Below are 72,089 nucleotides of genomic sequence, written 5' to 3' on the forward strand. Positions count from 1 at the left end.
CCCTGGGTTCCATTCTCAAGAACTGCAAATAAATAAAAAAAAAAAAATCCCTAGAAAATTGATGCTGCTTACAACTGAGTATATTTTAAGCATTTTTTATTGTTTTCTATGGTGTTTTCCTTTATAATCTTAAAGCAGTTTCTCTGTCATCCTTTCCTAAGAGGATGTAAGAAAGGACAACAGGATAAAGAGCAATGATTCCTAGGATCATAGGAAGAATTACCAATTTGTTTTATTCCAATATATATTATTATATTCAGTAATTAGAAAGAATTAAAAGAAGAAAGAGCATGGAGAGTGAAGAAAATCACGTATGGATGGGAACGGCTGGGGTGAGAAGGAGGGCTTCCTTCACACAGCAAACACGGGAACGAGGAAGAAGAGGAGCAAGTGTGGAAACGCGCGCTGGCCTCTGCCTAGCCACTGCCTGCCACAGGGAAGCTTGTATTCTAAGCACAGTGTGGCCTGAGGAAAGGCCTAGACAACTTGGTGTTCATTGTGGACAGTGGCAAACAGGTGACTCAGTGATAGTCTGCATGGAAAAAATGTCCTATGAACAGAGTTCCTTGTAACAAGTTGTATCCTGTCTCCCTCTATTTCTTTTATTTTGTAAGATTGCCACACATCATTTGGAGGATATATTGTGATTAATTCTGTATTGGTAGGATGAAGGCTCAGAGTCAGAAATCAAATGGAGTTACAAGGAACAAAGGAAATTATATTTTCTACTTTATTTCCCAATATTATGCTTTTCCATACATATAGTTTAAAAATAAGATTGAAGTACCAAATGATTTAAATTAATTTATGTAATCAAGTAGAAGCAATTGCTTTAGAGAAATGGATGTCAAGGTGCATGCTGTTGAGTGGTTGGGGAGGATATTGTCAAGAAATCATGACAACCTGAAACCCGAGTTCAAAACCTGGAACCCCCATAAAAAGCTAGATGCTGTAGTGTGCACCTGTAATTCCAGTACACCTCAAAAAATGGGAAGTGGAGACAGAAAGTCGCTTGGAAGCTCCAGGCCAGTCAGTCTTACATATACAGCAGTATCAGCAATAGCAGCAGCAGCAAACAAGAGCGCACTTATCTTTTAAAAAAAAGTAGAAATGAGAGATCAACTCAAGAAAGTAGTGTTCTGACTTCCACAAGTACACCCACTCCCACACACACCTCCACACATGTCACACATACACTCACATACATGTCCCACATTTACATGTCATACACAATCACATACATGCCACACACACGAGGGATTGTATGCAAAATCAATCACATATATGGAGAAATGGTAATCATAAGGATGTCTTATAGGAACTCTTGAAATTTAGACAAACACCTGCGGTGTCTCCATAGGACTGGACTAGGCCCTCTGCATAAGCAAGGGTCTTAAGTTCAGGTCATTGATACATTTGGAACTGAGTGCTGCACAAGGTGAGATATAGGGATCTTCTTTCACTCTTTGGTGTGTGATATCCAGTTTTCCAAGGGAGAGTTATGAAAATCGCTTTATCTTCTCCAATGTACAATTTGGCATCTTTATAAAAAAAATCGAATAACTGTAGTTGCATGAACTTCTACCTGGGTCCTTTATTCCATAAACTTATGTGTCAATTTCTGTGCCAGTACTGTGGTACCGCGCTGGCTCTATGACTACGGCTCTGCAGTATAATGTGAAATCAGCTTTGGTGATAGCTTTCGTGATGTTCCTTTTGTTCAGTATTGCTAACTACAGAGAGGGACTCATGGCCGTCAAATATGTGAGATATAAGTTACAGACATTGAGCCTTCCCTCAACAAGTCACTTACACCACACCCTCCAAGGTCGACAAACACCAGAGAAGAAAAATCAGGAAGTGCATTAAAGCTGGAAAGAAGGGCAAAGAGCTACAAAGCACCATTCCCCAGATGATGCAGCTAGTCTAATCATTATGTTGCGTAAACTGTAGTTACCCACATTGATTCTACATTAGATCAGCCCTATTAAAAATCAATGAAGGAACAGATCAGGGTTCACAGACTCCTGCTCTGTACCTCTGGACTATTATCTATCAATAGATTCTGGAGGAGGAAAAATCATTGTCTTTAGTTGTATACTCTCTGCTGAGCCTACCACATTCCAAAGAATAGCTTCAAGCCCACAGTCATACAGATGGCCCAGGTTAATCTTGATGGGTAACAAATTAAAACAAGTAGATATGAAAGTATGAGAGATTTGTAGAGGGTGGACAGGGCTGGTATAGAAGTGAGACTGTGAGGTGAGAGTAGTGGGTATGCAAAGTGTACATATGTAAAATTATAAAAAAAATAATAAAAATTAAAACCCAAAGCTATGCCATCCTGAGAAATAGTCTCCTCCACCACTGACATAAAAAAACCAAACCACACCAAGTCTACTTTGTGTTTGAACACTGCATTCAAGAGAGGCATGATGCAGGAAACCCCTGTGAGGGAGCTACACAAGTGGAAGGGGGTGGCAGGGCCTTTCTTTCAGTGGCCTTGCCCTACCTGGGAGGCCCCACTTCTAGAAAAGCTCTCTGGTGCCGAAGAATGTATTAACAGATCATCCCAGATGTTCCAATGAGTGTTTTTACCTGATTCCTAGTTTTCTAAAATAAGTCACAAAATAGCTCCCATTTTTCACCTCTCAGGCTTGCGCTGCTTTCCAGAAAGGACATAAAAGGTTGCATCATTCAGTCTGTCTGTGTGTCTGCACTATGTAAAGATGGACAAGAGGGAAAAGCAGGGGAAGGTTGGAGAAGGAAGCTCCTTAAGAAGGGTTACAAACACTTTGTGCACATCCAAGTTCTAGCAAATATTCAGAAACATCCAGGGATCCTAGACGCCTCCTTCCAAACTTTGGAGCCTATTATTCAATGACATTATAGTGTGTATGCATGCCTGTGTGCATGTGTGTTTGTGTACACGTGTGTTTACATATGTGTATTTATGAGTGTTAAGTGCTACATACATATATATGCCTTAACAGTTATAAAAAAAATCAATACAATATTTTCTAACACATCAATGCTTCTTGCTTTAATTTTCAGGATTTACTCAATATTATACATACGCATTGAGTTTTTTGTAGAGGATTGGATATTTCACAATGGTTTAAACTGCATCTATCTATGGGTAGGCAGTTCTTACATCTTCATCTCTCACTCTGTCTTCTTTATGCCTACAAAACAGACATCAGGGTTTATCTTATCCCCAACAGTCTCTTCTCTAATGTAACCCTCATCTCCTTCCTGTCTTCCCTCCTCACCTCACACCGCACCCTCAGTAGATCGTGTGCTTTATACAAAAACCTGCTCTAGAGTTCATCTGTTTGGTCTTGACTACAGATGGTCTCAGCATAGCACCCAGACTGTGGACCAGGAGCCCACTTTCCTTCCCCCTACTCTCCACATATCTCTGTGTGTGTTTTAATACTTGTGTATTACACTGTACTTGTTTTTATAGTGATAGATGTGTTTTAAATCACGCAGTTTTCAAGATTTCCATCTATTTGTGCCCAGTGTTCTAAAGTCTAAATGGTAAAACTGCTCTACAATGATCCAAGAAGGTGGCATTAAATACCCAAACTGTTTCTGTTACAAGAAGTTTTTTGAGCAGAATTTTTTTTCTAAACTTACATATGTGAGAAAAGATCTTTTGGTGAGCAGCAGAAAGTAAAACATAAACTCCTCAACTGACATTGACATTTTCTTTCTTTTTACTAGGGTAGGATATGATACACATAGGTAAGGTTACTGTTGCCAATGGATCTTAATGAGCATATTAATATTTATAAGGAAATCATTAGAGTATTAAAACTAATTTGAAAGATAATGCTGTGAGAAAATTTGCCACTGAATCCTTTTCCAGGCACCAATTTGATCCCTGTAAAAAAAAAGCATATCCAATAAATTCCTTCTTCTAAGGAACAATGAGTATAGAGCTTCCCCAATCATTTCGATGATGTGCTTATGAGTGGATTGGGGAAAAACACTCTTGCTTTTATAGATTACCATTGTTTCCTGAACAGCCAGGACATAAAGAATAGAATTTGAGCAGTATGTGCTGCACTCTAGCTATAACATGCTTGTTTGAAATACTCATCTTGGAAAATGGTTCAAATAAAGAAGAAAAGTGAGGCTTTGGAGATAAAAGGCAACTCATTTCAGACATACATGACAGAAGTGTTAAAATAGCTTCAAGCGTTATTTAATTATTGGTCCACTGAAATTATGTATTACAATAATAGCTGTTGCATGCAGTATCATTATTTTAAATTATTGGTGATATAAACACATTTTTATGACTACATAAAAAAGTAAATTTCTTTACCAGCGGCTATTAAAAGTAGTACTATCCTATATATATTTTGACCCATATTGGAAGTAATTGTGTATCTGACTATTAAACTTTTTCTTGCCATAGTTTTGATCAGATGACTATGAACAAAAGATCAAAGGGTGCTGCTTCCAATATATATTATTCATCACTAAAATCAAGGTGATGGTTTTCTAACTTGTTTGTAGTGCAAATTGAATGCTTTCACACATCTGCAGTATCTGGTCTGACTGTGTTTGGAAAATAGACTGCTAGCAAACATCACCCTTATTTTTATTGGGCCCATTGCTTGCAGTTTCTGTGTGCATGTCTATGTCTTTCCTTCCTCTGCTGGGAAGCATTGCTTCTTTAGTTTTTAGCTGTATCAATCACAGACACTTTAAGGCAGGGATCACATATTTTGTTCCCTGGCTCCTAGGACCACACTGAGAATATAAAAAGTATTCGATTTAATTCAAGGTTTCAGACATTGAGAAAATACCAGATTAAGCCATTGTGTGTTTCAAACAAATTCTAAGCTCCAGTAGGCAGCCCCGGGCCGTAGTTCACCTCTTCTGCTTTGCTGACAAGCAGTGATGTTTAAAGAGGGACAGCATGGGTGCAGACATTCCAGCACCCTGTCCATGCAAGTCAGCTGTGCTGGATGCCCCCAACCCCTGTGCTGATCTACTGACCCGCTGTTTTATAGTCTACTTCCCAGGCTGCAGTAGCACTTTGGAAATATATTTATACTCATATTTTCCGAATTAAATGGAGACTTGCTGAAACTCTGAAATTATAATAATAACAATGTGGCAGGAAATATTTTTTCTTGACCATTTCATTCCCTTCAGGGCCTAGGAAAATACCCAGCAGTCACAAAAGATAGACAGAAATTCACAGGCTATTAATTTGGCATAAGTGGGCATTACAATAATAGTGGTAAGAATCTCTGTTAATTATTGATTATTTCCCAGGCCTTAGAGACGTATTATGCATGTTATCTAGTTCATTTTCATAATAACACTACAAATGGATTACTATTGGTATACATTAGATGTTGGAATTCAGTTCAGAAAGGTTAAATCACTTGCCTAGAGTCATATGACTAATTAATATGAAAACTTGGGACTTAGCACAGAGTTGAACTTTAAAGTTCATTTTTTTACCTTCTATGCTATACATATATTTGGAAGTAATTGCCTTTAAATATACATATAAGCAACAAAAATAATTTAAAAAGTAGAAGCCATATATTTGAAAGAGATCAAGTAGGGCTTATATGGGAGGGTTTGCAGAGAGTAAAGGGAAGGAAGAAATGTAAATATTATGCATGAATGGTGTGTATGTGTGTGTGTGTGTGTGTGTGTAAATGTGTACTATAGTGTATGTGTAGAGGTCTGAGGACTATGGAAGTCAATTCAGTCCTTCCACTATGGTTTCTAGGAGTCATTCTCAGATCATCAGACTTGTCAGCAAGGACTTCTACCTACTATGAGATCTCACAGGTCCCTAAATAGGAACTTTAGGATTTTATTTCTTTTAATACTTTTACCCTTTATTATGTCTTCAGTTTTATCCATTTAGATGTATTTCTTCCTAATCACATGGGTGGCTGCTGATATAAACTTCCTTAATTTGAAAGTTAGAACAATTAAGTAAAACCTGTTTTCTCTGACCTCTATGACACATGTGTTCATATATGTAATTTTTGAAAACACTACAAGTCCAACAATGTTATACAAAAAGGAACAAGCCTCTTTACTTGCAAAGGTAATTATTCTGCTTCTTTTGTCTGTAGCCGGCTTTACTGATTTTTTGGTTTATTCTTTGTAAGTAAAAGCCATTGTTTTTCTTTAATGGATATATGCCTCTTTCATATAAATGACTGAGATCCAGTTTTGATATGTGAATAGTACTACACCACTCAACTATCACAATTGATATAAGTTCTTTCATAACCCTATCTGAAAATTTTCAGCCTATATAATGCACTCTTTCTTCCATTTCAGACTTTCTATAAGATGTTCGAGTTCAGCATTCCAAATTAAATTCATGCTTGCTATTTCCATTTCCTAAGTCAAAGAACATCAAATTTGTTTCTGACTTAAAACCTTTGAATAATTTCATTCATTCTTTCATCCAAGATGTAATTTTTTTCTTTACATTTTTTGTACAATATATTTTGATCATTTCTTTCCCTACCTCCAACTCCTTATAAATCTTTCTTATCTCCCTACCTACCAAACTTTATGCTCTCTCTCTTAAAAAAAATGCAAAGACACAAAAATAAAAAATTTAGACAAATGAAAAAAAAAACAGCAAAACAAAACACAACAAAACAACAAGACAAACAAAGAAACAAAACCATGGAGTTCATTTTGAGTTGGTCAATAACCCCTGGCCACGAACCTTCCCTGGACTGGGGTTGAAATGTGTAGAGACTTTCTGTTAGAAATCAGACTTTCTGTTTCCCAGTAAGTATCAATTGTAAGTAGCTTTGTGGTCAGTGGTAGAGCCCCAGGTATACTCCCTGCCTCAGTAGTACTGGAACCCTGTCTGGTCTGAACTTGTGTAGGTCTTGTGCATGCTGCAACAGTCTCTCGGGGTCATATGTGAATCAGTCCTATTGTGTCAGAAAGACAATGTTTCCTTGGAGTCATCCATCGCCCCTGGATCTTACAATCTTTCTACAATCTATTTTTTATAGAACATTGAGTTTTGAGGATAGGGTTAAATGAAAATATTCCATTTATGAGTGAGTGTTTCAAAGTTTCTAACTCACTGTATATTGTCCAGTTGTATGTTTCTTTGTTAATTCCCTTCTGCTGCAAGAAGAAGCTTCTATGATGTGGGTGGGGTGAGTTACTGATCAATGGGTATAGAAATATGTCACCAAGAATCATTTTATTACTCCATTTCTTTAGCAGAATAATGTTAGGTTTTCCCCTAAGCCCATGACTTATCTAGTTTCAGATTTTTGGCCACTTCCATGGGGTCCAGTATTGGTTCCATCTCATGGGGGTTCTTAAATCCAACTTTAAAAATGTGCTTTGTTACTGCCATAACTTATATGCCAGTATTACTAGAATATATCTTGTAAGAAGGTTGCTGCTGTAGGTTTCAGTATTTATAGTGGGGCAATATTGAAGATTTTTTTTCCCTCTGGTTAGGTGCACTATGAATGCTAGTCATTAGGAGTGAAGTTTATAGTCAGGCACAAGCTCAATGTCATGTTTGATGACATTAAGTGTTATTTTCAGCAATAGCACTTTATAATGAGGTTGTGGAAAAGCAACTCATAGCTTTGACAAAAGTCTGTGATGGATGCAGAGTTACACGGGACACTTTTGGCCAGTGACTCAACAAGATGTAACACGTTCACCAATTTTAAGTTACATTATAGAGCTATGGTAATAAAAAAAAGCATAGTATTTGAATAAAAATGGACACGAAAATCAATCAAACTGAAAACCCAAATATAATTCCATAGCTATGGACACCTGCTTTTTTATTTTTATTTTTTATTTTTATTTTTTACAAAGAAGCCAAAAATAAACATGTGAAAAAACAATCTTCAATAAATAGTGCTTGTCAAACTCGATGACTGCATGTAGAAAAATTAAAATAGATCCATATCTATCACTATGCAAAAAAACTCAAATCCAAATGGATGAAAGACTTCAACATAAAGACAGATGACCTGAATAAAAGAGAATGTGGGAATAGGCTTGGATTCATTTGCACAGAAAAGGATTTTTCTGAATAAAGCACCAATACACACTAAGACCAACAACTAATAAATGGGAACTCATGAAACTAAAAAGCTTTTATATGGCAAAAGACACCACAATATATATAACTGCAGGCTATAAAATGGGGAAAATTATCAATTATACATTTGATAGAGTTAGTGTAATGAACATAGTAAAAAATGCCTTTTAGACATGTAAAAAGGCAATAGTTTAGTCACGATCCCCACTCCACCCAAGGCTGTATCTGACAACCAGAACTCAGTGACATCACTCACTCAAGATAACGCAACACAGTCCTAGAACTCCATGATGCTCACTGGATGATATATAAGCAAAGACAAAGAACAATGCTCTGCTTTGCACGTTTGGAAAGATGTCACTTTGATCTGCCCTGGGGCTGGAGAGTTTCCAACAGGATCCTGAACCTCAAACCAGAGACTTCTGTTAGATACTGGACCTGACCTGCAGCTAAGATATGTCACACAGGTGAGCAGCCTTAAGGAGACAGGCTTAGGACCATAGTTAGGGATTTAGAGTGTGACCCTTCTGTGATGATCCTCAACATAACAAAATATAACTTTTATTATACTAACTACATGTATCTACCTTCATGCTCATGAGTTAGTACATAGATTATGTAAAGAATAAAGACAAAACCAACTGAACACAAACAAATAATACAAACAAAACAAAATAACATAATTAAAAACTGTGGTACATAACTAAACAGAGTTCTCAAAAGATGAAACACAAATTATTGAAAAACACCTAAATTTGAACGTCCTTAGCCATTAGGGAAATGTAAATTAAAACTGCTTTGAGATTTCGTCTTATCCAGTTCAGTATTATGAGGATCAGGATCAGAAATGACAGTAAACTCTGTGAGGACGTGGAAAGGGAAAGCCTTGCTTGTTTCTGGTGGTGGTTCAGACTTGTACAGCCACTACGAGAGTCATTGTGGTGGCGCCACATTATGGGAATAGTTCTACCTCAAGACCCAGCTGTGCTACTCTTGTACACATACCCAAATGATGCCACATCCTTCCACAACGACACTTGCTTGTCCATGTTCATTGTTGTTCTACTCACAATAGCCAGAAATTAGAAACCCTAATGTCCAACTGGTAAACAGATAATAAAAATGTGCTAAATTTATGTTTCAATATTTTATGTGTTACTAAGCCTAGATACTTATAATCTGTCTCCATCTCTTCCTTTTAATTTTCATGATCACTTACTTTGCTAAGAATTTTATCGTAATTCAGAGGACTAATATATCTGCTTTTATGTGGTTATTCCTGGGTCCTTTTCTCACAGATCTTAGATTTGGTCCCATCTTGACAATTTCATTTATCTCTAACTTTATTTTCTCATTTTCTTTCCATATTTCTCTTTTTATTCTTTCCCCCAGAAAATGGCTTGCACTGCTATTGAAGAATTTCTTGTCTCATACACACACACACACACACACACACACACACACACACACACACACACACACATATACATATACTTCTTTGATTTTTATTTTTTAGGCACCTGTTTTAATCCTCAGTAGTTATTTAATTTATGTCAACTTTTACTTCCTTAGTATAAATCTTCTTTTGATGTGCCAGATTGAATTAATCATGATACTGTAACAATTTTTATACGTAGTCTTTATGATAAGATGATAGCAAACTCTTGTTTTCTGACAAACAGAAGAACACTCCTCACATTATCTTTTGTGATACTCATGGCTAAAGATTACCAGGTGCTCAAGAGGCATTAACAATTCATTTCCTTATTTTATGTTAGTGAAAACTCTCAGAAGCAAGTGGATTCAAGGTCTCCCTTTATAGATAAGAAAGAGTGAGACTCAACTCCTTACCAAGGGCAGAATGCCTCTTAAATGGTGCTGAGGGACAGGAGACCAGGGTGACCTCTAGAACTATACTCAGTGCATCTCCGATTTAGATTTGAGCCTATTTAAGCCTATTTAATAGTCTTCTGATCTACCCATGCCTATTCATGTTACTTCTATTGACACAGTCAATTAAGAGAAAATGATTCTAGAAGATGCCAAATTTACAAACTGGCTCATTGATCAAAGTGTAGTAAAATACAGTTTCCCATAATGAGACTTGAGAGTCTTAGGAATGATGGTTAGGTCCTCCACATACTTTATTCGTTAATTCACAGAGCAGTTGAAATGTCACCACCGACAGTTTTGACTAAAAGGGCATCCATATCACAGAGTCCAAACTCCTAATTTTATAGTAGAGGAAATTGAGGCTCACAGAGGTTAAATGACTTGCCTAAATGACTTGCAGTGAAAAATAGCAAGAAAAATTGGTATTTCAGATTATGTAGGTTGTGTTTGTGTGAGAGAGCAGGGGGTTGGTTTCACAGAAACGCAATTATGCCTTATAGCAGTGGTATATTTTGAGAGCATGTGGTAAAAAGTACATAAAACCTCTGAAGTTCATCCAATGAAATAAAAGCCATGGAGATGACAGAGAATCATAATGGTATATACAAAAGAGTGAAGGAAGTTTGGGAGCTAATTTATTCTTCATGGAAATTTCCCTTGTTAAAAAAAGATTTTGGAATAGAAGTATAATTTGTTTTTAAAACTGACCATTTGGTGTTGGAGAGCCAATGGGTGTGTTCTTCCCTGGGTAAAACAATCTCTCCTACTGGCAGCATTTCTTTCTTGCTTGTAGTACTTTGTGTAGCATTGAGGCCTCATTGTCTTTCCTCATGCACTTTGGCATGTCTATATTTGGCATGTTGTATCCCTGGAAACATACATGCAATTACCATTATACAGTCTGAACAGGTTATATTTATGAATATATATGTATATACAAACATTTATCTAACAACAATTAATGAAAAAGGAGGCCATGGATTTGAAAGAGATTAAGAAATGGTTTGTATGTAGGAGGGTTTCCAGAGAGGTATGGAAAGGGTGAAATGGTGTAATTATATTATGACCTCAAAAGGAATAATAATAAAAATTTATTAAAATGTATACATTTTGTGTTGAGATGGTATTATGCACATCATTTTTTTTGTTTATTAAGAAATTTTTATTCATTTTACATACCAACCACTGATTTCTCTCTCTTCCCTCCTCCTGCCCCTCCCCAGTCTGCCCCTCCTAACCCAACCCCTATTTCCTCTTCTATAAAGGTAAAGCCTCCCATGGGAAATAAGCAGAGCCTGGTACATTCAGCTGAGGCAGGTCCAAGCCCCTCCCCTGTACAAGGCTTGTGCAAGGTGTCCCACCATAGGTAGTAGGCTCCATAAAGATATCTCATGCATCAGGATGGATTCTGATTCTACTACCAGGAAGCCTTCTAAGCAGATCAAGCTACACAATTCACTTATGCAGAGGGCCTACTCCAGTCCTATGGAGGCTCCACAGCTGTTGGTCTAAAGTTCACGAGGTCCAACCAGCTTGGTTTGGTTGTCTCTGTAGGTTTCCTCATCATGACCTTGATTCCACTTACCCATAGACTCCTCTTCCTTCTCTTCAACTGGACTACTGGAGCTCAGCCTGGCATTTGGCTGTGGATCTTTGCATCTGCTTCTATCAGTTACTGGATGAAGGCTTTATGATGACAGTTAGGGTATTCACCATTCTGATTACTGGGGAGTAAGCCAGTTCAGGCACCCTCTCCACTATTGGTAGTAGTGTAATCTAGGGTCATCCTTATGGATTCCTGGGAATTTCCCTAGCACCAGGTTTCTCCTTAACCCCATAATGTCTCTCTCTGTCAAGGTATCTCTTTCGTTGCTCTCCTACTCTATCCGTTCCAGCTTGACTATTCCATTCCCTTAGGTTTTCATCCCTTAGATCCTACCCTCTATTGCCTCTCCTCACCCCCAGTTTACTCATGGAGATCTTACCTATTTCTCCTTCCTAGGGTGATCCATGCATCCCTCTTAGGGTTCTCTTTGTTAGCTAATTTCTCTGTGAGTTGCAGTCTGGTTATCTTTGCTTCACATCTAGTATCCACTTATGAGTGAGTACATATCATGTTTGTCTTTCCGAGTCTGGGTTATCTCACTCAGGATGATATTTTTTAGTTCCATCAATTTGCCTCCAAATTTCATAATGTCTTTTTTTTCTTTTACTGCTGAGTAGTATTCCGTTTTGTATATGTACATTTTATTTATCCATTCTTTGGTTGAGATGCATCTAGGTTGTTTTCAGTTTCTGGCTATTAAGAATAATGCTGCTATGAACATAGTAGAGCAAGTGTCCTTATGGTATTATTGACTATTCCTTGAGTATTGGCCAAGAGTGGTATCACTGGGTCTTAAGGTAGATTGATTCCCAATTTTCTGAGAAAATGCCATACTGATTTCCAAAGTGGCTGAACAAGTTTACACTCCCACCAACAGTGGAGAAGTGTTCCTCCTGCTCCACATCCTCTCCAATATAAGCTGTTATTAGTGTTTTGATCTTAGCCATTATGACATGTGTAAGATGGTATCTCAGAATCATTTTGGTTTGCATTTCTGTGATGACTAAGGATGTTGAGGAATTCCTTTAATGTCTTTCAGCCATTTGAGATTCTTCTTTTGAGAATTCTCTGTTTAGCTCTGTAGCACATTTTTAAATAAGATTGTTTGGTATTTTAATGTTTAGTTTCTTGTGTTATTTATGTATTTTGGAGATTTGCCCTTTGTCAGATGTGGGGTTGGTGAAGATCTTTTCCCATTCTGTAGGCTGTCATTTTGTCTTATTTACCATGGTTTTTGCCTTATGGAAGCTTCTCGGTTTCAGCAGGTCCCATTTATTAATTGTTGTCTGCATTGTCTGTGCTACTGGTGTTATATTTAGAAAGTGGTCTCCTTTGCCAATGCATTAAAAGTTTCTTCCTACTTTCTCTTCTGTCAGGTTCTGTATAATGGGATTTATGTTGAGTTCTTTGATCCATTTGTGCTTGAGTTTTGTGCATGGTAATAGATATGGATCTATTTTCAGTCTTCTACATGTTGACATCTAGTTACACCAGCACCATTTGTTGAAATGCATTATTTTTTCAATTGTACAGTTTTGGCTGCTTTGTCAAAAATCAGGTGTTCATAGGTGTTCAGACTGATGTCAGGGTCTTCAATTCAATTCCATTGATTCACCTGTCTGTTTTTATGCCAATACCAAGCTTGGGATCAGGGATGGTGATGCCTCCAGAAGTTGCTTTATTGTACAGGATTGTTTTAGCTATCCTGGGTTTATTTTTTTTTCCATATGAAATTGAGTATTGTTCTTTCCAGGTCTGTGAAGAATTGTGTTGGGATTTTGATGAGGATTGCATTGAATCTGTAGATTGCTTTTGGTAAGATTGCCATTTTACTATGTTAATCCTATCTATCCATGAGCATGGGAGATCTTTCCATTTTTTGATATTTTCTTCAATTTCTTTCTTCAGAGACTTAAAGTTCTTGTCATATTGGTCTTTCACTTGCTTATTTATAGTTACCCCAAGTTATTTTATATTATTTGTGGCTATTGTAAAGGTTAATTATTCTCTGATTTCTTTCTTGGCCAATTTATCATTTGTAAATAGGAAAGCTACTAATTTTTTTTTTTTAGTTAATCTTGTATCCTGACACAACACTGAAGGTGTTTATCAGTTGTAGGAGTTCCCTGGTAGAAGTATTGGGGTCACTTGTGTAGACTACCATATCATCTGCAAATAGCAAAAGTTTGACTTCTTCCTTTCCAATTCGTATCCTTTTGATTTCCGTTGGTTGTCTTATTGCTCTAGCTATAATTAAGTACTATATTGAATAGATAGGAGGAGAGTGGACAGCCTTGTCTTGTTCCTGATGTTAGTGAAATCACTTTGAGTTTCTCTCCATTTAATTTGATGTTGGCTGTCTGCTTATTGTAAATTGCCTTTATTTTGTTTATGTATGCTCCTTATGCTCCTGATCCCTCCAAGACCTTTAACATGAAGGGGTTTTGGATTTTGTCAAGGGCTTTTTCAGCATCTAATAAGATGATTATGTTTTTTTTTCTTTCAGTTTGTTTATATGGTGTATTACATTGACAGATTTTCATATGATGAAACGTCATTGCATGTCTGGGATGAAGCCTACTTGATCATGATGGATGTCTTTTGATTTTTTCTTACATTTGGTTTGCCAGTATTTTATTGAGTATTTTTGCATCAATGTTCATGAGGGTGATTGGTTTGTAATTCTCTTTCTTAGTTGCATCTTTGTGTGGTTTGAGTATCAGATTAACAGTGGCCTCATAAAAAGAATTTGACAGTGTTCCTTCTGCTTCTATTATGTGGAACTATATGAAGAGTATTTTTTGTTTGTTTGTTTAGGAGACTTTTAATGTTTCTATTTTCTTAGTGGTCATAGGTCTATTTAAATTGTTTATCTGGTCTTGATTTAATTTTGGTGTGTGGTACCTATCCAGAAAATAGTCCGTTTCTTTTAGATTTTCCAATTTTGTGGAGTACAGGTTTTTGTACTATGATCTGATGATTCTCTGTATTTCCTCGTCTATTGTTATGTCTCCTTTTCATTTCTGATTTTGTTAATTTGAATGTTCTCTCTCTGCCTTTTGGTTAGCTTGGATAAGGGCTTGTCTATCTTGTTGATTTTCTCAAAGAATCAACTCTTTGTTTCATTGAGTCTTTGTATTGTTCCCTTTGTTTTTATTTATTGATTATAACCCTCAATTTGATTATTTCCTGGTGTCTATTCCTCCTGGGTGAGTTTGCTTCTTCTTCTTTTTTTTCTAGAGCTTTCAGGCATGCTGTTAAGTTGCTAGTGTTAGATTTCTTCATCTTCTTTAAGTGGGCATTTGGTACTATGAATTTTCCTCTTAGCACTGCTTTCACAGTGTCCCACAAGTTTGGGTATGTTATACATTCATTTTCATTGAATTCTAGGACATCTTTAATTTCTTTCTTTATTTCTTTCTTGACCCATTGGTGATTCAGTTGAGTATTATTCAGTTTCCATCAGATTGTTGGCTTTCTGTAATTTTTGTTGTTGTTGAATTCTAACTTTAAACCATAGTGGTACAATAAAATACTCAAGGTTATTCCAGTTTTTTTGGTATCTGTTCAGATTTGCTTTGTGACTGATTATATGGTCAATTTTAGAGAAGGTTCCATGGGGTGCTAAGAAGAAAGTATATTCTTCTGTGTTAGGGTGGAATGTTCTATGGATATCTATTAAGTCCATTTGAGTTGTAACATCTGTTAGCTCTTTTATTTCTCTGTTAAATTTCTGTCTGGCAGACTGGTCCATTGGTGAGAATGGGGTGCTGAAGTTTCCCACTATTAGTGTGTGGTGTTTGATGTGTGATTTAAGCTTTAGTAATGTTTCTTTCACAAATGTAGTTAGGTGCCCTTGTACTAGGGGCATAGATGTTCAGAATTGAGAATTCATCTTGGTGGACTTTTCTTGTGATGAATATGTAATGTCCTTCCTGCTCTCTTTGGATTGATTTTAGTTTGAATTTATTTTAGTAGGATAGCTACATCATATTGCTTCTTAAGTCCATTTGACTGGAATGACTTTTCCCAGCCTTTTACTCTGAGGTAGTATCTCTCTTTGAGGTTGAGGTGTTTTTTTGTTTTTTGTTTTTGTTTTTGTTTTTTAATGCAGTAGGAGGATGGATCTTATTTTCATATCCATTCTGTTAACTTGTGTCTTTTTATAGGTGAATTGGGTTCATTGATATTAAGGGATATTAATGACCAGTGATTGTTAATTCCCATCATTTTTGGTGGTAGTGTGTGTGTATTCTTTCGGATTTGCTGCTATGGGGGTTATCCATTGCCCATGTTTTCATGAGTGCATCTAGCATCTTTAGGTTGGAGTTTTCCTTCTAGTGTTTTCTGTAGGGCTGGATTTGTGGATAGGTATTGTTTAAATTTGGTTTTGTTTTGGAATATTTTGTGCACTCCGTCTATGGTGATCGAAAGTTTTGCTGGGTGTTGTAGTCTGGGCTGGCATCTGTGGTCTCTTAGTGTGTGCATTACATTTGTTCAGGGCTTTCTGGCTTTTAGAGTCTCCTATAGTAGAGTTTTCCTGCCTGGCCCACAGTCAGGACAAATTTGTCACCCGCCAGTCCCACAGCCACTCAGACCCAACCAAGTAAACATAGAGACTTATATTGCTTACAAACTGTATGGCTGTGACAGGCTTCTTGCTAACTGTTCTTATATCTTAAATTAATCTATTTATATAAATCTATACCTTGCCACGTGGCTCCTGGCTTACCGGCATCTTTACATGCTGCTTGTCATGGCGGCGGCTGGCAGTATCTCCTCCCTCCGCCTTCCACTTCCCAGAATTCTCCTCTCTCCTTGTCCCGCCTATAATTCCTGCCTGGCCACTGGCCAATCAGTCTTTTATTTATACAGAACGATATCCACAGCAGTCTCCATTGAGAAGTCAAGTGTTATTGTGATGGATCTGCCTTTATAAGTCACTTAGTCTTTTCCCTTTGCTCCTCTTAATATTCTTTCTTTATTCTGTATGTTTAGTGGTTTGATTATTATGTGGTGAGGGGATATTTTGGGGGGGTCTAGTCTATTTGGTGTTCTGTTAGCTTTTTGTATCTTCATAGATATTTCCTTTTTTAAGTTGGGAAAGTTTTCTTCTATGATTTTGTTGAATATATGTTCTGTGTCTTTGAATTGCTATTCTTTTTCTTCTATCCCTATTATTCATAGGTTTGTCCTTTTTATAGGTTTCCTGGACATTTTGTGTTATGACGTTTTTGGCTTTAGTGTTTTCTTTGACTGATGAATCTATTTCCTCTATTGTATCCTCCACATCAGAGATTTTCTCTTCTGTCTCTTGTATTCTGTTGGTTATGCTTGCATCTGTATTTCCTGTTTGTTTACTCAGATTTTCTATTTCCAGCATCCCCTCAGTTTGTGTCTTCTTCTCTTCTTTATCATTTATATTTCAGCTTTCAGGTCTTGAACTGTTTCCTTTATGTGTTTAATTGCATTTTCTTGGGTTTGTTGGCTTTCTTTAAGGGATTTCTTGATTTCTTCCAATTTTTGGTTGTTTTTCCTCAATTTCTTTAAGGTAATTTTTCATTGCCTCTTTAAAGGTCTCTATCAATTTCATAAAGTTATTTTTAAGGTTGCTTTCTTCTGTTTCTTCTACACTGTGATGTTCAGGTTTTGTTATTATAGAACCACTAGGTTCTGGTGATACCACATTACTATTTATGTTGTTGTATGTATTTTTGTACTGGTTTCTACCCATCTCTTCCTCTAATTGGTGCAAGAGGTGTCTGTGTCTGAGTGAGCTTTTCTCAGTTTGCTGTGCCTGTGTCTCTGGGGCCATGCTTGGTCCATAGCTCTTGATCTAATTGGAACTGGCAGATTCTGTGTCTCAGAGAGTCACTGAGGTTGCAAAAGGATGGCTGGTTTTGGGGTGAGTGGGTCTGGTAGATTGCAGGGTCTGATGGGGGGTGTTGGTGGGGAGGCCAGCCCACAGGGGTGTTTCTTGCTGGACTGTAATTGGGGCAGCAATGGGTGGGGTGGGGGGCACAGCTTTTGCCTCAGGGTCTAGGTCCTAAAGGCAGGATTCTCTGGGTGGGAGAAGAGTCACTTACCTCTTCTACATCATTGCATGAGTGATTTAGAAAAATAAAATGAGAGCTGATGAGATGGATCAGTGGGAAGTTACTTGTAGCCAAATTTGTAGACTTGCATTTGATCCTTTGTACCCACATGATAGAAGGAAATAACCGAATTCCACAAATTATTGTGTGACTTTCACACACATGTTATGGCACATGCTCTTATATGCATACCTGCACAATAAATAAATGAAGACATAGATAATCATAATTTTAAAATAGGAAATAAGATCAGAACTTAACAATGTTCATGAGAGAACAGTGGTTCAAATGAAGTCTTTAGACTTGGAGTTCATACAGATATTCTGGAGTTTTGGGGAGTAGGGAAAAAGACTAAAGAGAATGTAAGCTAAAACCCATCTATTACTGTGTTTTTAAATTTGAATATATAGTGAACACTAATCACATAAAAGTATAATTTTTTGGATGTGTATGAAAGGAAATCTATTTCTCTCTAGTTGTTCTTGGTGCTGCCTAAGACCTCAACCCAGGCAGATATAAATTCTATAAATAAAAACTGATTAAGTTATTCTTCATGAAATTGCTCCAGAATCTAGCTAAAGTTGTTTTGAAACCAAATTTTGAAGAATGCTGTGGTTTAAAAGAAGCCACCTCATTTGGTGAGTGAATCTTTGATGTCCTCAGCCTAATATCTCCATATGTGCAATCCCTATATGAGGGGAAGGTATATCCTATGGAAAACTCATGATAATGGCTTTATCTATGCAAATAACCCTAGAAGTTCCTCACATCACCATCTATCCCAGAAGAAATTCTCTCTTCTACTGTTCTGTTTTCATGCTTAGTCTAGGGAGGACAGTTCCAGCTGTCATTCTTGATAGTAAACCTAACTACACCTGTCATTCTTGATAGTAAACCTAACTACAGAGCTCTTACCTTCATCCATAAAAATTTCTCTTAGCTTTTGCTTTTATGACCATTTAAAATGAAGACTTGTGGGTATAATTTTGGGTTCTTAGCTGAGAACCACTTAAACACGAGATTAAAAAGAAAAAGAAAATATTTCATAACATACATACAACATTTAAGTGTCAAGTACACAGAAACATGAGTAAATCTCACAGGAGTGACTTTGAGTTCAAACTCAAAAATCACAACTTGCTGAAACAAAGAAGGGTGTGAGGAAGCTCGTGAAATGACAGTGACCAGAAGAAGCCTATGGAACCAGAGTAAGGTGTCTTATGCAGGTTTAAACTGGTGCCCTCCCCTTTCAACAGAGGATATGATGACTTGAAATCAGCCTCTTTGCCTAGTAAATGGAGGAAGCATATTAAAACAGATGTTGATTGCATAAATCTAAATTATCTTCTAAAGGGACAGTATCTCTTCTGGCTTTCAGGGCTTCCACATGTCCAAACCCTTAAAGTAAGCCTTATGCTGTAGAGATTTTTTGGGGTGACATATATCTACACATACCAAATACCTCTCAATTTTCTTCCAGTCTTCATGGTTTCCTTTTAAATTGAAAATACTGTCTATAACTTCATATGCATTTTCATTTGCAAAAGTTTATTTTTATATAAAGAACAAGGAAATTAATTGTTTAGCCATGTGATCCTCTTAGCACTCAGAACACTAATGAGAGGAAGGGTAAAACCACAGAAAAGCAATCTCTTCAGAGCACACCCCAGAGGGTACAGTGCTTGCTGAATGCTCAGAATCCTGGAAAGGATGTGGATGGCCCAAAGGAGACTGCATGCTCCCTGACCTCCGCTCCCACAACGCCATGAGCAGGAAATGCTCTGCATTGCCTTCACAAGATCAGTAATGACTCCTCTGCTGCCTCCCTGCTGCAGGTAATGGCTCACCCATGCAATTACCTTCTTTTGTCTTCTCAGAGTTCAAGATAAATTATTTCAACCTCTTTGCAGGGGGCATTTGAAGCCAAAGTTATTTTTAGGAGAAATAATTTTTTCTTGTAAGATGCAGAAGTTGTTACTCCTCAGGCAGCTGAGAGAAAAATGAAAGGCACTTCAAGTCTTTTTAAAGCCAAATTCTGATGTTTAGTTGGAGATCAAAGAGAAACTCAGAAAGGAGGGGAAGTGGAGGATACACCAGGATATACAGCACTATCTCCTTTGAAGGTGATGCTATTACATTTCTGATCTTTGAACTCAGCAACTTACTTCATGAGGATGAATCGAATTTCTTGCAGTTGTCAAGCTAATAACTAGGTAACTTCAGCAATATGTACCAATCTCACAAACTAGAGAACAGGCTACATTCTTGAATATTATTAAAAAAGGCCCAATTAGGGTCATACTTGTAAACACACTGAATTCCATTTAAAAAACTTTCTTCCATTTACAGATTCAAAATTAGGCCTGTCAGGGGTGGGCATCTTAGTGGTTCCTCTTGTGCAGTGTTAACGGTGTAGCATATTATTAAACATCAATTAGGTGTCCATCTGTTGTATGTCTACCAACTGCTATGAGAGACTGGAGAAATGACTGTTCCTTTGTGCTGCATCTCACATTTAACAGAGGCTAATAAAGTAAAAGGCTAATGGGATAAAGGTTTATTTTGAAAGACTGTCCATTGCATGCTCGCAACAAAGGGATTTTTTTTTTTAGACATTTGTCATCAAGATGATTTCCCTATTGAATAACTTCATTTTCATTGTTGTGCAGACAAGGCTTTTTAATATTTATTTAAACACCTAGAGAAATCCAAATCAAACTATATGTAATTCCATAATCAATTATGTACAAGTGCTATTTCGCATTTCATAGACTCCCTGCTTACTAAAGGTTGCCTGAAATAACACAGAGTGCTGTTCTCACTGAAGGAAAACTAGCCTCTCTCCTGTCTGGTATGAAGAGGTGAAGAGAACACCTTAGACACTGAAGACTAGCATAGAAGCAGTTTACTTGTGGCCATATCCTTATTTCCCATCATTCAGTCAGATTCACCATAAAATCTTTTAGCACTTAGTTATCAGTCCTAATTACATCATGATCGTTTTCGAACTTGATCCTACATGAAGCAAGAGAGTCTAGAAATCCATCAAATTCTAGTGTCTTCACTATAGACACAAAATTTCAAAGTGATGAGCATGAGATCCAGGATTTCACTCTATTGTTATACCATATGGGAGCATAAATGGCCATTAGAACAAGGAAATATTGTAATGTTTTCTCCCTCCCTCTCAAACATTGCCTTGAGCAATATGCATTTCTTCCTAATATGTGCTTACTGATTTTCTTCTCTATTTTATATATAACACTGTTAATACAATTTATATCAATTTTCTTTTACTATTATCAATATGTGAAATATCAAAATTTTATACTGTTATTTACAGAATATTGTGAGATGTGAGGAAATGTGATATTTTCATTGCAGTTTAAGCATTTCAGACTTTTATTTATTTATTTATTTATATTTTTAAAAGTTTTTGGTGTTTTGAGAGAGGCTCTCCCTGTGTAACAGCTCTGGCTATTCTGGAATTCCCTTTGAAGACCAGGCTGGCCTCAAACTCACAGGCTTGCCTCTGCCTCCCCAGTGCAGGGATTAGAGGCTAATTTCAGACATCTTTGAGTGAAGCTAATAGTTTTGGGGCACTGACATTGTTGATCCAGTTTTTTTTCAATATGTTAAATATTTGTGATAGGACTTATTTAGATGCTGATGAAATTTGATGTCTCACAGAAATTCCACAATATTGCCCATGAAACAAATTTATTAAAACCATAGTGATAATTTAATGGGCAACTTTGACTTCCTCATTAGTGGATAGTATTATAACTGTCAAAGTAAAGACAAATTTATTATTTTCTGAGGAAACCTGACAGGTTTGAGTTCTCTCTGTTCATTTGTATTGTGTATTCTGTAGATTACATTGGTTTTGGTAATGCTCACAAATCACACTCAAAGGATCAGTTCTACTATTAGATGCATTCGAAGTCATGCATTACTAATTCTGAATGTGAGAGAACAGACAGTCCAATAATGCTTTGGTCAGTGATGGTATTACTGAAATTATTGACCTGCTCTATTTTGTCAGAGGCCCCAAATCGCTTTATCTTATATATTTTGTTTGAGTTTTTAACATTATCAGATTAATGTGGTCTAATCTCTCAAAATCATTTTAAAACACTCAATAAGGGGCAAGAGACATAGCTCAGTAGTTAAGAACACATGCTGTTCTTCCAGAGGACCTAAGTTTGGTTCCCAGATCTCAAGGTGGGTGGCTTATAACTTCCTGAAACTCCAAGTCCAAGGAATCAGAGATGCACTCTGGCACACAGGTATGCATACCCCTAAACATAACTCACACCCTCCATATACAAACACATACACACACAAAAAAAATGAAAACTAGTATCTAATAACAAATGTGATAGATCTCAAAATTTTCATTATAAATTTTTTATTTTTTATGCATTAAATTTCTAGAGAAAATGACACTTCCACTAACAGATCAAGACAAAAACTATTCATTCACTGCTTTATTTTCAGTGCCAAATTGTTTACTGAGAGAAAAATATCAAGAATATTGTCTTGGGCACTATCCTTGGGAGAGACCTTAATTCCTGTACTAAAACAGTCTACACTGTTATTTAGCGCAGTCATGGTTAACACATTAAGGTTCTTATTGAAGAGGAATGGAACATGAACTGATATGTAGTATGTGAAGATATACAAATCACATTTCTTAAAAACACCAAATGGAAATGTTGCAAATACAACATATTACAAACAAAAATAAAGATCTTTAATGAATATATTGGTAAACCAATCATGGCTATGAAAAATTAAGCATATGAAAATAGAAGTTTCATGACTGAAAAACACCAAAGGAATAAAAATTGAAAAAAATAAAAAAAGTCAACCATACAAATTTGGAGATAGTTTGCAAGGTAAATATGTTTAATTAGAGTTTTATATGGCAAATAAAATAAAAAACTTATTTCATACAATAATGGTTGAAAACTTTTCAAATTTAATTTTAGATACACAAAGGCAACAACAACAACAACAACAACAACAAACAAATGAAATTAATCCCACCACCATATCCAGCAAACCATCTAAGTACCAAAAATACTTTTAATCAAATTACATTCAAACTATGCAAAACCAAAGTGTCGGAAAATGATCTAAGAATGGAGTTGTATAAAGGAGATTCTGAGTGCTTGTGAGAAGACTTCAAGGAAACAAGAGTTTTTTGACCTCAGTTGCTTCAGACCACAGAACTGTTCTTAGAGTTGGGCCCCCTAGGTGTATCATTCACTTCAGATACATCTGGCCATTCTTGTTTATATGCATCTATGGAAGACACAGTTCTATCATGTGCTGTCTGTCCTTGTGATTGGGCACAGTTTGAACTCATGAGGACTCACTGTACTCAGGGGACTTTTTTTATCCCTTAGGCTATAAATTTTCTGATGCTTTGAATGAAGTTGGTTATTGAATGAGACTTTAGTAGGTCTCATTTTTAGACTCCACTCTTCCAAATAGAACCACCAATTAGAGCAGTAGTCAAGAGTGAATTTTTTGAACGAAACTGGCCACTTCGTATTGGTAGATCATTAAAAGGGCTCATCCCTAGAAGAGGTTACTTCTGCTCTCCCAGCTGTCATTAGTTGTCTATAATGTTTTTGTCTAAGATTGGGGCCTCACTAATTTGCCTCTTCCATATCTATTGATATTGCCATTGTTCTGGTTTTGTTTAAGCAATTTTTTTTTAAAGAAGAGACTATTTCATAGCAGACTTCCTGGTATTCTGGCTCTTAAAATCTTTCTACTCCCTCTTTTGCAATGCTCCCTGAGTCATAGATGCAGGAGCTGTTGAGGGCATTGGAGAGGATGGAGGAAGAGTATCTGGGAGGGGCGTGAAGGAGGAAAGGGAAGGGGAGAAGTGATGTAATTCTATTTTAATTAAAATTATTTTAAGAAAATAAAAGGCAGTCTTAGCAGAGAGCCCTTTCTCTTTGTTGAAACAGAACCGACTACAGCATTGGGGGATACATGTGTGAATATGCAAGTACATATACATATTTGCATACAGTACACAAATTGTGTGTGTGTGTGTGTGTGTGTGTGTGTGTGTGTGTGTGTGTGTTATAAAGTGTTTTATTGTTAAAGAACATTTTGAAGAAAAAAATGAAAGAAGCTGGGCTGTGGTAATGGACCTCATCTATTGAGAATCTTGCTGATGAATTCCAGGGGATTTCTCTTCAGAAAGCCAAGTGTCTGAGCTGAATAACCAACCACCATAAACCAGGGTCAACATATTTCTCACATTTCTGGCAGAGGGTAAGTTTAATAATATACACATTTGATTGTTTTTAAATTTTTGTTCCTTATTTACTATTTCTACTCACTGCATTCTTTCATGTGACAAAAGAGAAAGCAAGATTATAGGAAACCCTTTCTAATGACACCAACTTAACTAATGAGATTATGACTCTTTGACTGTTCACCCTCAGAGGACTCGAATTATTTAATCACTGTGTAAGATATTGGATTGTGAGTGATGAAAAACTATCCAGATAGTTAGTCCCAAACAGACAAAAGAAAGTGAAATGAAATATTTAACAGCTGAAAAGCACTTAAAAATCACCTCAAATTGTACTCAAAATTGTACACACACACACACACACACACACACACACACACACACACACACACACATACCTGGAGAGCTTCTCTCCAGCTCCCACCAAGCCCTGGCAGTCCCGCAGCTTACTTATTAAATAAACACACAGACTCTTATATTATTTAAACTGTTTGCCCTAATGGCTCAGGCTTCTAGCTAACTAGTTCTGACATCTTAAATTAACCCATTTCTATAAATCTATACCTTGCCACATGGCTCATGGCTTACCAGTATCTTACATGTTGGTACTCATGATGGCAGCTGGCAGCGTCTCCTGACTCAGTCTTCCTGTTCCCAGAATTCTCTTCTCTGCTTGTCCCACCTATACTTCCTGCCTGGCTACTGGCCAATCAGTATTTTATTTATACAGAGCAATATCCACAGCACTCCCCTTTTCTTTTTTTTTTTTCAAAAAGGAAGGTTTTAACTTTCACATAGTAAAATTACATATAACAAAACAATTATCAAGCAAGAATAGAACTACAGTTATAATATCTAGTCTATTTGTACTTGGCAAAATTAAAGAAAATACTCTATCTATACTATATTTATGAGTCTAAGATTTTATATCTTACTTATCTTTCATCATAACTAAGGAAAATAACTATCTGGTCTTCAACTACATCAAAGACCCAAGAAGGATATACTATTACCTGAGAAACAGGAGAAGGATGCAAGCAACTTTCAGGAGTCTTGCAAGAGTAGACAGAGACAATTGGCAGCCTGGACAGTCACCTAATGTTCCTTTGTAAAGTTGAGGCATCTGTCTTCAGCCCACAGGCCTAGAGTCTCTCAGTCACTTCTCTCTGTGTCCTGTGGAAAGTCTGGCAATTTCCTCTGTGAAGCAGGAACCTGAAGGACCATTTTGCCAAGCAAAGTTCAATGGTCACCTTCCTATGGGTCCTGCATGTCTAGTCGATCAAGCAGTCCAGGCAAGAACAGTTTCTTGCCCAAATAACTATTTTTGCCAAGAAGAAGATAAACTCAATATAGATTGTTTTTAAATTTTTCTTAAAGTATGAATTTTATATAAAAATTTACAAGATTTATATATATATATTAAACTTTGTTAAAATAATAATGGTCATACAGAATACTAATTCTAGAGAAAAAAGGCTTCAATGTATAGCTGCCTATACATGTCTTTGTGTTTGAGTCTTTATCGGTTTTCTGCAGGAAATCATGGCCAGGGCTAACATCAACTGAAGTGTCCAGGAAGAAGATGGGGCCCCACAACAACAACAATTCCACATGGACAATAATAATACCACTAAGCCGACAAACATCATCTACAGATCAGCTTTGGTCTACAAACTGCTCAGAGCACTTTTGAGATGGCTAGCTGAGATAATCCAGTTTCAAAGACTACATGAATAAGGACTTGAGATAAACTCTGAACTTTGGCATTATGCATAGACTGGACAATAAAGGATATAGCTACCTTTCCTAGAATTTGACAATTAACCCAAAATTTTTCTTTTCAGAATAAAGATACCTTTGCCCATATCAAGCAGGAAGCAATTTTATGAATACAATGTCCAGTTTCCCAAAGAGGTGGTGTGGCATGGGTGGTTTTTTGGTCTTCTAGTGGGTTTTGGGTCTGAGATAATTTTCATTATTTAGGAGGGTTGGTTACAAGTTGTTGTTAAGGGTTAGGAGAAGGGCTAAGCAAAGGAGATTAGATTTAAAGATCTTGTTTAAAAAAAAGATACATAGAAATGATAGAATGGAGGGTAGATTATTGAATCTACTCTTAAAAGATAATTACTAGTTTTAAATATTTTATATTGGATTGGATTTTTATATATTGTAAACAAATTATATATATTGATATTGATATTGGTAGAATATGCTATACATATATTTCTAATCTTGTTCAAGATATTGTACTTATACTGTTCATTTAACAATGTAATGCAATTTGCTGATCCTTGAATGTTATTATTACCAACTATTAGGATATAAAGAAATGAAAGTTAGTAGTTAGATATTACAATCGAACTTGTAGTCATATTAGTTGTGTTTTCAAGATTGAGCAGATATATTTTAGATAGATAGGTCATCTTCAAAGCCTTCAGAGATCTACAGAATATGGAATTTAAGATGTTTTAATAACATATATTTTTATTTTATTTTTTTTATGACTGTGAGACATGTCTGCTCCTGGAAGCACCAATCTACTTCAGAAAAGATATGGGCATTGAAGAAACTGCATATAGAGTTTCATTGTGGCAAAAGTTAGCCACTGAACAACAAAATATCCTTGAATCGACTAATGACAAACAGGACAGACAGGACATGAAACGAAAGACTACCAATTCTTGCCAAAACAAGTGTGGTTGTGGCTTTAACAAAAGACATCTTCTGAGGCAAGGACAATATGGCACCATCCCTGAAATGGCCGTTGCAATCTGGAAAAGGTACAGTGCCCTTTTCTTCGAAGACAGCTGAACAGGCAGTGGACCGATGGCTTCTGATGTGCAGTGGAACAGCAACTGAAACAGTTATTCTTGTTTTTTTGTTTGTTTGTTTGTTTTTTGTTTTTTGAGACAGGGTTTCTCTGTGTAGCTTTGCGCCTTTTCTGGATCTCACATTGTAGACCAGGCTGGCCTTGAACTCACAGAGATCCACCTGCCTCTGCCTCCCAGTGCTGGGATTAAAGGCATGTGCCACCACCGCCTGGCTGAAATACTTATTCTTGAAAGAGTGACTAAGCTGATGGAGTCTAACCTCTCAATGGTAAACTGGTATTTAATAAAAGAGTTGAAGCCACCCAGAAACTGAGAAGAAAGGGATGTGGAGAAGAATGGGATGCTGAAATGAAGCCACACACACAAGCAAAGAAAAATGGACAGCTTAATTCAAAAAAATAAAAAAAAATTAAAAAAATCAACAATTTCCAGAATTTAAAATCCTGAATTATGACATGACACTAGTAGAACTCAGGTGTTTCTGGTACATGGACTGCTCTCACCCAAGGTGAGGTTGAACTGTTGACCTTGTGTACATCCTACTTCACAAATGAGTCTGTCAGATATGCTAAGCCTATAAGCTGAAGATGATGCCCCAACACTGTGGAGAAACCTCAGGTGACTGTCCAGGCAGCTGGCTGTTTCTGTCAACTCACATTTTTTGGAAGCTGCTTGCATGCACTTCCTGTTTTTATTTTTGTTTAGTAATATTATTTTCTTCTTGGGTCTCTGAGGGAGTTGAAGATTAGTTAGTTATAGTTGAAGATTAGATAGTTATAGTTTTCCTTGTTAAGAATTTCAGAAAAGAAACTCACTAAAGATGTGTAACTGTATAAATTTGAAAGACATTATAAGATAGTTCTGTTAGTAATATATGCTGTGGGATGTTCTGTATGGCAAATGTGTTGCTGATTAGTCAATAAATAAAACACTGATTGGCCATTGGCTAGGCAGGAAGTGTAGGCGGGACAAGAAGGAGAATAAAGCTGGGAAGTGGAAGGCTGAGTCAGAGAGACACTACCAGCCGCCATGATGACAAACAGCATGTGAAGATGCCGGTAAGCCACGAGCCATGTGGCAAGGTATAGATTGATATGATAGAAATGAATTAATTTAAGCTGTAAGAACAGTTAGCAAGAAGCCTGCCATGGCCATACAGTTTGTAACCAATATAAGTCTCTGTGTTTACTTGGTCGGGTTTGAGTGGCTGTGGGATTGGCAGGTGAGAGAGATTTGTCCTGACTGTGGGCCAGGCAGGAAAACTCTAGCTACAAATGGCGTCCAACGTGGTGGCAAGAGTTTCAACCTAAAAAATGAGAAAAAAGATTCTAAAACGGAGCTAAAAATAGTTCCTAATTGTCTCTTTCAAATGAGCGGCAGCTGCTGGTTTGGGCTACTTGTGGGTTCCTAGTGTACGCGCTCGACCTGCAGTATGGCAGGAATGAGGTCTCTGCAAGTGGCACATTAAGCTGTGTGGTGGATTTAGCCTTTGCAGGTACAAAACAAAAAAAGAGGTTTCTGGACTACACGCTGCTTGGCTAAAAGCATAGACCCACAATAGCTCCCAGAGCTGGTGGTAAGCATACCATCGCCATGTTGGGAAGCTGAGGTGGACGGAGCCAGCAGCCACAGCTGCTGCAGTTTAAAGCAATAAATTCACAATAAGACAGATTCAGATGTAATAGTTTACAATGTGTGTAAAAATGTACGTAGGCTTGAAAGAGAGAGAAAAAGGAATATATACAGTTATATAAAGAAATAGTTTTTAAAAATAAAGTCTTTAAAGAGACAGTAAAGGTAGCATAAAAAATAAGCCACGTAAAAATGGATATTACACAGAGAATCTGGATTGTGTTGTCTTTGGGATTTTTAACTGCAGAAAAATATTTGATTGTAAAAGCTGTTGAGTTACGCCAAAATGTATATTTTAAAGGTAGCTTGACTTCAAAATTTGGATATAAGGATATGTTGCTTTGGAAAGGAGACTCTGCTTTTGTTCCCACAGAAAGCCAAAGGCTATGGATTTGTTCCAGATTAAGATACATCAGGTTTGACCAGCCAAGACCACCTGAAAGGTCTCCGATGACACCATGGCCCAGATGATCCAACATCCAGAACCATTTCAAGGCGACTGGCTCAGATGATACACCCTCATGGACCACTCCGTAATCCTAAAATATTCTTTATATCCCCATAAGATACAGCGCCCCCCTCCAGCAGGAAGTAGTAAGAGAAGCTACGCCCAAATTCCCAAATTATATGTAATTTTACTTTGTTAAGGTTAAAACCTTCCTTTTTGAAAAAAATAAAGGGGGAAGTGCTGTGGGATGTTCTGTATGGCAAATGTGTTGCTGATTAGTCAATAAATAAAACACTGATTGGCCATTGGCTAGGCAGGAAGTGTAGGCAGGACAAGGAGGAGAATAAAGCTGGGAAGTGGAAGGCTGAGTCAGAGAGACACTACCAGCTGCCATGATGACAAACAGCATGTGAAGATGCCGGTAAGCCACGAGCCATGTGGCAAGGTATAGATTGATATGATAGAAATGAATTAATTTAAGCTGTAAGAACAGTTAGCAAGAAGCCTGTCATAGCCATACAGTTTGTAACCAATATAAGTCTCTGTGTTTACTTGGTCGGGTTTGAGTGGCTGTGGGACTGGCAGGTGAGAGAGATTTGTCCTGACTGTGGGCCAGGCAGGAAAACTCTAGCTACAAATATAAGTTAGGATAGAAAGTAAATCAAGTACATTTTGGACTTACCAAAATAGGATAGATAATGGAATTATTTTCTCTGAATTTGTCAAATGCAAATGGACTAGACATTGTTTTGGTATTTATTGCTTGTATATATTTTATATAGTTATTGTACTTTTTATATATAGTTTTTCTTATATTAGTTATAACTTTTTTCCTTTTTTCTTTTTATTAAAATAGAAAGGGGAAATATGGTGATATTTTGTTTGTGCTGAAATATGATTTTATTTGTATGTTAATAAATAAAGTTACCTGGGGGTCAGAGCTAATAGCAAGCCATAGCAGAAGTCTGGCAGTGGTAGTACATGCCCTTAATCCTGATCACATGACAGGCAGATCTCTGTGTGTTGAAAGACACAGCCAGCATGGAGATGCACGCCTTAAATCTCAATACCAACCATAGAAGACCTGGAGGTCTGTATAGACAGACAGTGTCGAGGAGGTCATGTGGTTGGGTTTACAACTAATGAGAAGGCAGAACAGAAAGTCAATAAAAAGACAGATACACAGGAAGTAGGTATCTTTCTCAGGGGAAAGACGGCACTGGCAGCGAAGGGTAAGAAGTCAGTTTTAAGTCTCAGCTCTTAGCTACTGCTGTGACCTCTTGGGCTTTTAACTCTACATTTGGCTCTATGTTTCTTATTTAATAAGACCATTACATCTACACACACATGCATGTTGTTTTCAATACAGAGAAAAATGACTCTTACAGAAACAGTATTTGAGGATGTCATTCACCAGCACTTAACAAATGCTCCGCAGGATGGTGCAAAAGGACACAGGACAGTAACTCAGAGTCATAAAATGAAGTGCCAAAAGGGGCCAGGATGCAAATCATAGTATAGTGATAACTATTTCTTCACTTAATCATTATAATAAGTAACTGTTTAAAGAATGGGGAGCAACAACACTGGGAAATATGCAGATGCATTAGGTAACACTGATAAGAGCGAGAAGTCAGGAATACAAAGGGAAAAACTATGGATACTCCATTAGCGGTTTGAAAGTCTGGGTAAATTATATGAAAACATGGACTGGAACCCAGGAGTGATGACTAAAACCATTTCAAAGTATAATTGATATGTTTAAAGAGAAGATAATATGTAGTGCCATAAAATAATTGAAACTGGAGAAAGCAATTACAGTATAAGGTGGGGAAGAAAAATGAAAATGCAATAACTGAGAAACATTACAAATAGTTGATCAAACTGTACTAAATCACTTGAAATGTAAATGGATAAATATAATAACTGAAAATGCAAAGATTATTAGTGACAGTAATAAAGATTAAATGAAAGATTAAATGAAATAAAAAGAAGACAAATCAAAACTAAAAATATACAACAACAACAAAAAGAACCAAAATATGTGTTACTTATAACACATCTTTTAAATATCTAAGAATATTGTGTGGACAAAATTGTCTTCAGTTTGTACAAAGTTAATGGTTGACTATCTACATTCAGAAAAAGTAGCTTTGAGAGCAAGGAAAATTGAAAAGAAGATTCTATTATTTAATAACAAAGTCAATTTAATTATCAACAAACCAATCCTACTTGTATATGTACCTAAGAAGTGTTAATACATGAATGAAAATAGTAAATCTAAAAGAAATCAGAGCTCCACTAACAAAGGTTAGATGTCAACTCAGCTTTCACTGATCAATAGATTAAGTGCCTATAAAACCAGAAATACAGGCAAATTAAAAACCATTGTCACCATCCAATTACCATTTAAAATATTCTATACAACCTAGTATAATGTAGAAGAGGCAGTGCATGATCAAAAGAAATATACATCAAGATACGCTATATTGTGGCAACAAAAAGTCAACCAAGTTGACAGTCCAAACCATGTAATGAATGCACAAACCACAACACAGTAAACTAGAAACCAAGACAGTGGAGAATCCCTAATATCAATAAATTAAAAAAAATATTTTCAATTGACAGATTCAAGGAAAATAAGGGGAATGAAAACATTTTTTTGAGATGTTCAGAGGTTGTACTTAATTTAGATGAATGTGTAACATTAAATATGAATAATGAAAAATTAAATTTCTAAACAATAAACGGTGTTCTTACTTTGAGAAACCAGAGAAATTTAGGTAAAATAAAAAACAAGAAAAATAAAAATTAGAGCAGAGGTGATTAAAAGTAAGAATAAGAAAACCGCAAACCTGAGGGAACCGGATGCAGAGATCCACGGCCAGGCCCCAGGTGGAGCTCCAGGAGTTCAGTTGGCGAGAAAGAGGAGGGTTTGTATGAGCGAGAATTGTTGAGACCAAGGTTGGATAAAGCACAGGGACAAATAGCCAAATGAATGGAAACACATGAACTATGAACCAATGGCTGAGGCGCCCCCAACTGGATCAGGCCCTCTGTATAAGTGAGACAGTTGATTAGCTTGATCTGTTCGGGAGGCATCCAGGCAGTGGGACCAGGTCCTGTGCTCAGTGCATGAGCTGGCTGTTTGGAACCTGGGGCTTATACAGGGACACTTGGCTAGCCTGGGAGGAGGGGATTGGACCTGCCTGGACTGAATCTACCAGGTTGAACTCAATCCTCAGGGGATTCTTTACCCTGGAGGAAATGGGAATGGGGGGTGGACTGGGGGAAAGGCAGGGGGGTTGGGGGGAAAACAAGGGGATGCGTGGCTGATATGTAAAATTAAATTAAATTATAAAATAAAAAAAAGAAAACAGCAAACCAATGAAAACAAGTAGGTTTATTTTTATTATTTCTTTTTATTTGTAAGATTATAGCATAATTACATCATTTCCCCCTTTTCTTTCCTCCTTCTAAACTCCATTGACTTCCCTCTTGCTGTCATTTAAATGTCACTTGTAGTTACATGCATATATGTATATATGCATATATTCCAAAACATAGCATATTTTAGTTTTAATATTACTTGTATGTATGTTTTCAGGGCTGACCATTTGGTATTGGATAATCAGTTGGTGTCTTGTTCCTCTGGGAGGACTTTTTTCCCCTCACTGTTAAATATTTCATAGTTTCCTATAATTACCTGCATAGGACTGAGACCTGACAAGCTTCCCCTCTCCATGTGGACATGTCTATTGCTGTCGTTCTTGTTCAGATCATGTTTAGGCAGTTAGAATGGTGATGGTTTATGACTGTGTATTCTGACATCCCTAGGAGATACAATCTCACAGCAAACGCTCTAATCCTCTGGTTCTTAGATTCTTTCTACCTGCTTTTTCACAATATTCCTCAAGCCTTAGGTGTGGAGAGTTTTTCATAGATGTCCATTGGTACTGGGCTCCCAAACTCTTTATTTTTATAAAGTGGTGCCAGAAGACATCATGCAACCATGACCAACATGACACAATAACCTTAGGGGTGCAGTAGTGGCAATAATACCTTGGCAGCAACCAACAGCTCTCTCTGGATTTAAGACATACCTGACAAGGAAGACCTCGTTTCCAGCACTGGAATCCTAGCCAAATGCCCAGGGCTAGTGAAGTCATGGATCGCAAAAAAGAACCTACGAGCATCACTTTACTAAATCAGCATAATCCCTCAAAACATTCTTAATGTTTGTCCTTTGTCCATATAGCTACAGATAAGTGTAGTCTTTTCAACAGACACACCATTGCAGAAAAACCACGTAAGTTCTTTAAGCATATTAATAATACTGAGGAATCTTTAGTCAGGCTAATGGAGAAATGAAAGGAAAATATCCCAATTGTTAATATCAGAAAGTATGATGGAACCATCTAACACATTTAAAAACAGTAACAAAATGTGACACATTTACAAAATACTCCTGCCCTTAAGGCTCAGGTAAAACTAGAGAAATGAGAACAGAAAGATTGTAAGAGTCATAGGATCAGGGAGTTTTCTGTGACATTGTGTCTCCTAATACCATCAGAAGCTACATACTTTAAGTCTCACAACATTACTGCCTAAAAGTGAGCTAAACAAGGACAACACCAACGGACATGCAAAAGAGGATGAGGAAAAGCCTACAAGGCCTCAACTGTACACAAAGAGCTATAATAGGCAACTGAGAAAAAATAGGAACATGAGAGGTAGACTTCTACAGGGAAGAGGACACTAACTGGTTGGGTACTGCCAAAAGGTCAGTCCTGAAAACATATATACAAGTAATATTATACATACTAAACAGATTATATTTTGGAATATATATATGTATAATCATATACACATATGCATGCAATAACAATTAGAGAAAAAGGAGCAATAAACTTGAGGGAGAGCAAGGAGACCCATGCAGGAGTGTTTGGAGGGAAGAAAGGGAAGAGAGAATTGTTTTAAATGTAGTCTCAAAAATTAAAAAAAAAAAAAAACATTTAAAAAAGAATATTACTAACAACTTTAGTTCACAAGTTTGTTAACTTAGAAAAAATAGAATGATTTATTGAAAGGTATTAATGAAAAAAAACCACACTAGGAGAGATTGATCAACTAAACAGGGTATGCCTACACCTACTGAATGGAATAAGTTAAGAATAAAGCTTATTCCCATTGCAAAATTGACTTTAAATTAATCATAGCACTCATTTAAGATAAACAAATACAGAGTAAAAATTTAAGAGATATAACACAAGTATGGGTCTATATAAGTTGGGTTTGGTGACAGATTTTGATATATAAGAACAAAATAATCCAAGTCATTATATATAGTAGAGTATATGAATTTGAATGCAAGTAACTTTGGAAACTTACTGTAATGAATCTGTTTCTGTTCCATCAGCTTCCAAATAATAACACAGAGACTTATTAATTATGAAACCTTTGCCTTTAGTTTAGGCTTATTCCTATATCTTAAAACTTAAATCAACTCATTTATATTAGTCTATGTTCTATCACATGGCATTATCTCTCTTCCATCTTGCACCCTTTGTTTCTTCTCCATGTCACCTGGCTTCTTCTACTCCTATTCCTTTTTCTCTCCCCAGAAATCCTGCCTATACCTCCTTCTTAGCTGTTGGCTGTTCATCATTTTATTTTATCAATAACAGCAAATACATCTTCATACAGTGTACACATAAATCACAACATTTCCCCTTTTTGTCTAAATAAAAAGAAAGGTTTTTACCTCTAACATAGTAAAACTATATGCAATAAGAATAAGTACCAGGTAAGGATTACACTTAAAATGGCCAGTTCATTTGTATCCACCAAACTTGGAGAAAATACTGTATTATCTATGCTATCTTAGTGAGTTTAAAATATTCTACCTAATTCACTTTTTATCCAAACTTTGATTACCAACTATAAAATATCTTTTTAAATCTGAAAACATTTTCTTAGATAAACAATTTAAGCTTTTATGTCTCTCAACCTTATACACTCTTGTGAGTTTATTTTCTGAATATGGCAACAATTCGGTCAGGATATCCTTCCATGCAGAGCTCCTGGCAGCTCCAGGCCTGACTTTCCCAAGCAGTCAGAAAAACCTCCCCTCCAGGGTTGAGTTAGCTCTTTGCAGCTCCAGCCACCAGAGCTGTCCTAAGCAGCTCAACCTGTTGCCTGACTCCCATGTAGTCAGGACACCTTTCCCCAGAGTTGCAAAACTCACATTTTGGTGCCGAAACCTGGGACCAAACCCACAGAGTTGCAACAAATTTACGTATAAAAACTGTAATTATTACTATCTCATATTAAACTCAGAAACCTAAGAAAGATATAATATTACCCAAGGAAACAGGGAGTACAGAGCAAACAACTTCTAAAAATGTAGAAATGACAGAGAAAACTGGCTGCCTGGACAGTCACCCAAGTTTCCTCTGCAATGTTGGAACATCCATCTTCAGCCTATAGGCCAGGAATACATGATAGACTTTTCTTGAAGCAAGAATTTTGAAGGAATGTCCTACTGTGTCTTGGCAAAGTTCAGCAGTCATCTTTTGTGTCCTCTTGTCCAATTTGAATAGCATACTGTCAGCAGTTGAGGCAAGGGCAGTTTCTTGCCCAGATTGGTAACTTCGCTACAACAAAAGAAAACTCCATATGGAGGTTCTTCTATGCCCATAATCCTTTTTGAAGTAAATTGGCTCTGCCAGGAGCAAAAGTATCTCAGTGCCATGAAAAGCCTAAGGTTTTAAAAGCATCTTAAATGCCATATTCTGAAGGTCTTTGAAGTGTTTGCCTTGAAACAGAACATAATTATAAGTTTGGTTATTAAGGATAACTAACTGCTAACCTTTATTTCTTAATTATGCATTACATTTTTAAATGAGCTACATAGGTACAATACATTAAATAAAAGTAGAAGCATATATACAGTATACCAAAAATAACCCTAAACCTTAAATATACAAAAATATCTTAAACAAGAGTAGAAACACATATAGAGTATGTGTTGTATTTTAAAAATGGTCAGAGAGGGAACTTGGTGGGTTGGAGTTGAGGGAGAGACACGCCGTACAGACAGCATTCATGTAGAGAATTTTATTAGTTTTGGGGGGAAGGGAGATAGGAGAAGGAAAGGAGTCACAGAGCAGACTTGTGGGGAGAGAGAGAGAGAGAGACAGAGAGAGAGAGAGAGAGAGAGAGAGAGACAGAAAGAGAGACAGAGACAGAGAGAGACAGACAGAGACAGACAGAGAGACAGACAGAGAGACAGAGACAGAGAGACAGAGACAGAGGGATCTGAGGAGAGAAGGAGAGAGAGAGAGGGATCTGAGGAGAGGAGAGAGAGAGAAGGAGAAGGCAGGCCAGTTCCCACCTTTTATGAGGGGACTTCACTCATACTAAGCTACACAAATGGGCTATGGGCTAAATAGGATGTCTTTGTCAGGACCCTGGGTCAGCCAAGGTACTGCCTTTTTATTGGCCAGGTTCCCAAGGGGCAGGTCTGAATGCTAAAATTCCTCCCTTTTGATTATTATAAAAAGGTGAGTTATGAAAGCAAGTGGGATGGGAAATGAGGGCACTAAATTCTCAACACTGCTTCTGCTGACTTTGGATGAAGTACTGGGAAGCATGGGAAGTTGGGAGTTGGGGCCACACACAGTGGGAGGTGTGAGTAAAGAGGCATTCAGTTAGCTGCCACCCTGGAGACCTCAGGCATCTGTTCCTTGAGGGAGCTGAGAAGGCTGGTTGCTAGGAGAAAAAAAATAGATTCTTATCATAGGCCCCATAAGCAGGGCTAGCTATGGGAAGAGTGATAACTGCCAGAAAGAATGGAACAGAGGAGTGACCTGGTCATTCAGAAGAGGCAAGGGTGACATGAGAGCAGATATGCCCTTTATTGGGACATCTTGGAAAACCAGGTTCCTGTTGCTGGGTAGGGCCTGTTTGAACCTGGAGAGGTAGTACCAGCAGTGAAGTCCCAGGAGTTTGGGGAGATGATATGTCAAATTGAGGGATGGTGTGTTCTAGGAGTACCTGAGCCATCACATTGGATGGTTCTCTGGAGATTGAAATGTCTCTATCCATCCTGTAAAAGTGTGAACAAGCTAGGAGATAACAGAGTTTTTATGAGTAGTCATGTGAATGAAGTTAACCTGTCAGTGTTCACCCAGTTGGCATCCTTGAAGCTGGTACAGGGGCTGATGTATCTGGAAGGCATCTGTGGGTTTGGCCTTGGCATGAGTCTAACATGAGGGGTGGACCTGTGCAGGAACCTGTAGGTGTCTGTGAAGCATCTGGATCAGATATATATCTTGGTGTCATAGCAAAGGGCTAGAAATTTAAGGACTCTTGAAAACTGTAGTCAGTGCTCTATAAGTTTATCAAAACTGCATTTATCAATGCTAAAACGTTGAATCTTTGAAGTTACATCTGAAACCATTTTATCCTGTATCATGAAGTCTGGGAAACTGTCAACTGACCAACTTAACTTAAAAATTCTAAGAATTTAACAGTATAAGGCAGCCAGTAAGAAACCATATGAATGAAAGATGTTTCTTGCCAAGGTGGTAGAGGCATTGGTGCCAGACATTGCTCATATTGGGCCAGCCATACTACAGGTGGCTGGGTATTGTCAGTCCTGGTGTAAGCAGCACCATCTTATGCAACAGAGCTCAGAGAAGGTGCTGTAGGAAAAACAGAGTAGCAGTGCAGCTGGGCAGAAAAGAGGGACCCCTCCAGCTGCGGCATGGACATGGTGGTGGTGGCAGCAGGAGGGAGCGGGGAGTGAAAAGAGACAGAACACACAGAAGCGTGAGACATTTTGAGCAAAAGCATGAGATGCCAGCATGCACAGATGCAGGGAGAAGGACATAAAAGAAGTATCCAGCATGTTAGAGCCCAAGCCATGGGTCTTCCAGGATGCTGGGAGAGGATAGGAAGCAGGACATGGATTGCTGGCAGAAGCTGCAAAGGTCCCATGAAACACTGGGTTATGGGGTACCAGTAAGTGGCCATGTGGATTGATATCTGAGGGGTATTGGGGCAAAAGTGGATAAATTTAGGTACATTTTCCATGAGTGAGGTAGGAAAATAAGATCCAAGAGCTGAACTCTAGTGTCTCAGAAACTCATTGAGGACTGATTGAGAAGGCACAAGCTGCCCAGTGAGTCATCACACAAAAGGCAGGGGCCAAAGGACTTGTGGGTCTGAGAGATGAAACAAAGCCTCACTCATTGGGAATGATCAGAGGTGGAGGTGGGGGGGGGGGTTGGAGAAGGGGGCAGCTTACCAATCTTGCTAGCATAGGATGAAGGAGCCCAGCAATCCTTTAGTTGGAAAAGTGAAACTGTTGAAGGTTCCAGGGTCCCAGTGTGTCTCAGACTGACAGCAGGTAGGAGAAACTCGCCAGAAGAGCTTGCCAAGTTTTAAGGCATGACACCAAATGTTGTATTTTATAAATGACAGGCACAATGAATGAGGGAGAGACATGCCATGCAGATAGTACTCATGTGGAGAGTTTTATCAGTGCTGGGGGGAAGGGAGAGGGAAGAGGGAAAGGGGGTACAGAGTGGCCTCCTGGAAGAGAGAGTAAGAGAGAGAGAGAGAGAGAGAGAGAGAGAGAGAGAGAGAGAGAGAGAGAGAGAGAGAGAGAGAGAGAGATGGGGGCTGAGAAGAAAAGAGAGAGAGAAAAGGGAGAAGCTTGGTCAAGCCCCACTTTTTATGAGGGGACTTAATGCATGTTGCACTGTAGATGAATTTCTAAATAGTCGTATTAAATAAAAAAACACCGAGCCAAATATAGGGGTGAAAGCCTTAGATCAGGAAAATAGGGAAAGCCACCAGGCAACCTCACCTCACCAACTCTGCAGCTTCCAAATGCAAGTTACTTCCGGTCTACCCAGGCTTTATATGCCTTGCTATTTTTCCCTCTCATTGGTTCTTAGCCCAACTACCTCCCTTCCTCTTCCTACACAGCTCTGCCACTTCCCATCTGTCTGTACAGACCTCCAGGCCTCTATGGTTGATACTGGGATTAAAGGCATGTGTCATCAGGCTTGGCTCTGTTCCCTAGTGTGGCCTTGAACACAGAGATCCTGCCTGCTAAGGGATTAAGGGCATGTGCTGCCTGACTTGTTGTTTACTTAAAATGGCTGACCTTTCCCCCCTGATCTCCAGGCAAGCTTTATTTATTAACATACAAATAAAACATCACCACACTGCACCATGGAAATGGGCTACGGGTTACATAGGATGATATTGTCAGGACATTGGGCAGGATAAGGTATTGCCTGCTTATTGGTCAGGTCCGCAAGGGGTGGGTCTGGATGCTAACAGTATGTTCTAACAAAAATAACCTTAAATTTATATCAGTATATAAAAATCCATACTAATGTAACATATTTGAGATTAATAGTTGCTTTTTAGTTTAAAGTAGATTCAATAATCTACCCTTTTATCCTATCCTTTCCATATCCCCCATCTATTTTTCCAGAAAGAGATCCTTGAATCAAACCTCCCTTGCTTGGTTTCCTCCCTTACTATGGCCAACAACAATTTGCAAACAATTCCCCAAACAATGACAAACATTCATAACCCACTGAATGACTAAAAACTGCCCATCCCACCTCTTGGGAATGGGGGTATCATAATCTTAAAATTACTTCCTGTATTCTGGTGGTAACTGCATCTTTAAGAGATCCTGAGAAAACTGGGATAATAGCCAACTCCTGGAAGAGCTAGCTGTTATCCAGTCTCAGTGTGATGGGAAAGTGCAAGGTTTATCTGAAGTTCTGGCTTGATCGTCTGTCAGTCTTGACCATCTCAGCTACCAACTTGAAGTTTTTCTGGATGCAGAGCCATTCTGAGAGGGTGGATCACCCTGGTTACTTGTCTTTTTTGGTGTCTGTTCCTTCTTTTTTTCTGAAAATACATAAACTTTTAAAGGTAAGAAATGTATCTGAATTAACACAAGTATGGAATGTGCACTGCACAAGTCAATTAAATATTTTTTTTTTTTTTGGTTTTTCGAGACAGGGTTTCTCTGTGTAGCTTTGTGCCTCTTTTGGAACTCACTTGGTAGCCCAGGCTGGCCTCAAACTCACAGAGATCCGCCTGGCTCTGCCTCCCGAGTGCTGAGATTAAAGGCGTGCGCCACCACCGCCCGGCCTAAATATTTTTTTGTTCTATTTTTGAGTAGGTAAAAGGCATCTGTTAACTTTATAAGTCCATTTGGACTGCAAAACCAAATTGTAATATAAATCTCTATCCTGAAAATAAAAGTTTTCCTGTGTCCATCTGGTTCCCACATCCTCATGGTCCTGCAGCTGCTCAGACCCAAATGAACACACAGAGGCTTATATTAATTACAGACTGTATGGCCTATTAGCTCAGGCTTCTCGCTAGCTAGTTCTTACATCTTAAATTAATCCTTTGTATAAATCTATACTTTGCCACGTGGCTCATGGCCTGCCAGTATCTTTACGTCTTGCTTCTCATGGCAGAGGTTGGCAGTGGCTCCTCTGTTCTACCTTTCTCCTTCCTCCTCTCTAGTTGGAATTTCCTGCCTAACCTTATTCTACCTCACCATTGGCCAAAAAGCTTTATTTATCAACCAATCAGAACAACATATTTCCACAGCATACAAAAAGACATTCCCTGTCACCATCCATGCCATATGAAAGGATGGCATGTAATTATAAGTCATGAGGACTCTGTATCCAACAACACTTATCATGTCTCATCTAGTCTCAGAGCTGTTCCCACGTGAAAGAATCAGCTTATATATCACCTGTTTTGTAGTCTTTCTTGGCTTTTTTCTCATGTCTTTAGCCAAGATCCCCAGGAGGTCTTCACTGTTCAAATCTGATCTTTATTAATTTTGAAGAGAATCATAACATTTTGTGATTTTGTGATCCCCTAATGCAACATATTTTCTGACTTCCATTTTGAAGTCAGGACATTCTTAAAATATACAGGTTGGGTTAACTTAGCAGTTTCTCTTATCCAATATCTCTCAGAAGCTATTGTTTATTGTACATTAGCACACCTTCCCTAAAGTGTTTATTAGCCATAGGAGTTCCATGGTAGAATTTCTGTGGTGTCTTATGTATGTTATCATGTCATGTGCAAATAGTCATACTTTGATTTCTTTTCCAATTTGTATTCCTTTGATCTCCTTTTGCTGTTTTATTGCTCTAGCTAGAACTTTGAGCACTATATTGAAAAGATATGGAGAGAGTAGACAGCCTTGTTTTGTTTCTGATTTTAGTGGAATCACTTTAAGTTTCCCTCCATTAAATTTGATGTTGGCTGTTGGCTTGCTGTACATTGCTTTAATTGTATTTAGGTAAGTTATTGTAACCTTGATCTCTTCAAGACTTTATCATAAAAGAGTGTTGAATTTTGTCTAAGGCTTTTTCAGTATCTAGTAAGATGATCACGTGGTTTTTTTCTTCAGTCTGTTTATATGGTAGATTGCCTTGATAGATTTTCATATTTTATGATTTTCAACATTGTGTTTTTATGGTTTGTGTGTGTGTGTATGTGTGTGTGTGTGTGTGTGTGTGTGTGTGTGTGTGTGCATGTGTTTGTGTGTTTCTTGTGATTTTTTATTCTGGGTTGTTTGTCTTACTTTCTCTTTACTTTTTTAAAGGAAGGAAAAAAGAAGGCATGGAGTTAGATGGCTGGGAGGGTTGGAACGGGAAAACTGATCAGTACACATTGTATGAAAATTTTATTTTTAATTAAAAAGAGAAAATTTTCAACTATCTTCCCAGTGACTCTGCCATTTTGCCTTGAAACCAACAGTAAATGTGGCTTACTATTGGTTTGGATGCCTGACTTTCTAATTGATAGATACTTCATGATTTTCTTATATTTTTGGTTGTGAACCCAACCTTTAATGACTGAACCATCTCTACAGACCCATGATTTTCTTAATTTGGGGTTCCTAAGTGATAAGAATCAAACCTTCATATGCTTGTTGATATCTCTATATCTTCCCTGGTTATGTATCTCTTCAGATCTTAGGTCTATTTTTCAAGTGGGTTCTATTTGAATATCGTTGAATTTAAATTTAAAGACGTCCTCTACATTTAGGTAAGGGTTCCTTTGCACATGTGTATTTTGAAGATATCTTCATCTAGGCATGCAATCTCTTTTCATTTTAAATATACTATAAACAGTAAGATGTTGTGGGATGTTTGAACACTATTTGAAGATGTATTTTCTGTGATTGGTGTAATAAAAAGCTGAATGACCAATAGCTAGGTAGGAGGAATAGGCCACTATTGTACCAGTATTTCATGCAGGCAGGTCACCGTTGTAGATCACAGATTTTACAGCTTGGTTGGTGTTTACTGTCCTCCTCTGGTAGCAGGCAAAGTATTTTACAGTACAATGAATACTAGTCAATATGGGTGAAGGCTCTTGTTTGTCACAGCTTTAATTATCTATGTGTTCTAGCGTCTTCAAATAGATACATAAGTGTTGTCTTTAGCAATAGGGCCTTACCATAAGTTTGTGGAGAACAATAGCCTTGGTAATAACCTGAGCTGTCTGGGGATTTCTATGACCCCCCTTTGTCAATAACTCAATTATTTTAACCCATTCCTAGCACTGGTAATTCTACTTGCAGGTGAAAGATGTCTTGTTGAACTTTGTCTTCTGATATTTGATGACTTAATTTATTTTTTTTAATGAATGTACCTGTTTTAAGAAGTTTCTACTGTAGTAGGTTTCCATATGTTCCCTCAAATGACCCTTGGTATTAATTGTCCCTCACTGTATTATCTCCTTTTCTCATCCCTCTTTATTCCCCTATCATTTTATGTGCTATGTAAAATGATTGCTATAAAAATATAAACTAATTACCTTATCACATATTTTCTGTCTGCCTCTTGATGACTGAAAGCCACTGAGGAGACTAATAAAGAGATTGATGGCAGTTTTATTGAGCATTTCCAATTTTAATTGTATTTTTAAAATTATTGTCATTATAACTGATTTTTAAAAGCCCAAAATTATGTCTTGAACTGCTGTTCCATGAAATTTGAGATTCACAGTAAACTATTATTTCAGCAGGGCAAAGGGGTATGTGGTGCAGGGGCCTCCTTCTCCAACACAAAAAGACTGAACTCCCTATAGAACAGAGGGAATCGGTACTTTACAACACAGTTCACCTGTATGTAAAAATAAGGAACCTCATTTCATCCATGACAAACTGACTGCAGATATGAACAGAGCAAGACCAGGGCCTGGATGCCTGGATTCTGGGTATAAAGAGCTGAGGGCCTCTGAAATGCAACAGCCAGATGGAGAACTAACTCACTTTCCTAAGCACTGAGACAATAGTCCTGTGTCTGTTACCACAGGCTCTGGGAAGATGGGAATTATCACATCCCTCTGCACAAAAGGAATAGTCCTTGTGAAAAACAAACAGAATACTCTCTACACACACCTACACATGCTTGTCAGTCTGCAAAAATCTCAGAAATTAAAGGCACACACATAAATGTTACTGAATGAACACCAGCTCTCAAAATTATAGTAAGTCTCTCAGTTAATTTGTATTAAGATACATAAAATGTTGGAGATTTGTCAAAGTTTTATCTCTCTCAGAAATTACCTTTCTCAGGAATACTGTATAATAGAAACATGGGTGTAATGACAAATATACAGGCATGAAGAAAGAAATTACAGTGTGATATTTACAACATATTGTCACCATCCTGATGTTAATTGTGTTTGAGAGCAATGAGAGAGGTCTGAGAACATGTAGACCTGTATGGTGACTTTCAGATTTAACTTTAACTGTGCAGCTATTTCTCTCTTAATAAGTTTTAGTGTTAGGACTTTATGGGATGATAATTTTTCTCATTTTAAAAATTATTTCTATGATAATTTTTCCCCTGGTCCGCCCCCATCCCCTCCTCCAAAAAGGCAAGGCTTCCCATGGGGATAATTTTATAAATTGTATTTTGATTATATTCATTCTTGTCCCAATTTCTTCCAGATGATTCTCCCATGTCAATACTTTGACTTATTAGCCAAATATGGTGACATATACTATTATTATAGGCACCTATTAGGCTTATTAATACTTATTTTTTACATTGTAATTCTATAGATTGAATTGTTACATAACATTTATGAAGGCATTACCAAATTTTTAATATTATAATTTATATACATATTAGTTTTGTAATTTAGTAGCTAAATAGTTAACATTTATTACTGTTGTGTAACTTTTCCTTTGGAGATATGAACAAATGTCTACTTATTTCATATAGAACACAGATGACAGACAAAAGTAAAGATACCAAAATCCAATTTAGTGATTTTGTTAGTCAATGCTTTATTTTTTTTTTTTTACTTCATTTTTCTGTTACTTGCAGAAGTATGGGTCAGAGGTTTTTAATGGGTGACTCAAAAGCAACTACATCAATGAAAAGCCCACCCCAGCTTAGGTAATGATTCCGGAACACTGGAACTCTAGAGCTCCATGTATGACTCTCAGGAAGTGCTGTAGGTTGGAGAGTTTTCTCCCTGTAGAAGTCCTTATTACTTATAGATGAGAAGGGGCCTGGAGAATCTCATGAGTTTGAAGAACTTCCTGAGACATGTGAGTTGTTTATTTCCTGAGTCTTAATGAGTCCCCCTCCATGATGAAAATTTCAATTAAGAGAACATTGTTACATAACATTCAAAATTATTTTATATTTGTAAGAATATTGTAATTAAACATAGGCAAAAATATAAGATGGTAAAATATTAGGAAATTTGCTTACACTTGGAAAGAGTGATGCTTATTTTATCTGAATTTTCGTTATATAATTCATTAATCTACACAAGCAGGGGGTTTCTTTTGTCTCTGTGGAATGCAGGAAAGTAGTAGGAATGAACTCTGGAAACAATTGCTTACTTAAAGCAGTTATTATAAAAGTCACACTATTTTCATGTGTGTATAACGCATCCAATCTACTTGTTAAACACCCATTGTGTATCAGGGTTTCTTAAAGATCAGAAGATAGAGAAGTACGCAAAAACCGATAAACATATGCTTACACTAAGCTTACACTTTCCATGGGGAAAGAGAACTATATTAGTAAATTTAGTAATTTGTTATGAGATGGTGCTGTGATAGAAAACTAAGCAGGATAACAAATTAGAAAAGAAGGCTGTGCAGAGGCTTTCTAAGTAGGGCATTTGGAAAGGTGTTGGGTGAGTGGTATCCACTTGGAAAGAGACAAGATGAAGGAAGAGAAGCAGCTATACGTGGGGCAGAATATTTCAGATAGCCAGAAACAGAACAAAGATCCTTTGATAAAGTCAGCTTGTTGTGTCTGAGAAGCAGTGAGAAGCCAGTGAGACTGCAGAAGACTGAGCAAGGGTGGAGCTGTATAAAATGAAATGAAAGCAGCTCCCAGGAAGAGGATCACACAGTACATCTTTTAAATCATAGCAGGGGGTTCTAAAAATATTTTTCACCAAGTAGTTTTAAGCACACAGAGAAAAATGAACTGAAGGGACAGAGATGTTCCATATACCTATTGACCCATTGTTCAGACAATGTGTCCTTTCCCTTATCAATATCCCACACAAGTTATACATTTTTATATATAAGGTAGCTATATATATATATATATATATATATATATATATATATATATATATATAAATATCAGGAATTCTGAGTACTAGTTCTTCTACCTCTTCCTCCTCTTTCTGTGTCTTGGAATATAACCCATATTCATCACATGTTTTACAACAGAACTACAAATATAAACTCCATCTTTTCTTTTCTTGTTGAGACAGAGAGTCCCTGGGAAAGAAAATGCAATCAGATAAATGATATGGTATCTTACTGTCTTGATCTAGTGTGAGTGGAGGACAGATAAAAGAAAACTCATTAAAACATTAAAAAGTTGTTGAAATTTAGGCAGTAGCTACTAGCTACTAGCTATTTGTATTTCACTCTCATGTTGAAGAAAATTGGAAGTTGTGATTTATTCTGAAAGTAGAGGAGGCCATTTAAGGAAATAATGCTTTGAAATGGATTTGAACAAAAAATTTAAGGGAAATAGTAATATTGGCAGGGCACATACTAATATTTTGTATCTATATTTATGTGATTTTTGAACGCACATAAATATTTCAGTCAGTATGAAATTTAATCTTTAATTCAGCTGTGATAAATTGATGGAAGATGCCAGTTCACAGGTTATGACTGATGAAGTCTATACGGACTAGAGATGGCTGCTATTTACACCTTTGCAGTCCTATGCTTGAGAATAGTGCCCAGAATGTGATGGGATTTATATTAATAGTTTAAGTACATTAACAAAAATCAGTTCTAATAGAACCCTGTTCTCAGTGTCTGGGCTGAATAATACATAAGTCTTTAAATTAAAAGGACTTGATTTGAAGTTTGAAGGCATTCTGTGAAAAGTAATTTGCTAATGAGCAGCCTCTAAAACCTCCGGCTAATTACCATGGATTTATTAGGGCACAAAGTGTAGGTTCCTCAATGCTTTTAAACAAATGGCTCTAATAAATGGGATACCAGAATATGTCATTTGTGTGAACTATGCATGAATTAGTTTTAGTTTAAAATTTTGGTTTGTGAATTTTTCTTTCTTTAAAGGCTCAGACTAGCATCATTAACATAGCATTAGCATTTCATCAGCATAATCTTCAGTATGATCTTACTCTGACCCTTGGCTTCAAAATTCTACTCTAGATTTTTGCTGCCTTTTGTATTAGAAATAACCTTTGCAGCGCTCTGTCAGCTCTCTGTTTTCCTGCTTTTCATTTGCCTTTCCTGATTGTTTTTCACTTCTCTTGATATATATATCCACAGTCCTAGTAATCTTTTTGGAATTTTCTTATGTTCCTAGAATTTTTATTCAGTTCTTGCAATTCTTTTATACAGTTCTTTTATACAATTTTGCCTATCTTAATTCCTCAAATCCCATAATTTTTCCTTCAGTGCATTTGTTATTCCTCTCATATTTGTGTTTCATCTACATGTAGGTTATTAATTCTAAGAATATAAAGGGGAGGGTCTATCATGATCTTTCACTCAGGTGATAGAAGTATGGTTATAGAGAGAATGAGCTGCTCTGAAATGAAGGGAATAGTATAATTAACAGGAGGGGTGCGGTGCCAATAAGTTGAGTGGTTGATTGGTTCTGAAGCCAGTGGTAGGAGAGGCAGTCACAGAGGTGGCATGGGTAAATTGAGACTATATAAAAAGCAGTTACTACCAGATGACAAGAGACCATAGCTAGTGATAAATTGGAACCATTAGCAGAGATTTTACCTGTGTGGAGTTGTTAAAATTGCTAATGCTCTTTATTGAAAAAAAAGAGAAAAGAAGCAAGAGTGAGGAGTAGCAGGGGAAAACTGTGCAGTCTAATTGAAAATTTAAAAATCATAATCCCTTTTTGTTACTCATATTTGAATCAGGGTTTAGATCTTGAATCTATTTATTATAAAAGGTTATGTTGGGCTCCTGGGAGGAAGAACCATTACCAATGATAGATGCTTTAGTTCCATCTCAAGGGTTCTAAGGTGCTTATTTGCTAATTTTATCCTGAAGAAAGGGACCACTATAAATATTTTGATGATTATTGGTTAGAAATCTGTTAAGGTTTAGGACCCACAGCTCCAAAGCAGCATCATGACACTCTATCTGTTAGTGTAAACAGGAAAGAACACTTCCCTAGTTCAGTGACAGTGGCCTATTCATAACCTACCAGGCACACAAAGCATAATTGGAGTTGACAGGTTTGACATCGGGTGTAGACACTATATTACTTCCATGTACTGGCTCTTATGTTGTAGTTTGAACCTGAAATGTTTCCAAAGGCTAATCTTTGAATAATTTTTCCTTGGCTTGTGGAACCTTTAGAACCAGGAGGATGAAAAAGTAACTACAGTGTGGGGTAGAGGGAGACAGTAGGACACAGATGCTGTGGGGGGGAGGGGTAGGGAAAACTGGGGGGTATTTTATCTAGGAAGAGAGGACAAGAAAGAGGGAAAAGAAGGGATGAGGACAGTAACACCGAGGTTGTTTGAAAGATCATAAAGAAACTTATTGTTTTATGTTTACCTAAATTATATGTGATATATATTTGCAAGCTGAGCTACCATTGCTGGAAAGGGCTTTTAAACCTTAGGTATATAGCCACTGATTTAGTCAGCAAGTTCTTTTGCATTCCACTAAAAAATGGAAGTGAAAATTAGAAACAGCTGACATTGAGATGGGACTTCCAATACTTAAAGTTTTATTATTATCCAGAACTGTATTCATATTCTACCTCTACCAAAGAGCCCTGTGTTGCTTACGTATCTGACAAAATTCCTTACTGATTAATTACACTGCAGTGTCGCGCTGATGTGACAGGGCAAGCAAGAACAGCCTGGCAAACTGAAATCCTGACTGCAGCAGAGGATGAGCGACAGCAGAGTCTCAGGGACCATGTAATGAAGTGTGGTGGCATTCAGTCGTCAGGAACAAGCAGAGAGTCTCTTCAATATGCAAGAAAGAGATGGATCTTGTATCTTTGACCACAATGAAGGAGGGATGCGGCCAGGTGGCAAATGTTTGCTGTAAAAACAGCATAGTCAATGCACTTCTCCAGCCCATTTACTCAGATGTATGGACAGAAGTTTGGCTCTTCAAGTAGAATGCACAGCAGGGAAGACCTCAGCAGGTCTCAGTCATTGCTATAAATGCCTATTTACTACATTGCAGGTTTCTTTTATGTCAACTTGACACAAGCTAGAGTTATCTGGGAGAAGAACCTTAATTGGGACAATGCCTACATTAGATTGTCTGCAAGCAAATCTATAGAACATTTATTAAGAAATGACTTATGTGGGTGATCCCAGACCACAGCGTGTACTGCCATCCTTGGAAAGGTGGTCCTGAGCTGGACAAGAAAGCAGGTTGAGGAAGCCATAAGGAGCAAGCTAGTAAGCACTACTGTTCATGGCTTCTGCTTCAGTTCCTGTTCCCAAATCCATCCCTTGAATTTTTGCCATGTCTTCTCCCAATGATGGAATGGGACTTCAATCTTATAAGGTGAAAGAAACTCTGCTCCTCAAGTTGGTTTTGGCCATAGTGTTTTATTACAGTCATCAGAACCAAAACTAAGACAACTGCTACTTTCATACATGGAGAATTTATACCCATATAACGATCTTAAGGTTTTATTTTTGTAGATAGTTAATAGTATCATTCCTTTTTTGTTCAATATTTTTTATTTAAAAATTTAATTCATTTTACATATCAACCACAGATCCCTCTCTCATCCCTCTTTCTGCCCCTGCTAGCCTCCCCCTGGCCCACCCCCATTCCCCTCCTCTAAAAGGATAAAGCCTCCCATAGGGAGTCAACAAAGCCTAGTACATTCAGTTGAGGCAACACAAACCCCCCTTCTTATCCCCTACCTCCCTGCATCAAGGCTGAGCAAGGTGTCTGGACCATAGGTAATGGGCTCCAGAAAGCCAGCTCATGCACCAGGGATAGATCCTGATCCCATTGCCAGGTGCCCCATCAAACAGACCAAGCTACACAACTGTCTTCTGTATGCAGAAGGTCTAGTCTGGTCTCATGCAGGTTCTATAGCTGTCGGTCTAAAGTTAACGAGTTCCTTTGAACTTGGTTCAGTTGTCTCTGCAGATTTCCCCATCATGATCTTGACCCCCTTTGCTCATATAATCCCTCTTCCCTCTCTTTGACTGGACTCCTGGATCTTAGCCTAGTGCTTGGCTGTGGATCTCTGCAGCTACTTCTACCCACTACTGGATGAAGGGTCTATGATGCTAGAGAGATGGCTCAGCCATTAAAGGCTAGGCTCATAACCAAAAATAGTATAATTCTTTATAATTTTTCAGATACCATTATTTTAAATCTCCTGTCTTCTTCTTCTATATTTATTTTTCTCTCCTCTCTCTAATTAGGGTCCTCATTTTCTCTTTTCCCATTTCCCTGATTACTTGTACCCTGATGTTCCTCTCTGTATTGATTCCCCACCCCCTATCCTGGAAATGGTCCTGTTTTACTTTTGAGAGTTCTACATTGACTATGGGTATACCAACACCAGATCTAGTAGTACTCGCATCTGAAGACTTAGAACTAGGAGCCTCAAATGAGAGTTTACATGCCTCATTTTTTTTCTTTCTCAGTGTGGGATGCCTCAGATGAAGTTTTTGTAGTTCCATCCACTTACCTGCAAAGCTCATGCTTTCATTCTGTGCACAGGAACAGTATTTCATAGTGTATATGTACCACACTTTTATTATCCATTCATCAGTTAAAGGACAATCAGCTTGTCTCCATTCCCTAGATACTCTGAATAGAGCATCAATGAATATGGCAGAGCAAGAATCTGTGAAGCAGGGTGTCAAGACCCTTCAGCACATGCCAAGGAGGGTCTAGCTGGGCCATGTGGTAGCTTTATTTTTAGCTTATTGAGAATTCTCCATACTGATTTCCATAGTGGCTGCATCAGTTTCCAGTGCCACCAACAGTAAATAAACTTGTCCTTCTCCCTACACTCCTCCACCATTTGTTCCTTGTTTTGTTGAACTTCGCCATTCTGGGTGGGGAAAGATGAAACCTCAAAGTAGTTTTGATTTTCATTTTTCTAATTACTGAGGCAGAGGGATGAACATTTTTGAGATATTTGTTAACCTTGGTTTTCCTTTTTTTGAGAACTCTATTCAGGTCCTAGGTCTATTTTGTTTTTGAATGAGTTGTTCTTTGCTTTCTGTTGGTCTTTTCTTTTGTAAGTAGTCTTTCTTTTTGAGTTATTGGTCTATGAAGTCTTGCTTATCAATTGCTGGCCTTAATTCTTTGGGCAAATAGAGTCCTATTTAGTCCAAATAAAGTCCTTTTATACACATATATCCTGCAGTGTAATGCCTACGGTTTCTTCCATCAGTTTTAGGTATTCCTTAAGTTTAATATTTCCACCTTGTGGATCTAAGAGTGTCAGTGTCAAAGGCTGGGAACAAGAACAGTCCTAGGTACCACTCCCTCTCAGGGTCTTTGTGTTTATAATTCTGAAAATTTGTAATATTGCAGATTTAGAAATCTTGACTCCTGGAAGAACAAGTTCCCTTGATGTGTTTCTCATTTCTGGCTCCCTTGACAATGCCATGGAAAAGGAGACTTTAACAGTAGACACATTTTTCCCCTTCAGATTCCTAGAAATTAGAAGTTCAAAGCTAAGGTGTTCCTGGTAAGGATTCACTTCCTGGATTATAGACCACTGCCTCCTCAGAAAGCTCTTCTATGCCCAGTATATGTCACCAAGCAGACACTGTTCCCATGTCCTTTCTCTTATAAGGACACAAACTGAACTGGATTAGAATCTCACTATTTAAAACTCCACTTTACCTTAATAACCTTTTAAAAAGTGTTAACCTTAACAATCTCCAAACGTATTTGCAATCTCAGGATATGAATTCAGCAAATTAATGTGGGGAGTTCATAAATCAGCCTGTAAAATTTAACAAAAGGCATATCTACTTACTGTAGGATGTCTTTTTATATCCTGTTTATATGTGTTGTTCCCATTGGCTAATAAATAAAGCTGTTTTGGCCTATTCCAAAGCAGCTTAGAGGCAGGTGGGAAGTACAAGCAGAGATATGGGGATAAGAAAGGAGTGTAAGGGGAGATGCTAGACACCACCCAAGGAACAGTAAGATGCCAGCAGACCAGTAATGCCACACCAATGTGGCAACTTATAAATTAATAGAAATGGGTAAGCTATATAAGAGCTAGCTAGTAAGAAGCCTGCCATAGGCCATATAATTGACAATTAATATAAGCCTCTGAATGATTATTTTATAAGTGGCTTCAGGACTGTGGGCCCAGGTGGGACCATGGAGCCAGGCAGGACTGGAGAAATCTGGCTACATTTGGCTGACCAAGATGTTCACTAAAGTTCCCACCTAAAACTGAGAGAACTTAAAAAGAGATTCTAAAATGGAGCCAAAAACAGCCTCCTATTTTATGTCTGATGCAGGTCATGGTACAGAGACATGCAACATTCAGGCTTGAGTGCAGCATGGCGGATTTTTGCCTCTCGGTACACAGAGGTGTCTCCAAACTGTGCATCATGATGCATGGTGGATTTAGCCTTTACTTACATAGACAAAAAGGGTTTGTGGGCCAGCTGCACACTAATCTGGTGACAGCATGGACCCCAGAGTTGGCTGGGTAAGCGTGGCTCTCCTGGGTACCCCTACCATGTTGAAAAGCTGAAGTGGGCACAGTCGGCAGCCTGGGCTGCTGCTTCAGTCTTAGCCACATTGTAGTTTACAATGATCAGAAAAGGATTATAGATACACAAAAGACAGATACAGATGGAATAAACCTCTAAATGGTTTACCTTGTGTGTAAAAATGTATGTAGGCTTGGAAGAAAAATGAAAAGGAGAATAGACAGTTACATAAAGAAATAGATAATTTAAAAAAAAAATAAAGATTTAAGCCCAGGCGTGGGATTTAATCCCAGCACTTTGGGAGACAGAGGCAGGAGGATCTCTATGAGTTTGAGGCCAGCCTGGGCTACAGAGAGAGTTTCAGGAAAGGCTCCAAGAGAAACCCTATCACAAAAAAACCCAAATAAATAAATAAAATAAAATAAAGTCTTTAAAGAGACAGTAAAAGTAATATATAAGCCACATTAAGATGAAAATCATACAGAGAGTCTGGATTATATTGACTTTGGAATTTTTGACTGCAGAAAGACATTTGATTGTAAAGGTTGATGAGTTAAACTAATATATTTATTTTAAAGTTATCTTGACTTCAAAATTTGTGTCTAAGGATGCATTGCTTTGGAAAAGAGATTCTGCTTTGGTTTCCACAGAAGATGATAACTTATGGATCGCTTCCAGGCTAATATGGTTTGATCAGCCAAAACCCCCCTGAAAGGTCTCCGATGACACCATGGCCCAGATGATCCAACATCCAAAATCAGCGTCAAAGCAACTGGTTGAGAGGATCTATCCTCACAGATTACTACAGCCAAGATTTAAATATAATTCTTAATTTTCTCAAGATCCCCATAAGATTACCAGCACCCCCATAAAGCAGGAAATAGTAGGAAAATTTATGCTCAAATTCCCAAAATATTGTTTATAAATGTTTATTTTTACTTAAAGGGGGTTGATTATAAATGCAATCTCTTTCTAAAGAAGAAAAGAAGATATTATAGATATGGTAAGATGAAAGACTAGATTATTAAATCCACTTTTAAAGAGCAACAACTTGTTTAAAATGTTTTCCATTGCTATAAATTTTAGTTTATTGATACAAATTTAAAGTTAATTTTGTTATACTTTATGTATATTTCTGCTCTTGTTTAAGGTATTATGTTTATGCAGCTCATTTAAAACTGTAATATATAATTAAGAAATACAGATTAATAGTCATCTAGGATAATCAAACATAGTAATGTTAGTTAAGTTTTTTATGCTTATAAAGATATATTTCAATTATGTAGGTAATCTTCAAACATGTCAAAGACTTACAGAATGTGGCATTTAAAATGTTTTAAAATCTTAGACTTTCTGGACAATGAGACATGTCTGCTCCTGGCAGCATCGATTTACTTAAAAGAGGAAGATTGGCATTGAAGACACTCCATATAGAGTTTATCATCTTCTTGGCAAAAAATGGCCTGATGGCCAAAGAACTGCTCTTTCCTGGACTGCTTGACAGTATGTTATATAGACTTGACATGCAGGACCCATGGAAAAATAACCACTAAATTTTGCCAAAATAAGGCAAGATGGTCCTTCAAGTTCCTGCTTCACAGAGGATACTGCCAGATATTCTACAGGACACAGGGAGAAGTGATTAGAAACTCTAAGCCTGTAGGCTGAAGACAGATGCCCCAACATTGCAGAGAAACTTTGAGTGACTGTCCAGGCAGCCAGCTGTTTCTGTCATTCTAGATTTTTAGAAGTTGCTTACAATGCATTTCTTGTTTACTTAGGTAATATTATACCCTTCTAGGATCTTTGATGTAGTTGAAGACTAAATAGTTATAATTTTCTTTGGTTATGATAAAAGATAAATTATATATGAAACCTTAGACTCACAAATATAGGGTAGATAGAATATTTTCTTTAATTTTGTCAAATACAAATAGACTAGATGTTTTAACTGTAATTCCTACTTGGTAGCTGTTCTAGTACATGTAATTTTACTATGTTAAAGTTAAAACATTTTTTGGATTAGATAGTAAAGGAGAAGTGCTCTGGGATATCTTTCTGTATGCTGTGAATAGGTATTGTTCTCATTGGCTAATAAATAAAGCTATTTTTGACCTATGGCAAAGCAGCTTAGAGACAGGTGGGAAATCCAAACAGATTTATGGAGTGAAGAAAGGAGAGTAGGGGGAAAGGCCAGACACCACTCTGTTGCTGGAGAGCTTTTTTCTCCAGGTCCGGCCAAGTCCCGCAGCCCACTTATAAAATAATCACATAGACGCTTACAGTATTTTAACTGCTTGGCCATTAGTTCAGGACTATCATTGTCTAGCTCTTACTCTTATATTTAGCCCATTTTTATTAATCTATACTTTGCCACGTGGCTCGTGGCTTACCAGTACTTTACATCTTCCTTGTCCTGGCAGCGGCTCCAGGCAGTCCCCCCATCCTTCCTCCTTCCTCAGTTCTCCTCTCTGTTAGTCCCGCCTATACTTCCTGTCTGTCTATAGGCCAATTAGTGTTTACTTACATAGAGCAATATCCACAGCACCACTCAAAGATTAGCAAGATGCCAGAAGACTGGTAATGCCATGGCCACATTAGTTTATCTATTGTTTAAACTATTAATATTGATTAAACTATTAATCTATAGTTTATATATTATAAGTTATATATTATATATATATATATAAGTTATATATTAAACTTATAGATTAATAGAAATGGGTTAAGTTATAAGAGTCAGCTAGCAAGAAGCCTGCCACAGGCCATCCAATTGGTGATTAATATAAGACTCTGAATGATTATTTTATATGTGGCTGCAGGACTGCTGGGTTGGGTCGGACCAGAGAAACTTTCTGGTTGCACACATCAAGGGTTCATTGAACAATATGCATAGTTGGCTTCAAAAGAGTTGAGGATGGTGCATCATATGTCATGATGTTATACATCATGAATTAGAGGCCAACCTGTGCTACAGTGTAAAGTACTGTTTCAAATATAAACTAAAATAAAATATAACAATAAAGTGAAATATAATAGTTACTTAACTGAAAGAAATAACACAAACTAATCAGAAAAAAAGTTGTAGATATTTTATGATCTTCTTGTGTCCCTTTCAGTATGCGTTTGATTCAGTGTGGACAAACTCAAAACTGAGATGTGAATGCTTGCCTATATACTCTTTCAAGAAACAAAATATCAGGTATCAGACACAAATATAAAGCTTAGCGTTCTTAGATGGATTTACATTGCAGCATCATTTTTTTCATTATTCCTACAAAGATTTGTAATCTTCATATTATCACATCTATATCAAGAGAAGGGAAAGGTAAAATTGATTGTAAAACATCAGGCCATGTGTAACAATTCATAGAAATCAAACAAAATTTAATAAATGTAATACAAAAATTAATATATGTAAGCTTTACAAATAATTTTTATTAAAAAGTTAAGAAGATAAGTTATCTAAGATAATAATAATTAAACAAAAATATCCATCATATGACAATCCCCATTTTAAGCAATACTCAAATGAATATATCACATTAGAGTAGTTAAGAGTAGTGATCTGCTGTAGGTAGGTCAGGAAAAGAGTAGATGTGACTTTATATATTGAAGTTTAAAAAGTAAAAGCAAATTTTAAGCAGAGAAATCTAAAACAAAATTCTGTTTACCAATGGCATGGTATCATGCACATCTTTGTGCACACAGCACATCCTTCTGTTTCTGAAGCATCCTTCGTTCCAACAATTAAGTTCATAGTGACTGAGATGCTTGGCAGTCCTGGCATTTTGACACATTTTCTAAATGAATAGATGTTCCAGGCAATAGCCATCTTCATCCTGCCTCACCAACAGTTTCTCATCTAATTTACACAGCTTTGTACAGACTGTTGACTTGTCATGTTGTTTGAGTTTTCTACACACAAATTTTTCATTCTCTCATTTTAATCTCAGTGACATTTGTTTTAATATACCATGTATCTGCATTAGATTTCTAATTTAATGTACTCTCTCAAGAAAAAACATAATATTATTAAAGGCACTTATAAGGAATAACAACTGGTTTATTAGTTATCACATACTTTGGGTACTGAAAGCTTAAGATACAAGTTTAAAGAAAGCTAGTTTATTAAGAGAAAGTAGTGTTGCTTTTCTGTAAATTGCATAAGGACTTTAAATGAATTGTTGACTTTAGGAGTGTTTGAAGAGCTGAGACTCCATGATACATACCCAGCAGATCATGCATTTTATACTAGGATTCTGCTATCATACTATGTCTTGTGAATCCTTTACATAGGAGGTGATCTATTGATGTTTGGTTAAAAATAAAAAGCAGTTCAACTTGTGCAAGCATATAATGTTAAACACAACAGATCAAGTATTCTATTCTACCTTTAGCGACTTTCAAATACCCAGGGAACCTAATTAATAACTATTCGACTGTTTTTCATCACTACTTATGTGTTTCACCTCAATTTCTGTCTGCTCAGTGGAAAACAAATCTGTGAAAAGACACTTTCAATTTAAGCAGATTAGTTAACACTGCAAAGCAAATTGTGGACTATCAAGATGAATTGGAGTGTTCTTACCTAAAGAGGGGTTAACACTTTCAGAAGAAACAGTGATCAGAATACAGCTGTAGCTTTTGAGGTTCCTTCACCTCTAACTCAGGTCTGACTAAGAGACAAAGCTACTAAGATGTATCTTCACTTTCCCTTGGCTGTCTTGTAGGTAGAAGTTTCTGTCCTGTCAGCAACTTCCAAATACTCAGCAGCTGCTTCCCTAATCACCACACAGAGGCTTCTATTAATTATAAATCCTTGGCCGGCAGCTCAGGCTTATTAATAACTAGATCTTATACTTAAATTAACCGTTAATTCTTATCTAACACATTGCTTGATACCTTTTCTCAGTATGGCATTCTCATATTGCTTTCTCTGCATCTACCTGATGACTCCTGACTCCGCACTTCCTCTTCTCAGAATTCTCAGTTTGGTCATCCTGTCTATACTTCCTGCCTAACTACTGGCCAATCAGCATTTTATTAAACCAATTTGAGTGACAAATCTTTACAGTATACAAGAGAATTATACCAAAGCATTATCTCACATCTAACTTCTTATATACTTTATCTCATTTTCATCAAATGAGCATAAGAGTCATATTCTGCCATGAATCAAAAGATCTTATATAATAGAATTTATAATAAAGAACACTCACAGATTGTGTATATATACAATCACAGGTGCTCTAATATATTCAAAACTAATTTTGTGCTTGACAAAGTTCTAAATGCTTTGCACACACTGGGTCCTGACTTCTCACAGAACTGTGTGATTGGCACAATACCAATGCTTAACTTTATGGCTAAGAAAAATGAGACAGAAATTTTAGGTAAATTGTCCAAATTCACAAAGGAGAACTCAGAAGCTCCTAATATTGCATTTACGTCTCTGGCTATGGGCCTTGAATATAACCCAACTCTTTACAAAATATATTTGTTTTACCAACACACACACACACACACACACACACACACACACACACACACAAATAGAAGTGGACACAAGTGGATAAGAAGAAGTTAGAGAGTTCAGCAGCCCCAGTGGATACATCTGCATTACATCTACATTACAACTCCTACATCTAAGGCTCAGGGAACATCTTGGAAGAGGGGTCAGAAGATTCTAAGAATCAGAATACAAAGAAGTCTACTGTGAAACAGTCTCTTCTAGAAATGTCTATGTAAACAAGACTGGAACTATGGCAATATCAATAGGCATGTTAACATGGAATGGGGAATGTTTACAAGTCTTATTCCTAGAGAAAGAACTATAGGCAACTAATGAAAGGTAAGATAAGTAAAGATTAGCCTTTCCTATGAATAAGCACCCTTATTCACTGACCAATGTAAAGCAGTTAGTCTTGAAACTATACACACAAACAACAAAAATGGACTCAGAAGGCTGTATTTACATATATTTGTGCACATGAGTGTATGCACACAGACATTCAACAATAATAGTCAAAGAGAAAGAGGCTATGAACTTGAGAGTGGAGAGGGACATAGGAGGGGTTTGCGGAGGGGTAGGTGAGAGGGAGATTTCTTGTACCTTTCTTCTATTAGATTGGGGTGGACACAAGTGGAAAAAGACAAACCAATCCAAGCACTTAATTCCTTATTTTTTTAAGTATTAGAGAATTCCACACCACTTATTTTTGTTATCATATTCACCACTGACTCTTCCCACATCTACCTTTTCTACCTTTATTACTCTACCCACCCAACTTTGAGTTTTATACTCTGTTTTTGTTTGTTTTTGTTTTACTATCAAGTCAAGTTTGTGTTGCCCAAATACTCTTATGAATGGGGCTTGTCCTGGAGTTTGGATGATTTAACAGGGACTACATTATTAAAGTAACTTAACTCTCCATCATCTTCTCCCAGAGCTAGCAAATGAAAATAGGTCCTTAGTTAGTGGAAGGATTTCATGCCCACCCTCACTCCATCCTGGGATTTTGTCTGGACTGAACCTATGCAAGTCTTGTACATTTTGTCTTAATCTCAGAGGTGAAACTCATCTCTCGTGTTAAAAATAATATTTCCTTGCGGTTACATTCCACCTCTGTCTATTATAATCCTTCTACCCCCCTCTTCATTGAAGTTCCAAGAGCCTTATCAGGAGGTTGCAGTACACACATCCCATTTAGGGGTGAGGACTACACAGTCTCTTATAATCTTCATGTTAGCCAGGTGAAAGTTTCTATATTGCTATCTACTGCAAAAAGATGCTTCTCTGATGAGGATTGAGAGATGCAGTGTTCTGTGGGTATAACAGTAAGTTTTTAGGAGTCAGTTTAGTACTATGTCCATTAGCAGAACAACTACATTAGGTTTTCTCCTACAACTGGTCATCTTTTGATCTACAGGTTCTTGAGCTCATGAACAGTGTCAGTGATTGGTTCAATCTCAAGGAACAGACCTTGTATCCAATCAGAAAACGCTTGATTACTCCCATAACATTTGTTCTACTGGTCTATTGGTGAGCATATCCTGCCAGGACAGTAGTTATTATAACTTTAATGGTTCACAGCTGGGTAAGAACTGTGATTACTTTAATCTTACAGTAGCGTCGATATCACCTTCCAGCATGATGAAAGTTAACCAGGAGGCATGAAGCTTCTGGTAATTACCAGTTAATTTCTGCATCTTTTGTGGGTCCAGTGTGTGGTGTTTGCAGCAATAGGGTTTTACTGCCAAGTTCTGGACAAGGTGGATCACAAGCATCTGCAACTCCAGATAGAAGGGAATTTTACACCCTCTTCCGGCAAAGCACTGAGTCACAAGAAAAATAAAATAAAATATATGTTTGGAGACAGGATCCCTGGTTGTCCTGTAACTTACTATGTAGACCAGTCTTGAACTCAGAGAGATCTACTTGCCTCTGCCTCTGAAGTGCTGGGATCAATGCCATGAGCCATCATGCCTAACAATCCCTTTATTTGTGAATATTTCAAAAGGCCTTCAGAGTTAGTTATCACTCATACATCCCCCTTTCTAGTTTTCCCTCCTAAGTCTTACACCAGCTTAACCCTTCCTGAAACCCTGAATACCGCTGTTTACTCTTCCCTTCCTTGGGAGAACCCCTCACTATGGCCCCTTACTAATCTTCTGGCTCACATGAGAACTTGAAATACAATCTGCATATCTCATGATTTGACACTAATACCCATGGGCGATAGAACATGGTTTTCTTTTCTGTGTCTTGGTACTTCACTCAGAATGACTGCTACTAGCTCCCTCCATTTTCATGCAAATTTCATAATTTCATTTTCTTAATAGATGAATAATATTTGCAACATATTTTCATTATCAAATACTGGGCATGTAACTTGTTTCTAATCCCAGCAACTGTGACTATTGTAACAATGAACATGGGGTCCTGTGCAGGACTTTCTTGACATAGTGCTTAGAAATTCAAACATATTCCATATTTTCTCCTGTATTCTGGGTCCCAAGTCTTATGCCAAATTCCCAGTGTGTTTTGAGTTGATTTTTGTGCACTGAGAGACAAGGGTATAGCCTCATTCTTCTATACGTAGCCGTCAAGCTGACCCACCATTTCTTGAAGTTGATGCCTTTCCTCAGGTGTGTAATTTTAGCTTCTTAGTCAAAAATCATGTGACCATATGTGCATGGGATTGTCTGAAGTCTCCAAAAGAATGATGGGGCCCCATAACAATGATTCTACCTGGTCCATAATTATGCCATTGAACCAATGAACACCACTCAAAGATCGACCTCAGACTACAAACTGAGATGCTCCACCATCCTATACCACTCTAGCCAGAACTTCAGATAAGCTTTACATTACTAAGAAACTGGCTACAAATGTTGTAGCTAGTCTTCATGAGATTTAACCATTGTTTCAGTCTTTTATGGGATTCCATAGAGATACCATTGTCCCCCAGACAGCAGGAGGTAATCCTAAGAAATCAATGCCCCTTCTCCCAACAGGTTTTTTATTTTTCTCAGGATTATGGATAATTGTCATCTGTAAGAGGTTGATTGTAAATTATTATAGGTTTGGGGGCAGAACAATAAAGATTAGACTCAGGAATCTTGTTTGGAATAGAAAAAAAGGGGGATAGATATGATAAGATAATAAGGTAGATTATTGTATCTACTTGTAAACTAAAAAGCAACTATCAGTTTTAAATAATTTCTATTGGTATGGATTCTTGTATATTAATACAAATGTAAATTTTTTCTTTTCTTGTTTAAGATAATTTGTATATTGATACAAATTCAAAATTATTTTTGTTATATTGTATACATGTTTCTACTTCTGTTTAAAATATTTTTGTATATTGATACAAATGTAAAATTATTTTTGTCATACTGTGTTTTTGCTCTTTGGGGGGACCTGCCACCCAGCTTCCAAATAATTACACAGAGGCTTTTTCTCACATATGAATACACAGCTTTAGTGTGGCTTGTTTCTTGCCAGTTTTCCTTAACATAAATTATCCCATGTACCTTTTGCCTCTGGGCTTTTCCCATTCTCTTCTGTAAATTTTACTCTTACTCTGTGGCTTGCTATGTAACAGCATGACAAGATGGCTGGCCCCTGAAGTCCTTCCCCTTCTCTCTTGTTCCTAGATCTTCCTCTTGTCTCAGATTTCTCCTTCTATATATTCTCTCTGCCTGCCAGTCATGCCTATCCTTTCTCCTGTCTAGCTATTGGACATTCAATTCTTTATTAGACCATCAGGTGTTTTAGACAGGAAAAGTAACACACCTTAAAATAATATTCTACAACAGTACTGTATAAATGTTTCTACTTTTGTTTAGGATATTTTGTATATTGATGTAAATTAAGGATATTTTGTCATATTGCACTATATATTTTTATCTCTGATAAAGAAATTTTTGTATAATGTAACAATTTCAAGATCATTGTCCTTATACTGTACATCTATGTAAAGACTGTTTATTTTATAATCTGAGGCTTTAGTCTTTAAGCTATATAGGTTGATAAGAATTACAGGTTAATAGTCACCCATGTTTGTCAAACTTCTAGTCATGTCAGTTAGGTTTTCTAGGTGGCAGGGATATATTCCACAAAGACAGGTAATATTCAAACACTTCTGAGACTTAGAGAATATGGCATGTAAATATTTTAATAACTTCGAATTCTGTTGACATGAGACATGACTGCTCCTAGCAGCACCAATCTACTCCCAAGAGGATGATGGGCAACAAAGACATTCCATATGGAGCTTGTTTTCTTCTTGGCAAAACTGGCCTATTATGCAAAGAACTGCCCTTACCTCGACTGCTGACAGTAAGCATGCTTTTCAATCTGGACAAGCAGGACACAAGGAAAAGTGACTGCTGACCCTTGCCAAGGCAGGGTAGAACAGTTCTTTAAATTTTCCTGCTTCTGAAAATGTCTGTCAGAAGTCATTTGCTTGTGCTTCTTGCTTACTTAGGTAATATTCCTTTCTTTCCCATGTCTTTGATGAGGTTGAAGATTTGATAGTTAGTTGCAATCATCTTGAGTCTTAGATAAGGGCGTATTAGGTGCAAGACTTAGACTCCTCAGGATAAGACAACTATTGGAGTAATCTCTGTAATTTGCCAATTACCTGTGGTCTGGATATCAAGAACACATTTCTTGATTAACGTTGTTCTTGTTGGTTATAGTTCCGTTTGTGTTTATGTTATTACCTTTTCTTTCCTCTGGACAATACTTGAAAATTGTTCTTATCATATATAGTTTTATATTAAGATTAGAATGTTCTTAATTAGAAAAAAAGGGAAGTATTATGGGAATTCAATCCATTCAGCCAATGGTATTGGGGTAACTAGCACTATGGGGCGTGGTGTTCTCTGAGTACATGACTGAATAAGAATGAAGAAAGGGGTCCTGTGCTCTCTCTTGGGTGGTTGGAGCAGGAGCAAATGGCAGAGAAGTGTGGATTGCAGTTGGTTCCAATCACCTTTGGGCAGAAGGGCAGGACAACACCAGCTGTATTAGCAGCAGTGTCTTTGTTCTGTGTCCTGAATATATCATATGGATTTCATTTCCCTAATGAATTTTACCCCGCGCATTGCATCAGTTTCCCGATTTAAGTTCTACACAGTTTTAGAAGTCATGACAGTCCTGTAGTACAGCTTAAAGTTAGGGACGGTGACACTGCCAGCAGTTCCTTTATTGTTGAGAATATATTGACTATCTTGAGTGTTTTGTGTTATCTAATGTAATTTAGAATTTTATTTATTATTTTCAATTTTGTGAGAAATTGCATTGGGATTTTGATATGAATCATATTGGAACTATAAATTACTTTTAGTAGATAGTCATTTTCACAAAATCTATTCTACCAGTCCATGGATGTATAACGTCTTTGCATATTCTTGTTTCTTCTTTAGTTAGCCCAAAAAAAATAAGTGCAACTTCTGAGCCTAGGATTTAATCTTCTTTAGGCTTAGAACATTCTTACCAGACTTCAGAAGTTTCCTGAGGGTCACAATGTTCTCCTTGTGGTCCTTTATAACAGCAGCCACAGTCTGGCTGAACTCCAAGTGTTACTTGTGCTGCTCTTGCTGTTGAATGGGATGTCTGATAAATGGATAGAGAGATGGGTCAAGTGACTTACCTGAGGCTTCGGGACAGACTATACACAGTTCTGGTGCTGGGCCTGGTGGTCAATGATGTAATTCATTGGCAATCAGGCCAAGTAAAAGGTCTAGGTGACCTATCTGGAGATCCAAGGTGGACCTCAATCAGTTCTCATGACAGATGGGATGTTTTGGATGGGCAGGCAGTGGGAAAATGAGTCCTAGACCTACCTGCGGTTCTAGTTAGGCTCCATTCAGCCAAGTAGGGTGGTAAAAAGGCATTTGATAACCCTTCTTTGTTTTTTCTATCATTGTTCTTGGTATAAATGTGAAGTTTCAGGTTGATGAATTTTCCTTTTTTTAGTATGTGAATAAAAGTGTTGACATCTTTTCTATCCCAAATAATTAAGAAGCCTTTCACTGTTACATGTTTTCTCTCTTTATCTCTTTCTTTTTGTATCTCTCACACATAATAAAATATATGGAGTGTACACGTGTGCACGTGCACGCACATGCGAGCGCACTCACACACACACACACAATTATTAAGTAATCGTGTTTGTCAATAGTTTCAGTTCAGAGAACACACTTGAGTTCTCTATAATATTGTAGATGATAGTGCTTACCTCTCGAGTACTGACATTATTGGTGTTATGAATTTTAAAAATAGGTACAAAATTATTGTTAAATGAGTAATGGTAGGTCAGATGAGTGGGGAATCGAAAATACTACCTACAAGTTGTCAAACTCTTCAAGAACTGGTGTTTGTACTTACTGGGTGGGTTTATATATGCCTGATTTGGTGGGACTTGTGAGATTAAACCAATTAGATCAGGGCTATAATTATCAGAGTCAATGTTAACCAAAATGAAGTATTAGCATTTTATTATCATTAGGTAAATAATAATACTCCTATAATTATTAATTAGAACTTTAATTTTTTTCTACTTTTTGTGATCTAGGAACATTGCTTAAAGTCACTTCTAATTTATTCATAAAGCGGGCCTTCTAAGCAAAGGGCTTTGTTGCATTAACTTGAAACATGAGGTCCTGATTTAACTAAAGTAACAGCTGGAGTGAATACTGTCACTTCTTGTGAAATGGTGCCATGTCCTGAGGAAAGCAAAAGACAAAACATCCCAGGGGAAGTGACACACATGGCTGTCATCTCACCTGTGTGGTGGAAGGGATGATGTCTAACCCCACACTTGTTTATCACGAGCCCCATTTCATCATCAATGAATAGACTCATCATTTTCAGTGACTGGGATGAGAATGAAAGAGATTTATGTGTGTGAATGAAAAATTTTCTCTGTGCTTTAAATGTTAAGATACAAATACTGAGATTACAGGGATTAGAGTGGCTACATTTTCAGTAATGTCCTCTCTCTCTCTGAGGAACGACACCAGCCAGTTGTGGCTGGGCTGGAGCAGGAAGCACTGACCCTCTGAAGAAGCATTTCTTGGCCGCATGCCTTGTGCCTTCACGTTGCTTTCTGCCTCCTCTCTGCTGTCTTATGACTCTCTGGGGGAAATTCAGGCTCTTCCTCAGAACCCTAAAGCAGAATTCGGATGTTGAATATTGAATGCACTTTTCAAAAGCAGCAAGTAACAACATGGAACAATTTTTCTTCCTAATTTGAAAAGTTGGATATGTTAAAAGCCCAAAATCATTTTCACCATAAGTCAAAATTAGTTTTACAGAAATGTGAATATTGCTTCAGAGAAAGAAATAAAACATCATTATGCAAAATTCTCAGATCAGTACTGTGCAGATTTGAACCCCTCTTCCATAAGTATAATCTTAAATAAATATCTCAGAATGTATCAAAATAGCAGTTGTTCTGAAGACCAGACAAAACAAAAAATAACAGCCAGAGCATCTGAAGGCAAGGCCTGCAATGGCTGCCATGCTGTGCAGACTGCCGCACCATGTGTGTGCTCCAGATCCCGTGGCTCTGTGCTGCTGCAGACAGATTGCGGCAGTCTGACGTGGAGGGTGCTTACATGAGGGCCATCAGTTTTGATGTCGATTGGTAATTGCCCAGCATGCTGTCTTGAATCTTGTCTCAAGCTGTTTATATTCCTTTTACTAATTCTACCCAATGTTTTCATATCTTAAATTGCATTAATACAGGAGAGGCTGTTAGAATGTCAAAGTACGTTTTGAGCCATTAAATTGATTTATACCTTCATTATTTCTTAACCATTATTAAAACCAGAGGGAAGAGATTCTGTAAGTGTCGGCTTGGAACATGCTCTGCAGCCCTTCCTCCCACCAGAGGGATTCATATTTTCTGTTCTTAAAGGAGCTCTGTAATTCATGTTGCGTTTGCTGTTGATATTAGCTCATTCATTCATTACTCATTCAGCTATTCAAAAATCAAACACCTGCTACTACTTTCAGTAAGCATGTCAATAGAGAATTGAGGTTACCAAATTAAGTATGTCCAGTCTCCGATTTTCAATGAGTCTTTGGTGTTATCTATAAGCCAGATAACAGGTAGAAAAGTTTTGTAGAGACACTGCAGGCAGCTAAGGAATGCCAACAGAAAGAGAAAGAGTCTTCCCCAGGGAAGAGGCCCCAGTTTGTTATCCAATATTCTGAGTCATATACATACAGCTAATGTTATATGGGCTGAACAGGTATATGTGTTTGTGTGTGCATGCATGTATGTGTGTGTATTAGATATATACACATATGTACACAAGTATATATTATATACATATATATATGTCTCACAGCAATTAAAGAAAAAGAAGTCATGAATTTGAGAGAGTGCAAACGGGTACATAGGAAAGATTAGAAGAGGGAGGGAAGAGAACCAAGAAATTGATGTAGTAATTGTATTTTAATTTCAAAAAAATAAAACAAAATTTTAATTTAAAAAATGATTATATTTTATAATTGCTACCAATTGCTGTCTCGCACCCTTTGATTAACACCAATGAGCATCAAGTATTACTGATTATATAAGCCATCACAGCCTGTAGGAAAGGCTTGTGGAATTTTGGTGTGTGTATTTATTGCCTTATCAGGAATTACCAATTTTTCTACTTGTTTATTTGATCATCCTTCACCAAACTTTTCAAGTTTGTACACAAGTGTTCCCTGCTTTGTGGGTATTCCAGAATTCATCTTAAAGAATCAATCATTTTCCTTTTCTGTACTTCAATGTGTGCCTATCTATTAAAGTAATTGCTCTTAGGACAGTGATTTTCTTGGAGTGGTCCTGAGACTTTTGATGTTGGCATTGTATGGGAACTTAATAGACACATAAATGTTTCGACTTTTCCTTGCAGATCTTAAAGAAGAATTCCTGGAGCATGACCTACTCTTCTATACTGTGTGTAATCTATTCCTCTCACACTCCGTGGGAGTTTCCAGCAAGCTTGACAAATGCTGCCATATTGTGTTAGAATGTCAACTACATCTGTTCTACTCAGGTATGAGACGTGCAAATGTATAAATAATGACATATTACCTGGAAAATGGACTATTAAATGCAGAACCTAACTTAATGTGGGCAATAAAGGAATATTTTAGGGAAAATGTAATAAAACAATAATGAGCTTTACTCTTTTAGATACTATTCAATTTCTTTAGAAATCTCAATTGATTATACATGCATTCTAAAGGGATATATAACTGGGGGAGTTGTATAACTCATAAGCCATCACCAATACTAACTAAGTGTGAGACACTCTTATTTATTGGACAGTTATGAGTCAATTAACACTCAAACCATATGTGTACTACTTTACTTGGGAATATTACATAGCACTTTCCAGTATTGCAATTATGTAGGGCAGTGGTGATCACACACACACACACACACACACACACACACACACACACACACACACATACTATCTAGGAATATAAAATGAGGAAATTATTTTAAAAGTTGAGGAGTTTGTATTAGAATCATAATTTCTGCTTCTTCTAGAAGTCTGGATTCTCTACTAGAGAATTTACTTTACGTTTTCGTCTTCTCTGCTCCAGGATTCAAGAGATAAACCTGCTATTTCAGACGGTGAAAGCAGTTAAAACAGAACCTCAGATTATCAGTGTGGTTATTTTTAGGTAGAAATTTTGTAGGTGATCCCTGGGAAAGTAAATTTAAGGGAATCATCTCCTGTACTTCCCAGGTTCATCGATAATGTGACTAGATATGTTCTGGTGTGCCCGTAATGCCAACAGTGTTTGGTTTAAGGCTCTGAATGCTGCATAACAGATAGACCCATAAACATATGTAAAAAAGGAGAAAGATCTGTGCATCTTTTGAATTATCTTCCTTTCTAAGTTCAGTTAGTGGAACAATAGCACATCCATCACAGGATTTTTCATAGTATTCTGGATTTTAGAATTTTGAGATGGTACTAGAACAAGTCAAATATTGGAGGCTTTTGGTATTTGCAGATGGGAAGGTCAATAACTGAGGCTGACAAAATGTTATGGTTTGAATGCTTGTGTCTCTCCAAAATTGTAGTGAAACTTAATCCCCAATGTAATTGAACAGTTTGTGCAGATAGCACTAGTATGGTTAGGGTCTTTGAATTTATAGAAAAGTTTGATGGTCTCTGTTAGTTCTTTGCCTTTCTGTCCCTTCTACCATGTGATAACACAGGAGGCACCGTCTACAAGTAACACAAGTCCCAGCATACATTAAATCTCCTAATAACTTGATTTTGATAATGGAAGCAATTCATTCTCATTGTTTATAAACTATTAGCCTAAGTTACATTGTTATAGTAGCCTAAACTGTGACAATTAATTAACATTATTGTGTATTGCTCTATTCTATTTTTCTAAGAAAAATGAGGCTCTTTGGCAATACAGTTTGGTATGAAGAACAGGGAGAAGACATGTAGAAAGAAAATGATAGGAAGAATACACTTATAACTCAAGTGAAAACAAGACCCAGTAGGAGTATGCTATAACTCATTTTATAATCTACAATTTCACAGCTCCAGAGTGAAAGATTACAAAACAAATCAACAAGGAACTATGTAAGCAAATCAGCAAATATTTGGGAAGGCTATAATGAAATAAGACAGTTATCATGGAAGTAATGACTTTAGGCATAAATCATTATTAAAATATCAGATAAAATTTCATATTAAAGGGGAATATTTATGCACCTTCACATATCTCATCAAATGTCATTTAACATTTGGGAACCAGAGACAGTCTTTGGATATCAGCTCAACAAAAATAGTTGAGCTGACATCAATAATGGGACAAATTAGTGTCATGTCCTTTCTTACGTGATAGACTAGGAAGGACAAGAATTTGCTTGCACATATTCCTGTAAAATATTCTTGACTTGACTTTTATAATGAAGATATACCAGGCAAATACACTCTGAGAGAAATTTTAAATACCACTGGTCCAAGTTTTCAAAATTACAGACAAAGACATAGAAAAGTAATGCGATTTATCTAGATTAAAAGAGAATTGTGTCTTGAGTAGCCACAGGCACACAGTGTGTTGACAAATATTATTGGAACAATTCTTAACTTTTAAACTTATACTATGTATTAAAATTACTATGCAAATAATAAATCACACAAATTTATTTTACAGATGTTTTCTTTCTTTTGTCATATTTCTTTTTTTCTTTCTTTTCTTTGTAACAAATATAAACTGAATTATTTGGGATTCAAGGGGGAATGACAATGCTTACATTTCAACCTTAAGCCATTCTAAATATGTTATCCATATATGTTTACACATGTATACACATATGTACATTTACACAAACCCAAAGTCTGATAGTGAAAAAGACAGAAAAAGCAAATCAAGCAAAATGCTTTCATTTGCTGTGCCAAATTGGAGTGTAATCCTTTTTTCTGCTTCCTTGCAATTCTTCCATGAGTTTGAAAATATTTCAAAGTAAAAATCAAAAGAGGTATATTAAATCACAAGTTTATATCATTTCCTGAAGTGTATGGAAGTACTAGATAAAGTAATTAGAATAAAACCAACAAAAAAAAAAGGCTAGAGAGATAATTCAGCATGTAAGAACATTTGTTGTTTGTCCATAGGACCAGGGTTTCATTCCTACATCAACGTGGTGGCCCATATCCATCTGTATCCTGAGTTTCAAAGACTCTGATTATTATTATTTTTTTTGGCTTCTGCAGGCAAAAGGTATGCAATGGTACATAGATAGACATGCAGGTAAAATATCCATACACATTGAAAAAACAATGTTAATGACAAAAGCTGGAAAGGGAAGTAAGAGTAAATATTATAAATGCACATGCTTACATTTTTCTCTTGCTTTTAAGATTGGTTTTATTTTTAATTTTATGTGTATGCTTATGTGATTCAATATATCAGCACAGGCCAGAATTGGCTTTGGATATCCTGAAGCTGGCATTACAAGTGGTTATGACTTTCCTGACAGGGTACTTGGAACCAAACTTGGTCCTCTGAATGAGTAACAAATACTCAACCATTAAGTCATCTCTCCAGACCCTGATTACTTTTCAGTAGAGAAGATACATTTTCCCTTCTAATTTTGAAGGAATACAGGGAGAAACAGCTACAATTAGGAGACATATGAGGGGTAGTATGGAAATATAATACTGTAGAGGATTCCTAAAACACATACATATATGAAGGACATCTAAATGAAATTATCAAATGATAGGGACACAGAATCCCAACTGGTCATCTCTTGTCACCAAATGAATCTTCCGGTACTGGGACTGGATTACATCCAATTGAGTTGTAGGCCAAAGGGGTCACATGGAAATCCCCAAACAACCAAGGCTGTTGCCAAGTCTTTAGGTTGCTCTCCAGAAATTGACAGCAAGGTTCCATTAATGAAGACAACACCCATACAACTCATTGAAATAGAGATTCCAGCAGGAGCTTACTTAGAACCTTCATCCCTACATTGCAGCGTCTTTGGTATAGGAATATACTCTGCATCTTCTCAAAAGAGAAATGTAAACACCGAGCCAGCCACAATCCCTTTATCTACAATGGTGTCCTGACTGCGTGATGTGCTAGGGCAAGAGTGGCACAAAACTTGTGAGAGAAACCAAACAATAGCTGATTTGACTTAAGGCCTGCTCTATGAAATGAAACCTTAGTTAACCAGTAACCTGAGACTAGTTAGCCCAGACACCTAGGGTAAAACCATATAATACTTGCCCAAAAAAAGAAAATAACAAAAACAAAAAAACATAATGATAAAATGACTCCTAATGATTTTCTGCTTTACTCATGAATACGTACCTTGTTCAGCTATCAGTGAAGAAGCTTTCTCCTACAGCAGAAGGGAACAAATATAGACATCCACAGGCAGACAGTACACAGAGTAAGAGACCATGGAATCCTCATACTCAAATGGTAAATCTGCATCAGAAACCTCAGAGCTCAGAGAACCATGCAGAAGAAAAGGCAGAAAGAATGCAAGAGCCAGAGAGGATGGAGGCCATTAAGAAATAAAAAGGCCCTCGAAATCAATATGAGCAGCTCATATGAACTCACAGAGACAGAAGGAGCATACACAAGGGTCTCTACCATGTCATCTGTGTATATTCTAGACTTCCAGTACAGTGTTTTTATGGGATTCCTCAGTGTGTGAACGACTGGGTCCCTGATTCTTGTGTCTTCTTTGGGGCTCTTTTCCTTCTTTGGTTTGTCTTGTCCAACTTCAGTAGTTATGATAACTTGTGATAGTTTATCTTATTATATTTAATTTTGTTATATTTTAAAACTGAATAAATGATTGAAATCCATTTTCAATAAGGTAAACGTTAACAACCAAACTGTCACTTATACCTGCTGCAAGAGGGACAAGCAGTTTTCTCCAGTAGAGTGACTCTGGGTGTATCAACCACTTCAGGGCAGGCCTCATTTTTAGTAGTTGATCACCATATAAAGGACTCCACAGTTTTTGTGTGCGCTTTTATTTGTTTACAGTTTGATGGGTTTTTTGTTTTTTTTTTTGAGAGGGTATTTTATTTACTTGTTTTGGAGGTCTTTGTTATTATGTTGGATTTTTGTTTGTTTGAGAAAGAACTTAAAAATTGGGTGGGAAGGGAGGTAGAAAAGATCTGGAAGGCATCCTTTGAGGGAGGCAATGAATATGATAAAATATATATTAAATTTAAAAATTGTTTTAAATAATACAAAATATATTATTTTTTCTTGCTATGAATTTTGTGTGTTTTTTAAATTTGTTTTTCTCTCATATATTATGTCCTGACATAGTCTCCTCCCTCCTTTCCCACCCATCCTCCTCTTTACTGCCCTTTTCCCTCATATCCACACCTCCTCCATTTTCCTTCAGAAAGGAGAAGGACTCCCAGGGATATCAACCAAATATGACATGACAAATTGCAACAAGATTAGGCATCTCCCCTGAAAGGCTAGATAAGGCAATGTAGTAGGAGGAAAATGGTCACTAAAGCAGGCGAAAGAGTCAGAGATGCCCCTGCTCCCACTGTTAGGAGTCCCACAAAAAAATCAAGCTATTCAACCATGACATGTAGGCAGAGTGCCTAAGTCAGACCCATGTAGGCTCCCTGATTGTCAGTTCAGTTTCTGTGAGCTCCTATGAGCCCTGGTTTGTTGATTCTGTGGGTTTTCTTGTGGTGTCCTTGACCCCTCCACCTCTGATAATCCATCCTCCCCTTCTTTCATAGGATTCCCCGAGATCCATCTAATGTTTGGCTGTGGTTCTCTGCATAGGCTGCCATCATTTTCTGGATAAAGCCTCTCTGATGACAATTGGGCAAGGCACTAATCTATGATTAGAGCAGAGTATCATTAGGAATCATTTCATC

This window comes from Peromyscus eremicus, chromosome 15 (genome assembly GCF_949786415.1).
Source record: "Peromyscus eremicus chromosome 15, PerEre_H2_v1, whole genome shotgun sequence".
Classification (NCBI taxonomy): Eukaryota; Metazoa; Chordata; class Mammalia; order Rodentia; family Cricetidae; genus Peromyscus; species Peromyscus eremicus.